Source organism: Nomascus leucogenys, chromosome 11, assembly GCF_006542625.1.
Source record: "Nomascus leucogenys isolate Asia chromosome 11, Asia_NLE_v1, whole genome shotgun sequence".
Taxonomy (NCBI): domain Eukaryota; kingdom Metazoa; phylum Chordata; class Mammalia; order Primates; family Hylobatidae; genus Nomascus; species Nomascus leucogenys.
The window spans coordinates 62,703,509-62,775,597 of NC_044391.1; the positions used below are offsets into that span (position 1 = coordinate 62,703,509).

At 40.4% G+C, this 72,089-nt stretch overlaps 1 long non-coding RNA gene across 1 annotated transcript; it reads left to right on the forward strand.

Annotated features, from left to right (window-relative positions):
* The first annotated feature begins 32,183 nt into the window (after window positions 1-32,183).
* LOC115837338 lies at window positions 32,184-50,945 on the forward strand. The gene is made up of 3 exons (XR_004032394.1): window positions 32,184-32,194; window positions 35,451-35,456; window positions 50,868-50,945. It is a non-coding gene; the product is annotated as an uncharacterized LOC115837338 (long non-coding RNA).
* The last annotated feature ends 21,144 nt before the right edge of the window (window positions 50,946-72,089 follow it).

Here is a 72,089-nt window from a genome sequence, read left to right on the forward strand (position 1 = left end):
AGAACCCATCTCTACAAAAGAGAGAAAGAGAGTGTGTGAATCTACTCTAAATATGGGGGAAAGGACTCCATTATCATGAGTTTAGAAAACATTAAGCAAAATTAAACACTTTATAAAAAGACTTCTCAGAGGCTTTATTATGCTAATATGCACTGTGATAACCAAGAGGAGAATATAGCATGCAATGTGTCCCCAGTCCATTAATCACAGGACACATTTTGGCAGGGGGACCGGGGGCAGAGGCACAAATTCCCTTTGGGAGAGGAAAAAGCACAAACTTTCTTCAGGGCTTACTCTGTGTAGAAAATCACCATCATCATCTTTAAATTTTTTAGGAAACATTTACTCTATTTTATAGAACGAAGTGCTGCCTAATTCAACAAAAATTTTAATAATAATTAAATTTTTAGGGAACACTTATTCTATTTTACGGAATGAGGTGTTGCCCAATTCAACAAATGAAAAAAACCATTTTAAATAATAATAATGAAATTTGTATAAGTACCTGAAGATGCTCATGCTTTGCAAACACCTAGGACATAGGCCCTCTTAGAAGAAAAAGTACAAAGTTCATGTCCTTATCAGAAAACTGAAGCCAGACCTTGTTTGGGATAAATTCTTGGCCAAAGATCTAGGAAGATACTAAATTTAATAATAGATTCTATTTATATTCAATGAGTGAATGATAAAGACTTGTCAAAGTCAAACATCAGAAACATTTTATCAACAAGCCCATCTCTATTTATATTGCTTTATTTTTTATAGCACTTATCCACTTACATATTGTATATTTATTTATCTGGGTTTTTTTCCAATTTATAACTTTTAATTTAAAAGTAAACTTTAATGTCGAAAATGCAAACTTAGGGAGGGCAGAAAGGTCACACACAAGGCTGCCACTTCACACTTGGCGGGTTGCACAGCAACTGGGCAGAGGCGCTCCTCACTTCCCAGACGGTGGGGTGGCCAGGCAGAGGCGCTCCTCACTTCCCAGACGGTGGGGTGGCCAGGCAGAGGCGCTCCTCACTTCCCAGACGGTGGGGTGGCCAGGCAGAGGTGCTCCTCACTTCCCAGAGGGGTGTTTATGTTTATTGCCTGTTTTCTCACTAGAGTGTTGCCGAGTGAGGCCAGAGATTTTGTTTGCCCACCTCTGTATCCTGAGTGCCTGGAACCATGCCACTCTGTCACTGAGTAGTGCCCTCAGTAAGTACCTGATGGTTAAATACTCGAAATAACCCACACTGGTTTCTCAGCCCTCTGATAGTGAAGTTTTTCCTTTAAATATCTCATATGTCCAAGCATCTAAAATCCCTACCCTCATTCCCAGTTAGACAGAGTGAAGAAAAGGAGGTCTGTCCATGGTCAAGCTCTCTAGATTTGCCAGGGTTATGGTGAAGGTTGGGTCTTTTATTCTTGAGGGGATTGGAAGTGCTGACTCCCAATGACAACAACATCCTTTCATTTGGGAGCGGTAAGAAGTGAGATTATTCTGTTCTTTCATAGAGCCTTTAAAGAGGTCATTGGGCCTGGCACGATGGCTCACACTTGTAATCCCAGCACTTTGGAAGGCCAAAGTGGGCAGATCACTTGAGGTCGGGAGTTCGAGACCAGCCTGGCCAACATGGTGAAACCCCATCTCTACTAAAAATACAAAAATTAGATGAGCGTGGGAGCGCACGCCTGTAATCACAGCTACTCGAGAGGCTGGGCAGAAGAATCAATTCAACCTGGGAGGTGGAGGTTGCAGTGAGCCAAGATTGTGCCACTGCACTCCAGCCTGGGTGACAGAGCAAGACTGTCTCAAAAATAAAATTTTTAAAATTTAAAAAATAAAGAGATAATTAACCCTTTAAAGGTCATAGGGGTGGGGCCCTAATCCAACAGGACTGGTGACTATAAGGAGAAGAGACACCAGATCTCTTCTCTCTCCTCTCCCTTCTCCTCTTCTCCCCTCTCCTCCCCTCTCTTGCCTTCCACCTCCTCTCTCTCTCTCTCCCTCTCTCTCTCCTCAAGCATAGAAAAAAGGACACATGAAGACAAAATGAGAAGGGGCTGTCTACAAGCCAGGAAGAGAGGCCAAAAATTGTATTTCCCAACACTTTTGAGTAGTGACATGGCAAATGGCTGAAAGTTTCAGCTGGTTAGGTAAAACTATTCAAAGAAGTATGTGTCTCAGCACCAACTGGAACTATCCCAAGCTCCGATACAGGGAAACTTCTAATAGATTGATGTTTTGAAAGGGCATGTACCAAAGGTAGAATGAAGGGCAAATGAGTAGCATTGGTAAGATTAGGACAGGAAAGTTAAATAGCACCATGAGCTAAAGCTTAGGAGAAAATGCTAAGACAACACGAAGGCTAACCATGCTCAATAAATCAATGAAAATGGAAGAAATGAGCCCACTTCTTGAGAAAAACTGTGTACTAGTAATATATGAATAAGAAACAAGAGTCCTTAATAGCCCCGGTCTTCACCAAAAAGAAAGACATTCAGATTAGGAAAAGAACAAATATGGTTAAGAGGAAATTGAACAGCTAAGTAAATTACAATACTTCCATCTTTAACGTATGAGGCAGCCACTAAAAATTATGTTTCTAAAGACTCTTTAATAACATGGAAAAGGCATGGCATAAGATTAAGTGGGAGGGAAGCAGGATACAAAATTGAATCACAAATAATCTTGATTTATGAAAAAATAAAATCAGAGAGAAAGTACTGGATGGCTATCTACCAACACTGCTTGTCTCTCACTGGTAAAATTATGGGTATTTTTTGCCTCGATGTTACATTTTTATGAACTTTCAGACAATGAACATTTGTTACTTTTATAATCAGAAAATAGAAGTAGAAAACTAAAATCAAAAATAGGAGCCCAAGGTACTTGAAGCTATTGTGAGGCAGCTTTACACCAGTATTAAATGAGGCCTAGAGTCCAGACCCAGGAACTGGCAATGAGGAAATCAGTATCAGTAACACCTAAGGACTCATAAACATTAAGTCAGAGGCCAGAACACTCTCACTTTCAAAATAATGGGAATCTTAAACCCTTGGGTACTATATCTCAGGAAAACTCTTGATTTGATAGCTTTGAGAACCTGGAAAACGTGATAGAAAAGGACAGGCTTAGTTAGCTTTATTCTGCCCATCATTCCCCAAAATGTGAGCTCTGTGTTGCTTGTGATGATGAACAAAACCTAGTAGAAACAAGATGCAGAGGCCCCCATAGCCTCCAGCCCTGTGTTCCCTGGGGCCCAATGCAGTCTACTTGTAATTGGTGGCATCTGGGAGTCAGGGCATAAGTTCTCCGTTTTTCCTGGAGCCCACTTTTCCTCCCAGATGTTGCCCCTCCCTTTCTTCACTGCACTCCGCATCTGCCCTCTCCTGGTCGTTTCTAGTCTTAACGATGGTCTAGTCGGTCCCTGCTCCTTCTGGCAGGTCCTTCCAGGCTCTCTCTGCTATAGCCTTCTTTGTCCATGGGCCACTGACAGCCAGCCTTGACAACATCTGAGGATATTTTCCAGCGTGTGCTTCTCATAACTAGCCCTGCAAGACACTCCGTGATAGCCCATGACTAAGGGGACTGATGGTTTAAGCCATGAGAAACTCCCTTTGGGAGATTCCTAATGCCCATTAGCATAGTAAAGGTTTTTGAAATGCCTGCAATAAAGATGCTTGCTTAAATTTGGACAAATTTAATAAACTTCTAAGACCTTTTTTTGAAAACATCCTGTTAAATCCAATAAATTTGTAATCTGAGAGCACGCTTTGTTACCCTTGGAGGACACTGCTAACTAATGTAGCTTCCTCCCCAATAACACGTTTGGCCTAGAAATAATGTGTAGCTCCCGTGCCTTTGTCTAATATCCTGATGTTGAAATTAGGACACCAAGGCCCCTTGAGAGCATCAAGCTGCAGCTTCTGCATCAAACCACATGAGAAGTGTCTGACCTGCCCAAATGGAAGTGGACTCCACCTCACTGCAACCAACAGACTGGAGTCCTGATCCTCTCACTTTATTCCCTCTGACCCTTTCTTCTGAGCTATGTTCTGCTTCTTACATCTCTCATGCTATCCACCAAAGACTACTCTGCATAAAAGCTCAGACAACCAGCAGATATTACCAAAGAGGCAATCAATCAAACAACCCATTATCCAGCCTTGCTCACAACCTATCTTTTCCAGGGTTTTTCTAGAAAGGATATTTACATCTTGATTGGTTTTTGTGATAATTAACTCATAGCTCACTCACTACTTCTTTAGGAACACCTCCCTGACCAGATCGGAATCCCAGCTGTAGTCTCTTGCCCCCTCTTTGGCACCATAAGCCACTCCATGAAGTACCTGTCACAGTTACTGCATCACATGTATTTGTATGAACGTGTAATTAATGTCTGTCTCCCTCACTAATACTCATGCACAATGAAAACTGTATTCCACATACTACCACATCAAATGTTTTACAAATTTTTCCACTTAATCCTCATAACAACCCAGTTAAGCAAGGAGGTGAGGAGCTGCAGTTATTATCCCCATTTTATAAATGAAAAAACTGGGGAATAGTAGTTAAGGAACTTGACCAAGATTAATAGCTAATGAATGGCAGACTGGAATTTGAATCCACGCATTCTGATTCCAGAACACATATGACCCTCTAGGCCCTATTATCTGGCCACTAGACACTAAATTCCATGGGGAATGGACCATATCCAATTTTGCTCACCACTGTATCTCAAGTGCCTAGCACATACAATCTTTCATTATATTTTGGGGGGTTCTGTGTTTCTTTTTTTTAAGAGATGGGGTCTCACTCTATCACCCAGGCTGGAGTGCAATGGCATGATCATAGCTCACTGCAGCCTCAAACTCCTGGGTTCAAGTAATCCTCCCACCTCAGCCTCCTAAGTAGCTGGGACTATAGGCACAAGCCATTACACCTGTGTATTTTAAATGAATAAATGAATGGATAGATAAATATAATTCAAGTATAAAATTCAAACATTTCAGAAATATACAATATAAAAAATAAAAATCATCCATAATCCTACCACCACCCCGCCCAGGTAAAACAATTTTCAGCAGTTTTCTAACTATTCCTTACAAAGCAAAGCTTCACCAGGCAGTGTCATGAAGTACATTCGGTATGTGACTGATTCCATGAACGCTGGGGACCTCATGAAGATAATAAATATTCCACTCAGGACATTGCATTACATTGGTGCACTCTCCACTCACCTTACCTCTGCTGCCACCACACAAATGCTCATGTGTGGCTTAATATGAACAGATAATGAATAAACAGATGTTTATCACCAAAGCAGTAAATAACATCATACACAATATCTGTGGTGAAAAAAGGAACTATAGGCTCACTAAGAGTACAGTTATGTAGACTCAAATGGAATGAGTAACAAAACTCAGAAATGAATGCAATAAATATTAAAACTGAAAAGGAATCCATAGTAGCAGCCACATGCTATCTCTGTTTCTGGCCTTTCCTACATTTCTAGTTACCATTTCAATGAAAACAGAATGCATTGTCATTTGGTCATTTCTGTAGATAACACAAAACAGAGAAATAGATATTCTAGATGATAAAATCAGTTTTTAAAATTATTCCCACAGATGGAAATAATGAATCAAAACCAACAAGATTAAATTTAGCAGCATATAATATAAAGTCTGGATATAAGTTCTAAAACTCAATCATATAAATTTAGAATGGGGGCCCCATTTCCTTGTTAGCTTATAAGAAAACCTGGACACAGCAAAAGGATGATTAAGCAATCCACACTTAAGCAGCAGATATCAAAACCAGTTTCCAAACTTAGATGTGCGGGAAATATCTATTTTCTATAACTCGGTTCAACTTCTGACTTTGAGATCTAAATCTGCCAAGCAGGCAAAAAATACAATCTCGGTCATTCTTGAAAATTGTTCACCTCCCTAGAAAGTTTCAGGAGTCTTATACAGTGGCAAGGCCCGGGGGATAGGGTGGACCCTTCTGTCCCAGGACGTTTGTCTGCACAACCTGTAAGGACCCAGGGCCCTACTGCTCCATGGCGCTCTTGGGCCATCCAGACCCTTGCCAAGGCCTAAGCTGTCTCTGCTTTCCACCTCCCACTTCTGTTGCCATCAAGTAGGACTGGATCCCCATTACTCAGGAACCCACAGGCCTCTTTCTCCACCTCTCTCCCATCCTCTGGCCTCCTTTTTGGCCTCGGGAAATTATACTTGCAGAAATACTTTATTTTTCTGTTTGGCAAATCCCCTAGACCCTCACACAACTTCAGTAAACATTCCAAGTTCCACTATGGGCTTAGGCTTTTGGAAACAAAGTCCAGAAGACTACACATTGCTTCTGCTCTCCACCTGACATACATCTCTCTGGGGCAGCAAGGGAGTGCAGGCTACCTGCTTGAATTGGAGGAATGAAAAGGGAAGATACAAAAAGAAACAAATCAATATCTGAAAATACGCAGCCATAAAGGTAATGGAACATTATTTTATGATATTACAAGCAATTCAATGGAGGGGCAAAATTAGAAGAAAATGTGTACATGAAATAATGTTAAGTGAGAAACAAAAATACATACCTAAGAATGACTCCAACGTGGAAATATATATTTTTATAAGCATTGAAAGCTAATTTGAAATGACATAAATTGATTTTATGTCCATTGTAATATTTTTATGTAAAACTAAGTGCATAATGACTTTGAGAGAATAAACCATACCAAAGAAATATAAGACCAATTAGAATCTTTTTAGCAATATTTAATTTTTATAAACTCAATGTGAGCTAATAAAATGTTTGTTTAAGGAAAGTTAATGCAACTTAGAGGTGTGTGGCAGAAACTGCTAGCCATTTAATAAAATATATTCTTCCTCCATTGTAATTGAATTGTAGCAAGTCACCTGGCTGCCTAAGCAGACCACATTCCCCAGTCTCTCCTGTAGCAGGTGTAGTCATATAACTAAGTTATTGCCAGTGGAACCAAACTGGAAGTGACGTGTGCCACTTCTGAGCCCACAGTGGGTCTGCCTTCTCCTTGCTGTCTTTTCCTACCTTTCTAGCTAGGACCCATCCATGGCTGCTACCAGCTTCAACTAAGATGATTCCAAGGCCCTAAGGGATGGCAGAACAGCACACCAGAAGGCACCTGAATCCCTAAATGACCAAGTAGAGCAGCACTCCCCACCAGCTTAGAATGTTCACCTCTGACTACCACAGGAGTAGTTTAACTCAGTTTCTCTCTTGTTTCTACAACTTTAGCTTACCCAGATAAATACAGTGTGCATCACCAGAAGCCTTACATTCAGCCCTATTTAGTTGATTATATAACTGTACTTTTTCAGTGATTAACTCTGTTCCATTGATACCCTAAAGAAATAGGTTCCATTTTAAAAAGAGATTATATAAAACAAAAGCATAACCCAAAGGCAAAAGCTAAGATGGACCTCTTCTTCTGGTGGCAGAGGGAGAGAGAGAGAAGAGGGTTGAAGCAAATATCTATTGAAGTCCTATGGCAAGCACTTCACAGGGCATCTCACATATATTATGCCATTCCACTCTCAGAACTGGGGTTTAGTCTGGAGCAAGAGATCCATCTTCAAATACTTGAAAGGCCATTCTAAGGGAAAAGACATTCTCTATCTTTTTTAAATTTTTGCATACTTTTTATCATGTGTAAATATATTCTCACTGTAACACACTCTCAAAATATAGGAAGACATGGAATAAACCATGGTAGTTGCTGTCAAACCTCTTTCTTCTCTCCAACTCCCCTCCAGAGTTACCCATGTTATCATTTCAAAGTGTATTCATCTGTAGATTTATTACTTGCAACCAAGCAGTTCACACACCATGACCTGCAGGAATCCTTCCTTGAGCTTCTGCCCTCAAAATTAGCTAAGGTAACTTCTCTTGTACCATCATAGCACTAGTACCATTCCCTAGCCTTGTACTTAAACATGATACACTATTTACTTAACTGTCTTGCCCAATCGACTGTACGTTCTTTGAGGACAAGAAGCCTTTTATTTATTCGAATAACTGCACAGAGACTTCATAGTAAATTCAATAAATGTCAAACTGAATGAAGTGAAGTTAAAGGGAGGCAGATCTTGTTCAATGAACCCCAAGTCAAAGATTTAAAAAATCGCTGTTCAAGGTAGAACCAAATGCTTTGAATTAACTATCTTTTAAGTCAGAGAGCTTTAGAGAAAAGGTTTTGAGTCAAAGAGTTTCTTACATTCTAAGAGAATTTGGCTAATCCATGACCAATACCTCTTTTTTTTTTTTTTTTTTTGAGACAGAGTCTCACTCTGTAGCCCAGGCTGGAGTGCAGTGGCGCAATCTCGGCTCACGGCAAGCTCCGCCTGCCGGGTCCACGCCATTCTCCTGCCTCAGCCTCTCCGAGTAGCTGGGACTATGGGTGCCCGCCACCACGCCCGGCTAATTTTTTTGTATTTTTAGTAGAGACGGGGTTTCACCGTGGTCTCGATCTCCTGACCTCGTGATCCACCCGCCTCGGCCTCCCAAAGTGCTGGGATTACAAGCATGAGCCATCGCGCCCGGCCTCCATGACCGATACCTCTTAACTCCAAAATTTAATCGTCTATAAATCCTTGTTCCACTTAAAACACTTACTGTGTATTTCCGAGAGCTACAAGAGAGGATCCAACATCTAATATTTTCTCCTTCTTCAGTCAGGGCTCTTCTCTATTATGATCCTCCCTGGGTCTTTCTTCAAGACTCTGAGACAAGGAAACAGACCTCTCGTTAAGAAAAGAATAAAATGTCCAGACCCTATTTCCGTAAGTGGCTTAACCACAGTTCTCGCTCCTCTTCAACGCAAGAGGATGAGTATGGTTACCCAACAGAATTTTTTTAAACAATATTCTTTTGTATGTTAAAAAAAGCATGCATTTATGTTTGCTGAATTCTTAAATGTTAATAATTTTATTTCTGTAACAAGAATGTTTCACAATAAGCTGCACTTCCATAAAAACAACATTTAAACTGAACCATGGTCATTTTTCTTCCCTTATGGGTAAAGAACCAGGTTACATTTAACTTAATGGAGTTATTTTCCTGTTTCCTCTACTCTTTAACTTACTTCTTCTTCTAGATCTATTATTCCCATTAAATTTTCATAATATCCCATTAACTAAATGAAAAGAATTTTGCATGGTATGAGGTTGGAAAGAAAGCATTTCCTTTCATTATTGTCATGAGACATTTTTTTTTGCTAAAAGATTTTTTGTTTTTCCTACGGACCTTTAGTTTGCTCTCTTTCAGGATTTTTATAATTATACTACTGTTATCATTTCCCCCTTAAGGACAAATTGAATTACTTTGAGTTTATCTCCAACCTTTAGCATTATTTTCAAATTATTGGATATCTAATTAGAGAACATTCTTTCATAAATAACATTTCAAAACCATACCACTGAATGGTTGAATACCTGCTGTTACCTCAATTTTTTTTCTCAGGTTCTTCTAAAACAGCTTTCACTGAACAGTGAACACTGTTGCTGTGTTGCAAAGATGAAAGCAAAATTCCATGTGTGAAGCCCAAATTGAAATCACAGAAGGCAGGATTCACACTGCTAATTGTTGCTTAGCAATAAAATGTGCAAAACCTGCTAATGGAACAGTGACACCAGGCACCAGAGGCATCTGTATCCACATTGGCAGTAAATTAGGGAATTAGAAACTCTACAGTAACAGCAAGAAAAGGAATTCCACCCCTTAGGAACCCAGTGAGGGTTTCTGCACTTGTTCCTGCTTACTGCTCAGTTGAAAAGAAAGTCTCTTCATCCACTAGATACTGCTATTGTGACACTTGAAGACTGCAAGGAAATAGATGCTCGGAGGTTCAGATTATTCTAAAAGTGTCCCTGATGGATTTGCACGTGCCTACAAAAAATAGTATTTTTTTCCCCTGTCGAAAAGATTTGCAGTAAAGATAGACCTTCAAATCCCAGCTTGTACGTTTGCTAAGGGAGCAGAGTGGGACAAGAAGCTCTGTCACTGCCACCTCATCACAGGTGTTCTGTGGGTAGTAGTCGGCCTCCAGTACAGAGACCGTGTGTCAGGAACCAAAACAAAGAGCCCACACTGTAGGAATAAACTAACAGTGGGTCTTCACCTGAGAAACGACTCCGGCCTTTTCTGGCTGTGCTCTGCTTCGGTTTTGTTCTACCTTCATTTGCTCCTGAGAGCGTTTCCAAGATAAAGTGTGCCAAGCTGTCTGACAAGGAATCAGTGTTTACCTGTTATCTGCAACTTCTCTGATTACATTTAAATCAAATCCACAGGATGGTGGGCACGCAGAGGATGCTTGGGGATTCAGTAAGTAGAAACTCACTTCATATGAAATCAACTTTAAGGAAAAAAATTATATCAAAAAAAGACAACAAATGCTTTCAGAGAGAGAGAAGACTCCTATATACCATGAGGGGACTGCTGAGCCACAGATGCTGAGAAGCCAAGCCACAGTCTCCCTTTCCTTAGAATCTGTCTCAAGAAACCCTTGTTGATGATACATACGTGTCCTACTCTTTGCTAAGTGCATTGGGCAACATAAATATTTTGTCTATGATCCCTTACTTGTTAATAATGTAGAAAAGATAATATGCATGAGCCAGTTGGGAACTTACAAGAGATGATATAAAAGCTATAAAGCACTTTGGGAGGCCTAGGCAGGAAGATTGCGTGAGCTCAGGAGCTCAAGGCCGGCCTGGGCAACATAGTGAGACCTCAACTCTACCAAAACAGAAAAGAAAAGAAAAAGAAAATAGCCAGGCATAGTGGCACATGCCTGTAGTCCAAACTACTCAGGAGGGTAAGGAGGGAGGATCACTTGAGCCCAGAACTTTGAGGCTGCAGTAAGCTGTGATCGCACCACTGCACTCCTGCCTGGGAGACAAAGCAAGACCCTGTCTCAAAAAAAAGCTATCAAGAGCTGCATGCTGAAACAAATTCATTTATTTCGCAGTTATCTAGCCTGCCTTTAATGACAACCTGTTATTCCCTAAATTGGTGAATGAAAAATATCCAGATGCTTAGCAACCCAACGGGCACTTTGTAAATGCTTTTCATTGAAGTATACCTAACACACTGTAAAGTCCACACATTTTATCAGTATTTCTCAGTACATTTTTTCACTTACATAGTGTATACCCATGTAACCAACCACATCGATCAAGACTTAGAAATTCCCAGCACTCTTGAATGTTCTTGCAAGCAATATTGCCCCCCAAATAACCATCATTTTAACGTCTACCACAGCAGATTAGTTGTGCCTATTGTTGAACTTCATATACATAAGGTCACTGAGTATTTTACTCTTTAATGTCTAGCTTCTTTCACTCAACATTACGTCTGAGAGATTCATCCATGTTGCAATTAGTATTTTTTATTGCAGTGTAGTATTCTATTGTGCAAATATCCACAATGGTTTATTTACCCATTCTCCTTTGATGGACATTTGGGGTTATTTTCCCATTTGAACTACTATGAATAAAGCTGCTATAAACATTCTTGTATATATCTTTTGGCAGACATGAGCGCACATTTCTGTTAGGCATCCACCCAGGAGTGGAACTGCTAAATAGGTAAATGTTTAGCTTTGGCACATACTGCCAAGTTTTCCAAGTAGTTGTGCCAAACTGCACACCTGCCAGAGATGGAGTTTCACATTCCCCACATACTTGCCAAGATTTGGTATTGTTAGTCTTTTAATGTAGCTATACTGGTGAAGTATTGTGGTTTTAATTTGCATTTTTCTAATGACTAGTGATACTGAACATCTTTTTTAATGTTTAAGATGCTTTTGTTTACATTTGTTACAAGACTGAGAAAATCTTAACTATTCCTATCAAAGAGGAATATCCTTTCCATGTGGGTGGCAGGGAAGTGAAATTTCCCCTATCTCGCGTGCTCTGAAAACCAGGGAGGAAATTGACACTAGATTCTGAAGAAGAGAGCAGTCATCCTTGAGGAAAAGAGCCCTTTCCTTGGGCAAGTGGTTAATGTGGCATTGGGCCTTCAGCGTGTGAGTAGAAGCTGGTGAAATGCTTATGAACACCTTTTTATATGCTCATTGGCTATTTAAATATAGTCTGTTGTAATAACCCTCCAGCAGATATGTTTGAAAAGGGCTGCGGTTTCAAATGATCATGATGCAAGTCTGCTGATCTTGTGGGCCTCAGAGAGTCTATGTCCTGATTAGCAAAGGATGCCAGAGCCATGACTTTCGTAAAAAGGGAAGCCTCAAGAATGAGCTGCATGTCACTGGAGCTATTTTAGCAAAGACTAGACAGAAAGTAAATTAGTAGAAGAATGTAAATACCAGCTACAAGGTGAGACCAAATATACTTAAATGTCTCTTCCAACACGGATAAGTGCTACAGGGATTCAACTGTCGCTAGATCAGTGAAAACTGGAAGGCAGAGGGTTGAAGTCAGGGCATGAACCTGTTAACTGTTGAGTATCTGTTGTGTGCCATAGACAGTACTAAGCCTTTACATGCATTATTTCATTTAATTCTCACAGCAATCATATATGGTAGATAGTATCTATATTAGTTATTTATTGCTCCATAATAATATTACCACAAATTTAGCAACTTAAAACAACATACTTTATTATCTCATGGTTTTCTGGGTCAGAAGTCCAGGCATGGCTGAGCTAGGTCCTCTGCTAGGCTATAATCAAGGTGTGGGCCAGAACTGGGCTCTCATCTGAGGCTCAACTGGGGAAGGATCGGCTTCCAAGCACATGACTGTTGGCAGCATTCAGTTCCTTGCAGGCTGCCAGACTGAGGGTCTCAGTCTCTTTTTGACTGTTGGCTACTTTCAGCTCCTGCCACGTGGCCCTCTCCATAAGGCAGCTCATAACCTGGCAGCTTGCTTCTTCAAAGCATAAGGAAGAGGGTTTCCTATCAAAACAGAAGTTACAATCATATGTAACACAATCATGTAAATGTAATCATGTATATTCTGTTACTTTTGCCATATTCTGTTGGTTAGGAGCAAGTTGCAAGTCCTGCCCATGTTCAAAGGGAGGGAAAGACACATCAGAGCAGGGATCATGGGAGCCACCTTAATGTATTAGTCCATTTTCACACTATAAAGAATTCCCTGAAACTGGTTAGTTTATAAACAAAACAGGTTTAATTGACTCACAGTTCCACATGATTTGGAGGCCTCAGGAAACTCACAATGATGATGGAAGGTGAAGGGGAAGCAAGGCACATCTTACATGGTGGCAGGAGGGATGGGGGGAACTGCCAAACACTTTTAAAGCATCAGATCTCATGAGAACTCACTCACTATCATGAGAACAGCATGGAGGAAACTGCCTTCATGATCCAATCACCTCCCACCAGGTCCCTCCTTCAATACATTGGGATTACAGTTGAGATAAGATTTGGATGGGGACACACAGTCAAGCCATATCATTCCACCCCTGGCCCCGCCCAAATCGTATGTCCTTCTCATATTTCAAAACCAATCATGCCTTTTCAACAGTCCCACAAAGTCTTAACTCATTCCAGCATTAACTCAAAGTCCAAGTCCAAAGTCTCATCTGAGACAAGGCAAGTCCCTTCCCACTGGGAGCCTGTAAAAATCAAAAACAAGTTAGTCACTTCCAAGATACAATGGAGATACAGGCATTGGGTAAATGGTCCCATTCCAAATGGGAGAAATTGGTCAAAACAAAGAGGCCACAGGCCCCTGCAAGCCTAAAACCTGGCAGGGCACTCATTACATCTTAAAGCTCCAAAATAATCTCCTTTGACTCCATGTCTCACATCCGGGGCATGTTGACACAAGGAGTGGACTCCCAAGGCCTTGGGCAGCTCCACCCCTGTGGCTCTGCAGGGTACAGCCACCTTGGCTGCTTTCCTGGGCTGGTGTTGAGTACCTGCAGCATTAACAGGTGCACAGTGCAAGCTGTCAATGGATCTGCCATTCTGGGGTCTGGAGGATGGTGGCCCTCTTCTCACAGCTCCACTAGGTGGTGCCCCAGGGGGGACTCTGTGTGGGGGCTGCACAACTCCACATTTCCCCTCTATATTGCCCTAGTAGAGGTTCTCCATGAGGGCTCCACCTCTGCAGCAGACTTCTGCATGGATATCCAGGCATTTCCATACATCCTTTGAAATTTAGTCGGAGGCTCCCAAAGCTCAGTTCTTGTCTTCTGCACACCTGCCAGCCCAACACCACGTGGAAGCTTCCAAGGCTTGGGGCTTGCACCCTCTGAAGCAACAGCCTGAGCTATACCTTAGCCTTTTTCAGCCATAGCTGGGGCTGGAATGGCTGGGATGCAGAGCATCAGTATTGAGGCTGCACAGAGCAGCAGGGCCCTGGGCCTGGCCCACAAAGCCATTTTTCCCCCTAGACCTCTGAGTCTGTGATGGGAGGGGCTTCTGTGAAGGTCTCTGATATGCCCTGGAGATACTTTCCCTGTTATCTTGGCTATTAACATTCAGCTTCTCATTACTTATGCAAATTTATGCAGTTGGCTTGACTTCCTCCCCATAAAATGAGTTTTTCTTTTCTACCACATGGTCAGGCTGCAAATTTTCCAAAACTTTATGCTCAGCTTCCCTTTTAAACATAATTTTGTATTTCCAATGATCTCTTCATGAATGCATATAACTGAACACTTTCAGAATAATCCAGGTCACATCTTGAATGCTTTGCTGCTTGGGAATTTCTTCTGCCAAATACCCTAAATCATCTCTCTCAAGTTCAATGTTCTACAGATCTCTAGGGCAGGGGCAAAATGCCACCAGCCTCTTTGCTAAAGCATAGCAAGAGTGACCTTTGCTCCAGTTTCCAAGAAGTTCCTCATCTCCACCTGAGACCACCTCAGCCTAGACTTCATTTTCCATATTGCTATCAGCATTTTGGTCACAACCATTCAACAAGTCTCTAGGAAGTTTCAAACTTTCCCTCATCTTCCTGTCTTCTTCTGAGCCCTCCAAAGTATTCCAATCTCTGCCCATTACCCAGTTCCAAGTTGCTTCCACATTTTTTAGGTATCTTTCCAGAAGTGCCCACTCCTGCTACTAATTTTCCATATTAGTCCATTTTCACACTGCTATAAAGAACTCCCTGAGACTGAGTAAGTTATAAACAAAACAGGTTTAATTGACTCACAGACCTCAGGAAACTTACAATCACGGTGGAAGGGGAAAGGGAAGCGAGGCATGTCTTACATGGTAGCGGGGGGTGGAAACTGCCAACACTTTTAAAACATCAGATTTCATGAGAACTCATTCATTATCAGAAGAACAGCATAAGGGAAGCTGCTCTCACGATCCAATCACCTCTCACCAAGTCCCTCCCTCAACATGTGCGGATTACAATTTGAGATGAGATTTGAGTGTAGACAGAGCCAAACCATATCAACTACTATTATCCTTACTTCACAGGTGAAAAAAATGAACTAAGAAAGGCAGAATAAGTTGCCAAGTACAAGTGTATCTATATCCAGGGTTTACTTTCTTAACCACTATAGTACCAGGTAAAGGTTCAAAGAGGAGGTGAAATGACAGCTGGAATGGCTTATTCTGAATAAGCTTAGAGAGTGGGTTGGCAAAACCAACATGAGCAAGGAGGCAGGAAAGAATGGGTATTTGCAGGAGAGCAAGGAAATTGGTCCAATTAAAATACAAAGTTTATTTGGGTGATAGGGAACAAAGGCTGGATAGCTAGAGTAGCACTAAACTCCTAGAAAGTCTAATGGAGATGCATCAGTCTTACACAGTATTCAATAGGGAACCAGTGTCAATTTTTAAGCAGACGTTTTTAAAGTATTAAGATGAATCAAGTATCACAGCCTCATGCTAATCAATATATCTGAAACTTCTTAGAAAAATAAATCTTGATGTTAACCAAAGTAGATATCCATCTCTACTTGGCAATGCCTTTTAAAACATGGCTGTAAATGATTTAAACAAACAAATATTGACTACTAGGTAAAATGTTTCTCACGGGAGCATCTTTGGTGAGATATAAATGGAGGAAAGACTTTGCAATAGAAAAAGCAACTCTTTTTTGGAGATCTTCCTTGTCCTACTCAAGTCATAACTCCTAGAACCCATGCTCTTCTTGGTCACTCCTGTCAATGGTGAGCTGTGAGACAGGACACTGTGAAAATCAATTATTCTCTAAGCATTGGATCACGTGACCCTCCAATCCAAAGGACCGCCAGCCTGACTCAGGCCAGTCTGACCCACTAGTGGTCTTATGGAATGGAATGGAGGGAAAAAAATGCTGTATAAAATAATCAGTGGAAATTATAAAATCAAGTGTTTCCTCTATCCAACATTTATGTTACTTGCTTTCACTCCTTCCAGATAAACAAAATCACCGTGATGTTCAGTATAATGACACGAGATAACTGGCTGGCTCTCCACTAACAATTCAGAGTGTGGATTTAGAGTCAGGCTGCCTGTGTTGGAATCCCTCCTCAACTTGCAAACTGTGGGACCACAAACAAGTTACTTTTCTTACTTAAACCCCAGTTTCCTCATATATAAAATGGTGAGTAAATATATCCTTTGTAGCAACATGGATGCAGCTGGGGGCCATTATCCGAAGTGAATTACACAGGAACAGAAAACCAAATACTGCATGTCGTCACCTGTAAGTGGGAGCGAAACATTGGGTACGCATGGACATAAATATAGGAACAATAGGCATTGAAGACTACTAGAGGGGCCAGGGAGGGAAGAAGGGCTGAAAAACTCATAGCTGCTATGCTCACTACCTGGATAACAGGATCATTTGCACCCCAAACCTCAGCATCACGAAATATACCCAGATAACAAACCTGCACATGTACCCCTTGAATCTAAAATAAAAGTTGAAAGTATTTTTAAAAAATAAAATAAAAATAGCAAGTAAAAGTGAGAAAATGCATAATAAGGTTTGTAGAAGGATAAAATGGGACAATGCATAATGAGTTTCATATAGGGAATGAACTCGACACATTAAAACATTCATGATTACATCATTAGTGCACAGTGTAACAATTTGCTACTAAAAGTATGATAAATTTCGTTGAATAAAAAATTCAGTAGAATGAACACAATTATGAATCCTTTTCTAGCCTGTGCTTTTCCTGCAAGTATACACGTAGCTCCAGGGAACATGGCCACAGTATAAATGAACAAGGTGCTTCTTCCTAGAGTATTCACTTTATCCCAAGTGTCAGGAGAGGGAAAATAAATTAACTCATAAGTACCTTTTTAGTTACCCTTATATTAAATTCATAAGACATGTTTTATGTGGTTGGATATGTATTATTTTCCAAATACTACTGAGTAAAAATATCTACAGGTGTACTTTTAAGTCTACAATTTAGAGCTTATATGTATGACTTTAAAAGTTATAACATACACTTCTTATATTAAATATCTGGAGGAATGATTCCATTCAAAACAAAGCTTGAAATATTATGTACATGTTTTTCTCCATATTTTAAGTATATAATATTTTTAAATTATATACATCTTTTTTAATCTGGTGATAAAAATATAGTGCAACTTCTCTGTCAAATAAATTTTTCCACAGATCATAAGCAATTTTTTATTATCATTTTGTCAAAGAAATAACATAAAAAGTAAGGATCCATGTGAATTTTTAAGATAAAACACAAGATATCAAAGCTTCCCCTCCAATACCTGCAGGGAATTCCATCTTGTCAGGCATTCAGACAACTTAACTACAAATTAAAAAACAAAAAAACTGATTGCATATTAGTTGTATTTGAGTATGTTTAATAGTTAATAAAATGCCACCAAAAGGTGATATGAGACAAGCTCCCAATGTCTGAACTCCACTCTTTTTTTTTTTTTTTTTTTTTTGAGGCAGAGTCTTGCTCTGTCACCCAAGGTGGAGTGTTGTGGCATGATCTTGGCTCACTGCAACCTCCGCCTCCCAGGTTCAAGGGATTCTCGTGCCTCAGCCAGCCAAGTAGCTGGGACTACAGGCACGTGCCACTAAGCCTTGCTAATTTTTGTATTTTTAATACAGGCAGGATTTCACCATGTTGGTCAGGCTGGTCTCGAACTCCTGACCTCGAGCAATTGGCCCACCTCAGCCTCCCAAAGTGCTGGAATTACAGGCGTGAGCCACTGCACCTGGCCTCCAAACTCTACTGTTAACCACCCAATGGAAAAATTCAACTTTGAAAAATGTAAGTCAGATAATGTATGCCAAGTGATACATAGGAAACCCTCTAAAATTTTAGCTGCATTTGCCAGATTCAGTCTTCTCTATTCCCCAATTCAATGAGTAGCTCTTCCTGCAAATGTCAATTTGCAGTTCTACTCTGAGATTTCTACCCAAGAGGAACAAAGCATACGTTCACAGAAACACTTGAACAAGAATACTCACAGCAGTTTGATTTATAATAGCCCAAAACTGAAAATAGCCCAGATATCCATCAACAGGAAATGGGTAAACAAATTATGATATATTCGCACAATGGAACACTACTCAGCAATAATAGGAACCAATTACTTATACAAACATCAATATGGATGAGTCTCATAATATTATGCTGCAAAAATACATTTAGATGGAAGGAATAAGTTCTAATATTCATTGGTACAGTAGTGGAATTAAAGTTAACTATAATTTATCATATATTTCCAAATAGCTAGAAGAGAAGAATTGTAATATTCCCAACACAAAGGAAAGATAAATGTTTTAGGTGATAGATATCCCAGTTACCTGATTTGATCATTATGCATTATATACATGTATCAAAATATCACATGTACCCCCCAAAATATGTTCAACTATGATATAGCAACAAAAAATACAAAAAAGAACATTCTACTGAGTGAAAGGAGAATAGTACATACTGTATGATTCCATTTAAATAAAATCCTGGCACAAACAAGAGGTAAGGATTGCCTGGGAAAAGGTAAGAAGGAACATCCTCAAGTGGTGGCAATGTTCTGTACATTAATAAGAATTTGTATCACACAGAGGTTTGCATTTGGAAAAGTTTAACAAATATACACTTAATATTTGTGCATTTCTTTGTATATAAACCTTAGGTCAAAAAATTATAATAAATATATATTGCAGACTAACCACCATGGTACACGTTTTCCTATGTAAAAAACCTGCATGTTCTACACATGTATCCCGGAACTTAAAGTAAAATACAATTAAAAGCAAACAAACAAACAAACAAAAACATATATTGCAGACTGTTTAGGAGGAAGTGTTCTGACGTCTGCAGTTTATTTTGGAATGCATCAAAAGGTAAGGTGGATTAAAGGATGAGATGAGCAAAAGAAACTGAATAGATATATGTTGAAGACAAGTAGAGTAAAACATTACAAGCAGAATCTAGGCAGTAGGGATATGAGTGTTCATTGTAAAATAAGTTTTTTATAAACTGATTTTATACTGGAAAATGTAGCATGATACAAAACTGAACTGTAAAAACTAACTGGTGAAAAAAGCTTCAGAGTAATTGTTGAAGACAATCCACGAAAGGCATAATTCTTTTTAATCACAGACACACACACACACACACACAGACACACATGCACACACAGACACACATATATACAGTCTTTTTAGTTATAATTGGAGCTTCACAGCATATTTACAGTACTGTATACTGTGTAATTATTTTCCTCCAAAGACACAATAAAAACAGTTTTTAAAAGTTACAGTGATCAAGAAATAAAAATATTTAGAAAAATAATTCGAAAATATTTAGAAAAACAATTAGAATATTACCACAAGATCTCAATCCCAGAGAAGAGTGATAGGTTCTTTTGTCACCAAAAATATTCTATAGGAAAAAAAGGAGCTGTAAGGAAAAAGGGGGAATGCAAAAGTTTTTCCAGATTACATTAACATCTGTTGTTTCTCAGCTCAGCTCTGCTGACTTTGAAGTGTACTTTTAACACTTTTTGTCTAAAGTTTACCCTATTGCCTTAGTTCTTGAACTCTGCATCAGATTCACTGGAGGTATTTGTTGAAAATTCAGATTCTTGTGCCCAACTCATACCAACTGAATCAAAATCTGAGAAAGGTAGTGTAACTTATTCTTTTTCTTTTTAAAATTCTCATATGTGATTGAGCCAGAATTGAAAACCATGGCTTGAAACCATATCACTATTAGATATTAAATATGCTCTGAAAGTAATGGGCACATAATGAAGACTCACTGGCAATCTACCCACTAACTTGTGCCAACTTCTGAACAGCTCCAGTATGTGATCCCCAGTTACTCCTCCCCAGCTTCGCTCACATAATTCTGAGTGGTCTCCTGTGTGCTAGGCACAAGCTCCTTAAGTGTAGGCTCATTTTCCAGCTGATTTATGGAGTAAGGCTGATGGTTACATTAGAGGGTAATACAGGATCACTTACGATGTTATTTCTATGGCTCCCAGCCAGGGCTGGTATAATGGGATATGCAGAGCATGCTGTGCATAGGGATCCCCAAAGAGGAAGGGACCCAGACTCTGATCACTGCTTTTATTCATTTAGTAATAAATGAGCTTGTGCAGCTATAGTACAGAGGCCAAGTCTCCTTTTTTTATGTGTGCTCCTTGGAGAATATCCATCCAAAGTTTCCAGACAAGACATGCACATTGCAGACTCATTTATGATTTAATAGGCACATACCCTCTAATCTTCCATAAAGATAAAAATTGACCAAGATGTACACTGAAGGGCAATCTTAATGAGGAAAAGGAAAGAAAGATGTCACCTGGAAGGCATTTAGGAATAGAGATGGGGATAGAGTCAACCCGAGACTCATGCATGTAGCAATGTCTTTGGTCTATCACTGGAGAGCAATGATCCTTTCTTCTCACTCAACTAGACAATCCATAAGCCTAGTTACCGAAGCTGCTGCTGGGAGTGGATCTCCTCACTCTGGGAACCTGGAACTACTGTCCCCATTTGCCAAACTGCGCTCCAAAGAAAACTTGTTCCTACAGACTAGCAGCCACAGTAAAATGAGTGTTGGAAATGCTGCAGACAACATCCTATTTTGGTTATATATCACAGGGCTGCTCATCAAATTTGTAACTGAAACATTCTTTTCTTTTTTTTTTTTTTTGAGACGGAGTCTCGCTCTGTCACCCAGGCTGGAGTGCAGTGGCGCAATCTCGGCTCACTGCAAGCTCCGCCTCCCGGGTTCACGCCATTCTCCTGCCTCAGCCTCTCCGAGTAGCTGGTACTACAGGTGCCCGCCACCATGCCCGGCTAATTTTTTTGTACTTTTAATAGAGACGGGGTTTCATCGTGGTCTCGATCTCCTGACCTCATGATCCGCCCGCCTCGGCCTCCCAAAGTGCTGGGATTACAAGCGTGAGCCACCGCGCCCGGCCTTGAAACATTCTTTTCTAACAAAAAGTATTTAACTTTTGCTAATACATTTCTGAAATGTATTTGCCTAATAATGCCTTTTCACACATAACACATAAATGAAATGCCCTGTAGAATATTTTGGAATTGCTGCCTTGGGGAGGGCTCTGCCTTCTTGTATCTCTTTCTTATCTGCCCAAGACAAGCACCTTACAATACCTTCTGACTGTCCAAAGTCCCAACCAAGATGTTAATCCCACACTCAGGACCCAGCTACCTAATTTTCAGGGTAACCCAATGTAAAGTGAAATTGTAGGGCCCTTTGTTCAAATGTTATTAGGAATTTTTTTCATATTTTATTTTTTTTTTTTTATTATTACACTTTAGGTTTTAGGGTACATGTGCACAATGTGCAGATTTGTTACATATGTATCCATGTGCCATGTTGGTGTGCTGCAACCATTAACTCGTCATTTAGCATTAGGTATATCTCCTAATGCTCTCCCTCCCCCCTCCTCCCACCCCACAACAGTCCCCGGAGTGTGATGTTCCCCTTCCTGTGTCCATGAGTTCTCATTGTTCAGTTCCCACCTATGAGTGAGAACATGCGGTGTTTGGTTTTTTGTCCTTGTGATAGTTTACTGAGAATGATGTTTTCCAGTTTCATCCAAGTCCCTACAAAGGACATAAACTCATCATTTTTTATGGCTGCATAGTATTCCATGGTGTATATGTGCCACATTTTCTTAATCCAGTCTATCGTTGTTGGACATTTGGGTTGGTTCCAACTCTTTGCTATTGTGAATAGTGCCTCAATAAACATATGTGTGCATGTGTCTTTATAGCAGCATGATTTATAGTCCTTTGGGTATATACCCAGTAGTGGGATGGCTGGGTCAAATGGTATTTCTAGTTCTAGATCCCTGAGGAATCGCCACACTGACTTCCACAATGGTTGAACTAGTTTACAGTCCCACCAACAGTGTAAAAGTGTTCCTATTTCTCCACATCCTCTCCAGCACCTGTAGTTTCCTGACTTTTTAATGATGGCCATTCTAACTGGTGTGAGATGGTATCTCATTGTGGTTTTGATTTGCATTTCTCTGATGGCCAGTGATGATGAGCATTTTTTCATGTGTTTTTTGGCTGCATAAATGTCTTCTTTTGAGAAGTGTCTGTTCATGTTCTTCGCCCACTTTTTGATGGGGTTGTTTGTTTTTTTCTTGTAAATTTGTTTGAGTTCATTGTAGATTCTGGATATTAGCCCTTTGTCAGATGAGTAGGTTGCAAAAATTTTCTCCCATTCTGTAGGTTGCCTGTTCACTCTGATGGTAGTTTCTTTTGCTGTGCAGAAGCTCTTTAGTTTAATTAGATCCCATTTGTCAATTTTGGCTTTTGTTGCCATTGCTTTTGGTGTTTTAGACATGAAGTCCTTGCCCACGCCTATGTCCTGAATGGTATTGCCTAGGTTTTCTTGTAGGATTTTAATGGTTTTAGGTCTAGCATTTAAGTCTTTAATCCATCTTGAATTAATTTTTGTATAAGGTGTAAGGAAGGGATCCAGTTTCAGCTTTCTACATATGGCTAGCCAGTTTTCCCAGCACCATTTATTAAATAGGGAATCCTTTCCCCATTTCTTGTTTTTGTCAGGTTTGTCAAAGATCAGATAGTTGTAGATATGCAGCATCATTTCTGAGGACTCTGTTCCGTTCCATTGATCTATGTCTCTGTTGTAGTACCAGTACCATGCTGTTTTGGTTACTGTAGCCTTGTAGTATAGTTTGAAGTCAGGTAGAATGATGCCTCCAGCTTTGTTCTTTTGGCTAAGGATTGACTTGTCAATGCGGGCTCTTTTTTGGTTCCATATGAACTTTAAAGAGGTTTTTTCCAATTCTGTGAAGAAAGTCATTGGTAGCTTGATGGGGATGGCATTGCATCTATAAATTACCTTGGGCACTATGGCCAGTTTCACGATATTGATGATACTGATGATATTGGTCATATCTTGGAGCCAAGATGGCCGAATAGGAACAGCTCCGGTCTACAGCTGCCAGCCTGAGCGACACAGAAGACGGGTGATTTCTTCATTTCTGTTTGAGGTACCGATTTCACCTCACTAGGGAGTGCCAAACAGTGGGTGCAGGACAGTCAGTAAAGTGCACTGTGCATGAGCCGGAAGCAGGGCGAGGCATTGCCTCACTCGGGAAGCACAAGGTGTCAGGGAGTTCCCTTTCCTAGTCAAAGAAAGGGGTAACAGATGGCACCTGGAAAATCGGGTCAGTCGTACCCTAATACTGCGCTTTTCCAATGGGCCTGGAAAACGGCACGCTAGGAGATTGTGTCCCACACCTGGCTCGGAGGGTCCTACGCCCACGGAGGCTCGCTGATTGCTAGCACAGCAGTCTGAGATCAAGCTGCAAGGCGGCAGCAAGGCTGGGGGAGCAGCACCTGCTATTGCCGAGGCTTGCTTAGGTAAACAAAGCAGCCAGGAAGCTCGAACTGGGTGGAGCCCACCACAGCTCAAGGAGGCCTGCCTGCCTCTGTAGGCTCCACCTCTGGGGGCAGGGCACAGACAAACAAAAAGTCAGCAGGAACCTCCACAGACTTAAATGTCCCTGTCTGACTGACAGCTTTGAAGAGAGTAGTGGTTCTCCCAGCACACAGCTGGAGATCTGAGAACGGACAGACTGCCTCCGAAAGTGGGTCCCTCACCCCCAAGCAGCCTAACTGGGAGGCACCCCCCAGTAGGGACAGACTGACACCTCACTCGGCCGGGTACTCCTCTGAGACAAAACTTCCAAAGGAACTATCAGACAACTGAATTTGTGGTTTCATGAAAATCCGCTGTTCTGCAGCCACTGCTGCTGACACCCAGCCAAACAGGGTCTGGAGTGGACCTCTAGTAAACTCCAACAGACCTGCAGCTGAGGGGCCTGTCTGATAGAAGGAAAACTAACAAACAGAAAGGACATTCACACCAAAAACCCATCTGTACATCACCATCATCAAAGACCAAAAGTAGATAAAACCACAAAGATGGGGAAAAAACAGAGCAGAAAAACTGGAAACTCTAAAAAGCAGAGCACCTCTCCTCCTCCAAAGGAACGCAGTTCCTCACCAGCGACGGAACAAAGCTGGATGGAGGATGACTTTGACGAGTTGAGAGAAGAAGGCCCCAGACGATCAAACTACTCTGAGCTACGGGAGGAAATTCAAAACAATAGCAAAGAAGTTAAAAACTTTGAAAAAAAATTAGAAGAATGGATAACTAGAATAACCAATGGAGAGAAGGGCTTAAAGGAGCTGATGGAGCTGAAAGCCAAGTATCAAGAACTACACGAAGATTGCAGAAGCCTCGGTAGCAGATGCGATCAACTGGAAGAAAGGGTATCGCTGATGGAAGATGAAATGAATGAAATGAAGCGAGAAGGGAAGTTTGGAGAAAAAAGAATAAGAAGAAATGAACAAAGCCTCCAAGAAATTTGGGACTCTGTGAAAAGACCAAACCTTCGTCTGATTGGTGTACCTGAAAATGACGGGGAGAATGGAACCAAGTTGGAAAACACTCTGCAAGATATTATCCAGGAGAACTTCCCCAATCTAGCAAGGCAGGCCAACATTCAGATTCAGGAAATACAGAGAATGCCACAAAGATACTCCTCGAGAAGAGCAACTCCAAGACACATAATTGTCAGATTCACCAAAGTTGAAATGAAGGAAAAAATGTTAAGGGCAGCCAGAGAGAAAGGTCGGGTTACCCACAAAGGGAAGCCCATCAGACTAACAGCTGATCTCTCAGCAGAAACTCTACAAGCCAGAAGAGAGTGGGGGCCGATATTCAACATTCTTAAAGAAAAGAATGTTCAACCCAGAATTTCATATCCAGCCAAACTAAGCTTCATAAGTGAAGGAGAAATAAAATACTTTACAGACAAGCAAACGCTGAGTGATTTTGTCACCACCAGGCCTGCCCTAAAAGAGCTCCTGAAGGAAGCACAAAACACGGAAAGGAACAACCGGTACCAGCCACTGCAAAAACATGCCAAATTGTAAAGACCGTCAAAGCTAGGAAGAAACTGCATCAACTAATGAGCAAAATAACCAAGTAACATCATAATGACAGGATCAGATTCACACATAACAATATTAATGTTAAATGTAAATGGGCTAAATGCTCCAATTAAAAGACACAGACTGGCAAACTGGATAAGGAGTCAGGACCCATCAGTGTGCTGTATTCAGGAAACCCATCTCACATGCAGAGACACACATAGACTCAAAATAAAGGGATGGAGGAAGATCTATCAAGCAAATGGAAAACAAAAAAAGGCAGGGGTTGCAATCCTAGTCTCTGATAAAATAGACTTTAAACCAACAAAAATCAAAAGAGACAAAGAAGGCCATTACATAATGGTAAAGGGATCAATTCAACAAGAAGAGCTAACTATCCTAAATATATATGCACCCAACACAGGAGCACCCAGATTCATAAAGCAAGTCCTGAGTGACCTACAAAGGGACTTAAACTCCCACACAATAATAATGGGAGATTTTAACACCCCACTGTCAACATTAGACAGATCAACGAGACAGAAAGTTAACAAGGATATCCAGGAATTGAACTCAGCTCTAAACAAAGTGGACCTAATAGACATCTACAGAACTCTCCACCCCAAATCAACAGAATATACATTTTTTTCAGCACCACACCACACCTATTCCAAAATTGACCACATAGTTGGAAGTAGAGCTCTCCTCAGCAAATGTAAAAGAACAGAAATTATAACAAACTGTCTCTCAGACCACAATGCAATCAAACTAGAACTCAGGATTAAGAAACTCACTCAAAACCGCTCAACTACATGGAAACTGAACAACCTGCTCCTGAATGACTATTGGGTACATAATGAAATGAAGGCAGAAATAAAGATGTTCTTTGAAACCAATGAGAACAAAGACACAACATACCAGAATCTCTGGGACACATTCAAAGCAGTGTGTAGAGGGAAATTTATAGCACTAAATGCCCACAAGAGAAAGCAGGAAAGATCCAAAATTGACACCCTAACATCATAATTAAAAGAACTAGAAAAGCAAGAGCAAACACATTCAAAAGCTAGCAGAAGGCTAGAAATAACTAAAATCAGAGTAGAACTGAAGGAAATAGAGACACAAAAAACCCTTCAAAAGTTATTAGGAATTTCAAGACAGCAACAGCACAGCATAAAACCAAGCACAAGATCCCTCTTAGTGTGGGCCCAGTGTGACTGTGCAGGCTACACACTGATGAAGCCACCCAGCCCTTACCTGCCTTTCTCCTCTCACCTTCCTGCTCGTCTATTAAAAAGGAAAACAACCTAATTAAGTTAAATGTATGAGCTGAATAAATTAATTATACTAATAGAGGAAAGACCTGTAAGGTTTTACTTGACAATGTACTAAAAAACAAACAGGGAAAAAAAGACTGCTTAAATCCTGGACGAATTTTCAGAAGTAAAGAGAATATGTCTAAGAAGATTGTAGATGGTAAAGCATTTTAAAATCATTTTACAGAATAAAAAACAAGTTTAGTCTAAAATGTGTCTAGTTCAAGGAGAAAAGGTTTGGAGGTCAAGAAAATACAGCATGGTATCTACTAGTCTCACGGACACAGGACTTGAGCTAGTTCCCGATACCTGAATAGGATTTGATGAGGACTAGGGGTTAGGGAGGGCACCATAGGCAAGGGACCAACATATATCAAACATTAGAAAGCTTCTTGGTGGAATTCTCTTGCCACATACAAGGAAGATGAGGCTTCTATTTCCCTTATATACTACTCCGAGGTATATCACGTTCAAATTGCTGAAAAGAAAAGAAAAAGAAAAAATCTGGAAGGAACCAGAGAAGAAAAAGACATGTTACATACAGAGGAACAAAGATAAGAATTGTAGCCAGCTTCTCATCAGAAACCGTACAAAACAGAAGACAAGGGGGTGACATCTTTAAAGTGCTGGAAATTTTAAAATGCCAACCAGAATTCTATACCCAGCAAAAGCATCCTTCAAAAATGAAGGAGAAATACATTCTCAGATAAATAAAAACTGAGGGAAGCCATTGCCTGCATACTTAACTCTATGAGAAGTACTGAAGGAATTATGATATCTGTCTTAGTCTGTTCAGGCTGCCATAACAAAATACTACAGACTATGTGGCATAAACAACAGTGATTTATTTTCTCACAGTTCTGGAGGTTAGAAGTTTGTGATGAGGATGCCAGCATGTTCAGGATCTGGAGAGGTCCATCTCCCTGGCTTGCAGACAGCTGCCTTCTTGCTGTGTCCTCACATGGTAAAGAGACGAAAGCAGACTCTCTGGGGTCTCTTTCTATTAGACAGCAACCTTATCAGACCAGGGACCCACCCTCATGATCTAATTACCTCCCAAAGACCCCATCTCCAAATATTATCACATTGGGGGTTAAGGCTTCAACATATGAATTTCATGGGACACAAACATTCAGCCCATAAAAATATCAGACTGAAACCTCAATCCACATTAAAAAAAAGAAAAAAAAGAAAATAGGCCGGGCACGGTGGCTCACACCTGTAATCCCAGTACTTTGGGAGGCCAAAGTGGGTGGATCATGAGGTCAGGAGATCAAGACCATCCTGGCTAACATGGTGAAACTGCGTCTCTACTAAAAATACAAAAAATTAGCCGGGCGTGATGGCGGGCACCTGTAGTCCCGGATATTCAGGAGGCTGAGGCAGGAGAATGGCGTGAACCCAGGAGGCGGAGCTTGCAGTGAGCTGAGATCATACCACTGCACTCCAGCCTGGGCCACAGAGCAAGACTCCATCTTAAAAAAAAAAAAAAAAGAAAAGAAAATGAAGAGCACTGGAAATAGAATCCATGAAGCTCCAACAGAATGGGGAACATTACCTAGTTTTTCACTGCCAGGTCTCCAATAGTTGGAACAGTATCTGGGATGTGGTCAGAAGTATTTAGAATAAATACTTCTAAATGAGTGAATGAATGTCAGAATAAGTGAACGTATGCCTGATGAATTGATGTGGATTTTGAGGAATCTAAATGATGATCAGTAGCTCAGTGGTACGATGATAAGCTCATTTATGCAACCAGTTTTATACTGGGTCTCATAAAAATTAATTCCAAGAGTTTTTAGTTTCAGATCAGCAGGATTCCATTCTTTTCTAGCATTCTTTTACAGTAAGACAATCTCTCTCACTACAATTGCTTTAGCAATCCTGCTAAATAAGAGCAGAGCTTCATGTAAATATGAAAATGAGCATTCAGATTTAGAAATAATTATGCAGAGCTACACTATAAAAATGCTGAAAGAAGTACAGTTAAATTGTAGAGGAATTGAAAATGAAATATAAAAATATATACATACTCTATGATTCCATTTATAAAGCAAACTAATCTATAGTAAAACAAATATGTAAATTAGTTTATTCTGGAAAGATTGACTAGAAAGGGGTGCAAGTGAACTTTTTGGAATGATTTTTTAAATGTCTATATCTTCATAGGAATGCAGGATATCCAGGTGCATGCATTTGTCAAAACTCAGCAAATCAGACTCCAGATTTATGCCTGTGATTGTATACCATTTTTATCCTCAAAATAATTATAAATAAAGATTGAACTCTAGTACATAGGCTTAGTTTTGGCAATAGTATGGGTTAAGAATTCTAGCACTAGCTTCTAAGTCTGAATAAATTAGTAAATATTTTGTATAGTGGCAGCCAGGTTTTTCACTGTTGGAGATGAAAGTTACAAATATGGAAAGGGGAAGGCTGCAATAAAAAGCCTATGGTGTTGAGTTGGAACTGGAAGTATGAGAAATAACCCAGGATTTCTAATATATAGATTTCTAATATATAGATGATAGGCAGAAGAGAAATAACTATAAATATGTTTGTGTGCGTGTGTGTGTGTCTACACGTGTGTGTATGTGTGTTTCCTAGCTGTGTACACTGAGAGCTACTTACACTAGAAGTAAACTGCACTCCAGTATCAACACCTGCCAGAGCTTGGTTTTTATATAGCATTCTCCCCTAAAAAGAACCAAAGCTCTGTGGAAAAAAAAAAGATTGATTTCAGGGTTATGACAGAATAAGTACAAAATGAGCCTGGAACATCTTGTGCAAGAAAGTACAAAAGTGTTTCAAAAAAAATGATAGAAACATGCCCAAAAGACACAAAAGCCAACTTAAGATTTCCACTGACCAAATGCAAGACACTTTAAGCAACAAAATAAATAGTGATAGTAATGAATTATGACTCATTGACTAAAATAAGAATCCATGAGTCCATACTGATAAAAATAAATAATTAGTTAGATAAATGGAGGACAAGGGAAAACATTTTCTGACAGTAGAATGCTAATGCATATAAAATAAAGAATGGGTGTTAGAAAATCACTAACAAATGCTAAAATTGGTAAGCAAATCAATTTGATGAAGAGCAAGATATGTACAAAATCTCAAAGCATCTCCACATAAATTACTTATTAATTATAAAGAAAAAATAGTAACTTTCATTGGAAAAATCTTGCAGACTTCATCTTAAGCAAGTAATAAAATTTAACAATACTGAAATTGGAGCCAATCAACATCATAGGCAACCCAATACAATAATGCACTGAGAAAGACACAACAAACATCACTTCTTTGTTATTATTGTTTGTTTGTTTTGTTTTGTTTTGTTTTGTTTTGTTTTGTTTTGTTTTGTTTTAAACAGAGTCCCTCTCTGTTGCCCAGGCTGGAGTGCAGTGGCACGTTCTCAGCTTAATGTAACCTCCACTACCGGGTTCAAGCAATTCTCTTGCCTCAGCCTCCCGAGTAGCTGGGATTATAGGCACACACCACCATGCCTGGCTAACTTTTTTGTATTTTTAGTAGAGACAGCGTTTCACCATGTTAGCCAGGCTGGTCTCAAAGTCCTGACCTCAGGTGATCTGCCCGCCTCGGCTTCCCAAAGTGCTGGGATTACAGGCGTCAGCCAGCGTGCCTGGCCCACAACATCACTTCTATGGTTTTCTTGCCAAACACTATAACCCAAATCTAAGCATAAAGAAATATCACACAAGTCAATTGAGCAATATTCTACAAAATAACTGGCCTGTACTATGCAAAATTTCAAAGTCAAAAACACAAAGGCTGAAGAATTGTTCCAGACTGAATGACAGTAAAGAGACATGACAATTAAAAATAATGAGTGATCCTGGAGTGATCTTGGGGAATGGACAATATTTGAATATGGACTGTAGATTAAATCATTGTACTGTGTCAATGTTACAACTCTTGATTTTGATCATTATACTGTGGTTATTGTCAGAGATTTCCTTGTTCAAAGGAAAGACACACTACCACATATAATCTTAAAGGAACATGATGTATCTGAGGTCTTATAACTTACTCTGAAGTGGTGCAGGAAAAAAACTCTGTGTATATTTTGGCTGGGCGCGGTGGCTCACGCTTGTAATCCCAGCACTTTGGGAGGCCGAGGCAGGCGGATCACGAGGTCAGGAGATCGAGACCACGATGAAACCCCGTCTCTACTAAAAATACAAAAAAATTAGCCGGGCGTGGTGGCGGGCGCCTGTAGTCCCAGCTACTCGGAGAGGCTGAGGCAGGAGAATGGCGTGAACCCGGGAGGTGGAGCTTGCAGTGAGCTGAGATTGCGCCACTGCACTCCAGCCTGGGCGACAGAGTGAGACTCTGTCTCAAAAAAAAAAAAAAATTCTATGTATATTTTATATACACACATATATGTATGTAAAATACTCTATTTACCCTGATTTGGTCATTACACATTATATGCCTGTATCACAACAGCACATGCTGTGGATGTGGATTAAATCATTGCACTGTGGATTACACACATATATGTATATAACTATATACACAGAATTATAAAGCAAGTGGAGAGAAATATGCATGTATAAACTTGGCAAATCTGGATAAAGGGTATACAGAAGTTCCTTGTACTATTCTGGTAAATTTTCTGTAAGCTCAAATTATATCAAAATAAAAACCCTTTTTTTAAAAAAAAAGAAAGAGAATATTTAAGGATATAGCAAGAACCTTCAATTCTGAGCAATGTCATTAGGATCATGTGACTAATAACATCCAGAATCCCTCACCCAGCTTCATAGAGTGTCAGTATAGAAGGTTGTAAGCTTTTATTTTTCCTGGAAGTCATAAATCTACAATCTTTTTTTGCAAGATAAATATGTAATGAATGTGTAAATTATGCAATAATCCTTCCTTTTAAAACATTTATTTTTAGTTATTATAGGTACATAATAGTTGTATGTATTTGTTGGGTGCATGTGCTGTTTTGATACAGGCATACAATGTGTAATGATCAAATCAGAGTCATTGGGGTGTCTATCACCTCAAACATTTATCATTTCTTTATGTTAGGAACATTCTAATTCCATTATTTTAGTTATTTTAAAATATACAATAAATTATTGTTAACTATAGTCATCCTGTTGTGCTACCAAATACTGGATCTTATTCCTTCTATCTAACTGTACTTATTTAATAAGAAGAAATTATTTCTTTCAGACCCTCAGTTACAAACCTTCATGGAACGAGCAGAAAATCTACCATTGTTGAAGACCTACTATGTGGGAGGGAACACAGTAAAGGCTCACGCTGCGGAAACTGTAAACCCAGGTGTGAAGCCTACTCAGTTCCTTACTATGTAGCATCAACAAGTCACTTAACCTCTCTGATTTCTCATCGATAAAATGGAAATAAGAGGGTCATCTAGCTAAGTTGAGTGAAGAGTAAAAATAATATCTGTAAGGCTGGGTGCAGTGGCTCACACCCATAATCCCAGAACTTTGGGATCCTGAGGCAGGAGAATTGCTTGAGCTCAGGAGTTAAAGACCGGCTTGGGAAGCATGGTGAAACCCTGCCTGCACAAAAAATAAAAAAATTAGCCAGGAGTGGTGGTGCGCACCTGTAGTCCCAGCTACTCAGGAGACTGTGGTAGGAGGATCACCTGAGCCTGGGAAGTTGAGGTTGCAGTGAGCCAAGATCACACCACTTCAGCCTGGGCGACAGAGCAAGACTCTGTCTCAAAAAAATATGTGTGTGTGTGTGTGTGTGTGTGTGTGTGTGTGTGTGTGTGTGTGTGTGTTTAAAAAGAGTGGAACAACCATTCCACAAATACAACCAATTTTTTGTGCAAAGAACTTCTCAGCATTATCACATTTAATCTTCACAACCACACTGAGGAAGGTGGCATTATTCTCATTTTTACATTTTAGAAAGCAGACTACTCACAGTTAAATATGTTGCACAATTTGTAAGTAAACCACCCTAGATCCTAACCCCAGTGTGACTGATTCCAAAGTCCATGCTTGCTTTACTGTGCCATGCTATCACACAAAATGCACAGGAACAGGAAAGGCAGAGACAAGATGGTCTCTGGACCAAACTAAGGTCAAAATGACCCTGCAGCTAATGGCTCAAAGAACACTTGTTGATCTTAACCTGAATTTTGAGGATGTCATTTATGTCTTCTTAATAAATGATAGAATAATTTGAAATGACATTTTCATTATTACCTCGAACCATAATGCTAAATGACTGCTTGTGACACGTCGATTACTATGCTCTGATACTTACGGGTCTTTTTTCATCTATCTTTTTGCATTGCTGGTAGTGACATCACCTCCACCACCAACATCACCACCAGGATTGCTGGTATTAAAGAATGTTGGGCCAGGCACGGTGGCTCATGCCTGTAATCCCAGCACTTTGGGAGGCCAAGGCAGGTGGATCACCTGAGGTTGGAAGTTCGAGACCAGCCTGACCAACATGGAGAAACCCCGTCTCTACTAGAAATACAAAATTAGCCAGGCACAGTGGAGCATGCCTGTAATCCCAGCTACTAGGGAGGCTGAGACAGGAGAATCACCTGAACCCGGGAGGCAGGGGTTGCAGTGAGCCGAAATCGGGCCATTGCACTCCAGCCTGGGCAACAAGAGAGAAACTCCGTCTCAAAAATAATAATAATAATAAAAAAATTAAAAAAAGAATGTCGACGATGGACCTAGAAATCTTTGTTATCAAGTCAGTCATACTTTGCTTTTAAGGTGAATTACATAGGCTAAAGTTTTGGCCTTAAAAACTCATCAACCAGGAATTAGAAGGTACATTTCAATTCCCGTATTTTAGGAGAATGTTAATACGGTCATTTCACAGATGAGAGAACTCAGCTTCAGTGATTCTAAGTGTTTCTGAAAACCTCATGCTCACAGTTTTCTGAGACTCAAATCTGAAAATCATTAGCCAGGCTAGTGTAAGCTATCTTAATGGCTGTGGTTGTAGACGAGGGAGAGAAAAACTTCTAACAAAAATGGGTCACAAACTATCTAGGCTTGTTTTAGTCAGCAATGTAAATTGGCTCCAGACCCACAAACTAAGCCCATGGAGAAAAAGAAATCAGGCTAGGTGGAAAGATAAATGACCATATGTAGACATATTTTAAATTAAAGTATATTTTAAAGGCATGTTGATCTATACATTGCAACCTTTAGTTGCACAAAATAGAAGAGAAATAAGCATTTGAGAAAGGAAGGGAGGGAGGGAGGGAAGAAAAGGTGGTGTTTTCTAAGGCTGTCAGTGCTCACTGATGGCCGTGTATCACTTCTAACCATAAAAAGGGTATGAAGAAATGGTGAAAAATCGCTAATTCCAATATTGCAGCGCTTAATCGTTTTTAACTAATCTGCAGTCCTGAAGTGCAGCATGAATTCAATTTGCCACCAAATTTGAATGTATAACTCTCTGGAAAAAAAGATCACTAAAGATTACAAAGCATAGTGTAATCTTGTCTATTCTCATAAAAGCTGTTCAATCAACACTCTTTTTCAAAAGCAATCAAACAAACCTAGTTGAGTTCAACCAAAGGAATGAGAGAAATAATATCTACCCTGCCCCCAGCAATGTGGCTACTGTGATGAGGTAATGACCTTCACACACACATGCACACACACACACACACACACACACACACTTTTGTTTGAAGACACTGGTTAACTGTAAAGCACTGTCCATGTGAGTTTTAACGCTCAGGGAAGTCACTAGTGGTCTAGCCTAGGGCTGTGCACTATGCAACTTTAAGGTGGTGTGTATTGTTATTGTTATTATCATCAAATGTGATTCAATAAACTCACAACCACATCAGGAAGAGATGCATGTTTCACCCAAAGTGCACAGACAGTACCCACTAGGCCAGCACAGAACAAAGCTCTTCATTCAGAAGTAACTTTCCTGAACAGCAAAGTCCTTCGCATACCTATGAAGTGCTCAGTAATGTTTGAAAAATAGACCTAAGCTGAAGCACTCCCTCACTCTACATGGAGCTTTCCTCAAACATCTCATCCACAAGGCAGCATTATAAGAACAATACAAATAGTAACAGGTACTATTTGTTCAAACCAACTATGTAATAAGTTAAACATGCTAATCGCTTTACATCCATCACTTCATTTAATCCCTACAACAAATTTATGAAGTCTATACTATCATTATTCCTATTTCACCTAGGAGGCAACTGAGGCTCAGATATGTCATTTGACCAAGGGCAAACAACAAATAGTAAGTAATAGAAATGAGCTTCCGACCAGATTTCTCTAATTGCAATAACTGTGCTCTTAACCACAGATGAGGTTTTAATGTACCTATCTCCCCTTCATGTCAGAGAAAGAAATACAATCACAAAGTGGCTAACAAACAGTTAAAAGGATGGCTGAGAGTCCCAGGTTCCCTTGCATTTGAAAAACCCAGGTTATTAAATCTGCCTTTTGTAAGTGGGAATTCCACAGGACATGCAAAGCCATGGGTCACAATTAATGTGCACTCACAAAAAAGCATCCATGTCTGCAGCCCTCATTGATGGTATATTTATCATGGTTATGAGGTTTAGACTTACACAACTCACTCTGGCTAAATAGTTTCTACTTTTTGCCTATTGCTAATGAAGCAAGATTGTCCCCATTCCACTTTGGAGACAGAAATCCCTGCAGAAGAGAGACACTCACTGAGCTTCTGGTTGCATGCCTTTGAAAATGAATGGACTTTGTAGCTGGCCTTTGAATGGTCTGGCAGAGAGGCCCCAGGCAGACACTGCCAGAGTATCTCTCTGACCATATCCATTGGATCCCTGAAGGCTTCCCTTCTTGAAAATTCTCTATTAAAATGCAAAAGTCTTCATTACTGCCAAACAGAATGCTGAACCCTGCTGGTTCCCGCAGAGTTCCAGACTTGGCACCCGGCCATTGGATTCACAGCACCTGCCAGAGCCTCTTCCATCCAATCATATTCCTGGCCAGGCTCCCTGGCCGACCCAGGCCTGTTGCTGCCCAACCAGGGCCTGGCAGGACTTGCTCCCTCATTATACGTGCTCTCTCCACTGGCTCACTTCCCTCAACCTTCAAATACTGTGAAACCATGAGATTTATCAACACCAGGATACTTCTGAGCATGAAAGGGGACACCATATTGACAACACCCTGGGACAAAGACATAAATCTGCAAACCTAGATCTAGTCACCCCATCAAATGCCCATAGGACTTCCCTATCTTAAAATTACAGTCAAGTCTGGTGTCTTTTCTAGAGATTCACCCAATTTTTTCCTCTATCTTCTCTGGCAAAATTCTAGAATGAGTTATCTACAAATATAGCCTCTGTATACTCACCACCCACTCCTCTCTAATCTCCAATCAATTAATTTTCTGCTGCCACCATTCAGCTGAACTGACTTTGTATACTCAACCAAACCTTTCTCGTAGTCGTTTTTCTCCAAAACTCTCTATCTGGTTCTACTCAATCCTTCCACGCCCCAGTCTTTAGCTTCCTCAAGATCTCACAGTCTCATCTGTTCTTTGATTATTCCCTACTGTAAATGACAGATACCTTTAAATATTTGGAAAAACCTGCCTTTTCTATGTTAAATCTCAGTTGTCTTTCATTTAGCACAATTTTTGCAGTCCTCTCATCCTGGCCACTTCCTCTGGCTGAGCTCTGGTTCTTCAATATTCTCCTTGAAATGTTTCATCAAGAAATTCAAGCTCACTTCACCCCACTCCACCTCTCTCTACAAATCCAGACTCACATAGTTGTAGCTTTATTGGCAGCCTTTTTACTCTGGTGGCTTCTACAATGGACACCATCAACAATATCTCCTGGGTCCTCATTTATGAATGCTTACTAAGTTGCTTGCTTGCATCTTCACCTTGTGCAGTGAATTCTTTTTTTCCTTTGTCAATCCAAATATAGGATTTTACATTTATCCCTGTTACATTTCAACGTCTTAATTTCAATCCTATTTCACAGCCTGTCAAGACCCTTTTGAGCTTTAATGCTGTCATCTATCATGTTAACCCTTCTTTCTATTGAGTTGTATACAAATTTGATGAGTATCTCTTATACGATTTTCTCTTTTCTGTGTCAGTTTCAGCTTAGAGACAGCTGATTTTTCAAACATACGTGTTAAAGACCTTTTCACTGCCTCTCAGCTGCTCTATATGTCACCAGTTCCCACCTCCCCACTCTAGGTTATTATTCCTGTCACTTGAAACAGTGGTTATCAGACTTTAGTGGACATCAGCATTACCTGTCACATTTGTTAGAATGCATATTCCCAGGCCCAAGCTCCAGCAATTCTGATTCAGTAGATTGGAGAAGACTCCAAGAATAAGTGCCTTTAACAAGCACTCCAGGGATCAACAAATAATCTGCACAATGATATTTAAACACTTCTTTAGGACTGCAAACTTCTGCTTTTTTGGAATCTGTGTGTGTGTGTGTGTGTGTGTGTGTGTGTGTGTGTGTCAGAGAGAGACAGAGAGAGAGTGAGAGACAGAGAGAGAGAGAGAGAGAGAGAGAGAGAGAAAGGTAGGTGACAGGGGTAGGGATGAGTTATATTTCCTAACTGCCTTCTCAGCTCTCAAATGTCTTTTAAAGGAATCAAACATAATGTCACTCTACCTATATTCAGCTGCTCTTCATTCACATTTTCTAGGCAAATTCACACTGTAAGTAAATGGTACCAAAAAAGCTCTTTAAAGGACCAGACATTCAATTTGAAATTACTTAATACAGTGAACATAATCAAATGTCTTCTTAATGGTCTTAAATGTAAATAGATTATTTTGGGTCTTCATGTATGTCTTTAACCTCAGGTTTATAAAACAACTGTTCCAGTCATACATTTATGAAATGTTTCATCTTAATTGTTCAAAAGAATTTCAAATATTTCTGTGCTATATTTTTAGTTTATCTCATTGTATTTATTTATTTTACCTCAGCATTATTGTATTGGTTTTTAACCTCATGGGTTTCATTTGTCTTTAATCTTTTTACACTCTACTCTTTAAAAATACTTTATTTTAAAATGTATCACAGTGATAGTTACCTTATTTTATTTTTAAATTTTTTAGCTTTAAGACTGTGTTGCCTTCTTTAATTAAGTTCTTTCCTTTTCTTCAACCATCATTATTCTCATTTTCTGTCATCTGTTTTTGGTCTCTTGCTTTCACGGTGCCTGACAAAAAAAAAAAAATGTGGGTCATAGAAATGCCCCAAATGTAAAAAATCCCCAAGACAACTGGGAAAGCATCAAAGCTGCCTAGCCACCTTTGTACCTACTCCTCTGGCTTCTCCTAATTCTTCATCCCAAAGACTCAAGACACTCATGAGAAATCCCACATTAGGGACCTTCAAATAATCTCCCTAGGATATCTTACATATATATTTTTGCTATTAATTTGTTAAAGAAAGTCTGTTAAAACTACTAGTATTAGGATGTGCATGCTTCAAATTGGTTTTGTTTTGGTTTTTCTTAAACTTTTTAACTACCTTGATGCAAAGACAGATCACTCAGTAAAATGATCCATTCAGCATGCATTAATTGATTCATTACGCCCATGTGGAAAGAGAGAGAGAGATGATAGTAGTTGTCATTTATTTATCTACGACATGGCATACTCTGTGATAAGTGCTTTATATATAGGACCCAACTGATCTTCACAAAAATTCTGCAGTGAAGGTATTAGTATCCTTATTTTACAGATGGACAGCCAATACTTCCCTGCTCCTTCTACCACTGCACACAGCCTTTCAGCCAGGTGGATCATTGTGGAAAGATGGAAATGCTGGTTGTGAAGGACACTGTGATGCTGGAGGACTTATTCTTGGAGCTGCTGGAACAGCTGCTGCCACCTGACCTCTCTAAGATCTGCTCTTCAGCTTGAAGAGAAGCCATATCCCAAGGTCATACCCCTTCCCATGGCCAGGTCATGTTCCATAACTCATTCCCCAAGGTGGGGAGGGAGCGCAAGGGCCATCCTCTTTGCCCAAACCCAGGACAACTCTGAGGGGACCTCCCAGCTGCAGAGCTCTCATGGGGCTGGCTGAAGCCTTCTTGTGACTGTGATGCGGCCAACTTGGCATCTACCTGTCCTGCTTCCTCCTTCCGCTCTCCTCCCCTCCACCTAATGGATCCTGAGAGCAAGTTTCCTTATCAGTCTCCTTCTTGGAAAACCTGACCTACAACATTAGTTTTGTGGTGAAACATAGCAATTTTTATTTATGCCTCCTCTTTAACAAAAGAAGATCAAAGGCAGTTATCACGGCTATGCAAAACATAACTGGTTAGCACAGCTGAAGTGGCAGAGAAAGGAAAAAGAAACAAAAAAAAAAAGGAAAGGAAATGAAGTAAAATTGAACCAGATATGTGGCTAACACAAAAATGAATCCATTAGTTCTGCCAGAAATTTGGCTCTTTTTTTGCCAATGCAAAGAAAAAGTAAACTCTTCAATTTTACAATTCACAGTGACCTTAGGTTGTTTGGTTAAATACACAGTTGCTCAGGAGAAACTAAGACCAGAGAGAATTACCTCCTGAGAATTCACACAAAGATATTCATGGCCTCACGTTAGATGCACATGTGAATTTTATTGAGACATATGCCTAACTGGTAGCGTGACCAACTGTCCAAGTTTGTCCTGGACTAGGACACTTCCTGATGTGGGACTTTCAGTTCCCAAACCAGGACTGTCTGGAGCAACTGTTTAGGACAGTTGGTTACCCTGGTGATGGCACAACTCCAACATCAGATCAGTAGAAAGCAAGTCTCCAGGGGACACTATGAATCGGTCTAGGTACACAGATTTCTCTGCTCTGGCTTAATCGAGGCGTCATTTTGGGTTGTCTAGAGGAGTGTTTAAACTGCATGGCCTCCACACAACAATATTCCCCCTCCATGAATACTGTGGAGCTCCCCTGAGCTTTTGAGAGATAATGCGTACAGCAGTGAGTTTAATGCTGTACTCCCCAACAACAACAAAAAATAACCAAAGTACAGTTATTTTATGCTGTTAATTCAATAAAAATCCTCATACTTGGGCAGGCAGTTGAGCTAGGAATAGAGTTAACATTCTTAGATGACAATTGAAAAGCCTGACAAGCACAGAAAGGTGATTTCACCTCCACTTGGCCGTGAGCTATGGGAGCATTTTGGGGCAGGAATAAAATTCTCCTTTGAAATGAATACTGAATCTTCTCTGTTGCATAAATACATGCCCTTAAGTTAAAATATTCCACACCAAAAAACTGGGTCACCACAATTTTTAGCCTGGAAAAACTAGAAACTGAAGAAAAGGCAGTGGTTACCCCCAAAAAATCAATCACAATAAAACATCTATGGAAAAATTAACTCTGCTACTTTTAAATATACCTGCTATGATAAACTGAGCAATTACCAAAAAAGTAACTGAATAATTGCCCACAACTGGCATCTCATTAAAATGAGAGACTTCCGTATATCCATCATCTCTTCTATAACTAAAACAATCATCCACTAGTTTATATGCTGATTTGTTTCTAATGGACTGGGCCTAACAGTTGCCGTCAATAATCTTGACTTAGAAGTTCCAGTATAGCAGCTGTCTCTCAGCAAATAACCTTTGGAAGTCATTTAACAAATAAATATTCCCACTTCCTGAGTGATCTAATCAGCAGTCATATGGATTTTCTTTTCCAGTTAAGTTCTAGTTGTCAATTGCAATTTGTAAAAGAAACTAGAAGGAAGTTAGAAACAAAGATGGTAATTATCCAGCCAATTTGGGTTTTGCATATGGTGGCATGCTCTTCAGATGTCTTCCAGAATATTTACTATTTATTTTTTATTTTTACTATTCCATTGACAAAATTTCCAGATGATTTCTAACATTCTTTTTTTAGGTTCTACTGTATAGACAGCCATAAGTAAACCTGAAATAAAGACATTCTATGTTGTCAGATCTGCAAAACCTACTCTCAGTGGCAGTGACAATTGTCACCTGGATTCAGAAGGGGATCAGTAAAGGTATAGTCTGTTTTATTTCTTTAAACCATTATTTTCTCCATCCTTACTAGAGGAATTGGTTGAAGTCGCTACAGATTGAGATTAAGAAAAGTATGCTGAAAAGAAAATTAGACTTTCCTGTGTATGAGTTGTACTTTTCCAGGGAGACACTGACTCTTACAAGGCATCTCTGGCTTTTACCTTAAAAAGCTGGGTCCCTGACGTATTGCAGGGGGCTTCTGAGCTGTAGCAATGGCCCCAGAAGCTTTCCAGCTCTGAAGAGCCTTGTTTGTGTTTCTTCGTCATCTTGTTCACCAGCTAATTTCCAACCCTCTGTTTCATTTCATGCAGTGTCGATCCAGTGCAGGACGGACAGAATAGCTGGGTGCCCTCGAACCACGCAATGAAGCCACACAGCGAGGCATTATGCTTCCCTTGCCTTTGACTCCTTCTCGGTCCCCTACCTGCTTCATAGCTACCTAAATTCCATTACATGCCATCTGGCTATTTGCCACCGCTGCTTAAGTCATTAAACAGAAGGGAAAGAGCACCCTTGGCTGCACAATGAAGTTATCCATTTCCTCAGTTCAGCACACAGGCAGGCTTTTCTTCCTTCTGAATACCTAGTTTTATCTGTGACTAAGAGGTCTGAAATTTTACTACTCAACCCACTAACTTTTTGCATTGCATCAAAGGGAAGGTCAGTAATCTTCTTGACAGAAGATTTAAAACATAAGGAGCTTAGCATTCGGGTCTAGGAACTTAACCCTGGTGCCCTCCCAGTGCACTGCTAATGGAGCTCGATTTCAGTTTCCAGCTGGCTTTTCAAAAAAGCTGATGAGGCCAGAACACCTCCTCCACTCTCCCCCTCCCACCCCACCCCGCTGTGACTAGGCCTTTTACACACCTCCAAATAAGACGAACAAGCAAGCTGTTCCTGGTGAAATGCAGGACTGCAGCAGGCATCCCAGCTCAGTTTTGTGAACTCTTGAATCAGAGTAATTTCCAAATACATCACTGTCAGTACACACTTCGAGCCTGCCATCAAGGAGCCCAGAAATTAGATTGCCACCTTATTCCTTTCTAAAGGTGAAACAAGCCCTTTAAAAAAAATTAGTATATTTTATTATATTGTTTCACATGAATAAATGAATTATATGTAAGCATTTTTCACACTTTAAAGAACATAACGTTTCTGTTTCTAAAATGTACATGCATACATTTGTTTAAAAATAGCTGCCTTCATTATCATAATGATTTTTTCCTCCTGTGTTCAAGAGCTCAGGGAATTAGTGGTAAATGTAAATGTAATCAAGGGCACCACCATGCTTTTAATTTGGCAAATAAAAACCATTTATATCTCCCATCATTGTGGCAGGAAGAGTCAGTTCTATTACCAAAAGAAGCTTAGAAGTCATGTGATTTCCATCTGACTTTTTTTTCATATTTATGTCTTGGCTGACTAAAAATCTTGCTCTTAATTTCACATGTTGGGCTACAGTTATGAGGAAATGAAATATTATTGGTACTACCTTTCTGGGAAACAGTCTGCCAAAATACATCAAAAACATAAAAATGTGAGTATCCTTTGACCCAGAAATCCCACTTCTTTAAATTTACCCTAATACAGTGGTACTCACAGGAAAAGATGCATGTTCACTGTGTGGCTCTTTACAAAGCACACACACACACAAAAGAAAATATCTTAAACATCTAATAAAAGGCAACTAGTTGAATATATTATGGTATGCAAATAAAATTTAAAACAACTATTTAGGGTGGTGTGTGGAGACACAGGAGGAGAAAAATTAAAAAATAAAAAACAAGGCAACTATTTATAATAATTGCATGACTGAGATATTTGAAATATTGTTAAATATGACTATATAGAATTTATTTAAAAAATTATTCATTCAACAAAGATTCATCAAATACTAAGTGACAGATATTACTCTATAGCAGAGGTCAGAAAATGTTTTCCGGCCAGGTGCAGTGGCTCACGCCTGTAATCCCAGCACTTTGGGAGGCCGAGGCCGAGGCGGGCCTGAGGGCCTCAGGATTACCTGAGGTCAGGAGTTCAAGACCAGCCTGGCCAACATGGTGAAACCTCATCTCTACTAAAAATACAAAAATTAGCCAGGTGTGGTGGCAGCCTCCTGTAATCCCAGCCACTCGGGAAGCTGAGGCAGGAGAATCACTTGAACCCAGGAGGTAGAGGTTGTGGTGAGCCAAGATCACGCCACTGCCCTCTAGCCTGGGTGACAGAATGAGGCCCTATCTCAAAAAAAAAAAAAAAAAACAGAAAATAATATTTTCCATGGAAGTCCACATAGTAAATACTTTAGGCTTTGTAGGCCACAAGGCCCCTATACAGCTGCTCAACTCTGCCATTGTCATATGAAAACAGCCATAGGTGATGTGTAAATAAATGGGTGCACCTATGTTCCAACAAAGCTTTACTTACAAAAACTAGGCTGCTGGATGCATTCAGCTCCTGGTGGTTAGTTTGCTGACCTCTGTTCTGGACAAGTGAAATATAGAAGTGAAACAAAATGTGCAAAAAGCTCTGAGCTGATGGATCTTACATTCTATAGCTATCTATGTATCTCTGTGCATATATGAATACTATGACTAAATGGATGTTCACTGATCATTGATTAAGCAAATCTCTGGAGATTGTGCCAGACACTATGCTGTAATTGGTTAGTGATTCAGTGGTTAAACAAGAGACTTGGTCCCTGCCCTCAGAAAGCTCATGATATGGTAAAGAAAACAGACAAGAAAGCAAATAAAAAGAATAAAGTTTGTTAAAATTGATAAGAAATAGAATTATGAACATGGTTATCTCTGGATACTGAAATATTTAATGAGTGCATCTTTATTCTTTTTTACTGTATCTATTGTTTGATGTTTTTATAATAAGTAAGCATTACCATTTGAAACAATGACATTAGTCTCAAAAAGTTGTCAGCAATGAAAAGGATAAAAGCTTAATTTGTATTTTCTTTTGATTTATTTATTTATTTTTTATTTTTGAGACGGAGTCTCGCTCTGTCGCCCAGGCAGGAGTGCAGTGGCGCAATCTCGGCTCACTGCAAGCTCCACCTCTCGGGTTTACGCCATTCTCCTGCCTCAGCCTCTCCAAGTAGCTGGGACTACAGGCGCCCGCCACCACGCCCAGCTAATTTTTTGTATTTTTAGTAGACACGGGGTTTCACTGTGGTCTCGATCTCCTGACCTCGTGATCCGCCCGCCTCGGCCTCCCAAAGTGCTGGGATTACAAGTGAGAGCCACCGCGCCTGGCCTTGTATTTTCTTTTGAACATGTAATCCAGATGAATATAGAACAGTAGATGATCTCTATATTTTTTATTGTAATTTGTTTTGTCTTTGAAACTATCTAGAATAAAAGGTTTTACTCTTCTCTAAATAAATAACAAAACTCTTTTCTTTGGTATATGGATGAGGGTCTTACGGACTGAAGAACTCTCATTCTTCTCCATTCACTTACTAATTTCAAGTATAAAACAAAGTGCTTAAGGAAGTATAGGAGACCAGTTTTCCCAAAGGTTGGTAACACTTTGAGGTTACTGCCCTCTCTAGAAAATTTTTTTTTTTTTAAAGGGAAGTCTACAGTGTAAAATGGGGTTTTACCCAAAGAGAGGTCTGGCCCTTGCCCTCGGCTTCTGGGAGGTCATCTGTGTCATATCCAGTGGCCACGCCTAACAGTCTTAGTTTGGAGACTGGCCATGCCAACAAGACCAACCATGTGATTTAAGGGGGCAGCGCTGGGTCATATTGTGTCAGTCCACCTGGTGACCAACTTCAACCACATGGGCAGTCAATCATTCACTCATGCCTATGTAATGAAGCCCCAATATCCTGTGGCCACCAAGGCTCATGTGCGCTTCCCTGGTTGGCAATACTCTATGTATATTGTCACACATTGATACTAGGCGGGCAATACATGCTGAGGACAACAAAACCTTCATGACTGGAACCCCCAAACTCTGCCCTATAGGTCTCTTTCTTTGGCTGATTTTAACCTGTATCCTTTCCTGTAATAAACCATAACCACAAGTATTGTCAGTTTCAGTGAGTGTTGTGAGACTTTCTAGTGAATTATGGAACCAGGGGATGGTTTAGGGAACCCCCTAAACTTGCAGTTGACATCAGATGTGAGGGTGGTCCTGTGGAGAACTCAGACCTTCCAGTTTGGCTAACTCCCTGCAGGGAGCATTAGGAGGACACAGAAGAGAACATGTTGGTGTAACTTCTGCTCTCCATTTGCCAGGGGACTTCATGCTTCTTTCATCCAGTGCTTCCTCTGAATTTCAAATATCATTCATCAGGTTTTGCAGAAGGAATAACTATCTAGAACTTGCAGATTTTACAAATATGCACAGCTGTCCTAAAGAAAGGTGTATCTTTAGGGCACACTTACAAATATTTTCGTACTTTACATGTAACTATGCCTCAGAAAAATTTACATGCAATCTTCTTCTAAGATATCAGAAGCAAATAAGGACACAAAACTCAAGTCAGTGCATTTCCTTAATGTAAAGAATGCAAATTTTGCCAAAATATTGGGCTAACAGGTTTTTTTTTGTGAGTCAGAAAAAACCGTGTTTCATTTATTTTGATTTGTTCCTTTAAAAAAAGTTTTCTAGAACCTCGGGATTTAGATACATTCCTTTTTATTCTTCAAGAGGCACAAAGACTACATCTTTGTGAAAGTTTAAATGTGTGTGTATGTCTGTCTTCTGAATGACTGACATCCTGAGTACAGCCAGTAACTTCCACTGAACGTTTCTTGGGGGCAACCTTGGGCTTTTCATAATGGCAGTCTCTAGTCCATTCATCTTTTAGATATGAAAACCTGACACAATCCTTAAAGCTTAAACTATCATTTCCTTAGAAATTACCCTAGTGGCTCTGCCAGTCAGATGTGGGTGTATCACAAATCCTAGGTCACCCAGCCCATAATTTCTTTAATATCAAAAAATAAACCAGGAAAATTAACATTGTGAACTTCCATCAATAATTTAGGCTGGAATGCAAAAGTATTTCAACTGCATAAGTCATCTGTTATTCACTTTAAAAGCCTGAATGCAGGATAGACTCCACCTCTAAAAACTCAGTCTAGTTCTGAGCTTGTCCTTGATGCCAAGTTCCAGGGCCTCGCACTTGAAAAGATCAGGTGCAATTCAATTACGAAGTCGTGTCTGACTTTTTGAAGTGTAAATCCACTGCACTTGAAAATGGCAAGTGTAAAATCCATTCTTAAAAAGCACTTGACATTTTCACATACAGCTTTACAGCCATGGAAATATGAGGAGGCTCACAAGAGATGGCCAGAGTGGCTTAAAAAAAAAAAAAAAGAAAAAGAAAGAAAAAAGGTTTTAATGCTTGGTCAAGAGCAGAAATCTGATTTTTAGCTCTTTGTTTTGACTAGGAAATTAGAACTTCTTTAAAAGCTCTGCTTTGTAAAACTCATCTCTGTGAGCTGTTTTTTTTTTTCTGGTAATGTTTAACTTCTGGTTTACATGCCTAATAGTGCATGCCTTTTCTCTTCATGAGGACTTTGTAGGTTATCTCACCGTCTTTATTCTGTACTTGCAGGCTGAAGTCATCATATACATAAAGGGTTAGCAAACTTTGTCTGAAAAAGACCAGACAGTAAATATTTTTGGCTTTGTGGGCCATATGGTCTCCGTCAACTCTGCTGTTGTATCATGAAAGCAGCCATAGACAATATGTAAACAAATGAGCTTGGCTGTCTTCCAATAAAACTTTATCTGTGAACACTGAAATTTCAATTTTATATAATGTTCATGTGCCATAAAATATTACTATTCTTTTGATTGTTCTTCAACCATTTTTTAAAAAATAAAAGCCATTCTTGGCTGGCGGGCTTTATAAAAACAGTCAGTGGGCTGGATTTGACCCCCAGGCCACAGTTTGCCAACTCTGATACAGACGGCAAAAATAATTTGACAAAATAAAGCATAAATGACAATGTACATGTTCTGAAGTTTTACACAATTCTGTGAAAAGGATCTATTGGGGATCCTCAATATCTCTGAGCACCAATAAGCCAACAAGTCCACTTGATCGTATCAGCAGTTCAACAGGAAGCCAGAGAATCAGTGCTCCAGTCTTCCCTAATGCTCACTGCACTGCAGCACCTCCACCCAGGAGATGTAGCCTCATCCAAGATCCATACACCAGCAGCATCAGCATCACTTGGGAGAGAGTTAAAAATGCAAGAAAGTCAGCCTCTGTCCCCAAACTTTCGGAATCACAATCCGCATTTTCGTGAAAGAAGCCAGAACATGAAAGGTCACGTACCGTATGGCTTTATTTATCTGAAGCATCAAGACCAGGCAAATCCATGGCAACAGAAAACAGACGGGTGGTGGTCAGGAGCTGAGGGCAAGGGAGGAATGAGGAGTGACTGCTTGATGGGCGCAGAGATTCCTTGAAGGAAAAAATGTCTTGGAACTAAATAGACGTGATGGTTGCACAACACTGTAAATATATTAAATGCCACTGAGTTGTGCACTTTAAAATGGTCAACGATTAATTTTATGTTATGTGAATTTTACCTCTATAAAAAAATACCAAAAAAATCTATACCTTAAGATCCCCGGCCGGGCGCAGTGGCTCACGCTTGTAATCCCAGCACTTTGGGAGGCCGAGGTGGGCGGATCACGAGGTCAGGAGATGGAGACCATGGTGAAACCCCGTCTCTACTAAAAATACAAAAAAATTAGCCGGGCGTGGTGGCGGGCGCCTGTAGTCCCAGCTACTCGGAGAGGCTGAGGCAGGAGAATGGCGTGAACCCGGGAGGCGGAGCTTGCAGTGAGCCGAGATTGCGCCACTGCACTCCAGCCTGGGCGACAGAGCGAGACTCCGTCTCAAAAAAAAAAAAAAAAGATCCCCGGGTGATTCACACGCACATTGAAGTTTGAGAAGCAATCTCTCTCCTAGATGAAGTATCAGGGATTTTCAGTCCGGCTTACAGAAACACTGATTTTCACTATAAAGTAGCAAAACTCCACTCATTGATACTAAAGCATCTAGTATTACAATATTAATGATAATCTAAAATATTGTGGATACATTGTCTTAAATCTTTGGCATAGAAAATGTTAAAATTGCCTCACTTTTTACACTCTTTTTTCCCAAATTTTTCTACATGTTCGATAGGGAAATTGCTAATGACAATAAGCCATCAGTTGTGCTTCATTCATTAAATTTGAGTTTGTGCAATTTGTTTGTTGTTCCGAAAACTGTTCCCTAGCACCACCTATTTCTTCCTATTACTTATTCAACTATAACATTCTTTGAATTTTTTTAACTTTCACAGATTAACTCTCCAGAAGACATGTTACCCTGCTTGATATTCAGTATATATTTTCTGGTGACAGCTTTATGGTACAATTAAATTTCATACATTTTTTCAGCCTACCCTGAATATGCATTAGAAAGCCAACCATCATAACTCTAAGCCAATTGGCTTGATTTGCTTATTTAAGCCCACATCTCACAGGCCTGCTACATTTCCATACATTCCATCCCCATCTGCACTCCACCCACCTGCCCAAACTTATTGATCATGCTGACAGTGAAGGAAACCACAGGGCCTTGACTGTCCAAATATAATTTCCATTAGAAAGCCCTTTAAAAAGTACTCAGGACTTTAAGATACCAAATGGTACAGTGATGTCAGTTTAAACCAAGTCACAGAAGAAACTGAAAATTGATTATTGACAACAGACTGGACCTGCGCATTTCAAAAGTGTAATCAGCATTTAGAATAAGAAATTGTTATCACAACTTGGCATATGAGAAAAAAAACCCTGATGTTTAGATGGACTGAGTAACTTAATAAGGCTCATTTGGATGCAAAAATAAATGAGCATCAAGTTAACATTAACTTTTAATGTTTGCCATTTTATGTTAATTCATATTTTTAAATTATGGCTGATACTTTGCAATCAGTCTATGGCTAATTATATCTCCCACATGTAAATCTGATGGAGTGTTGGGACCAAAGAACAACAAAAAATATCCAACAAAGACCTTATAGATTCAGAACTGTCGCGTGCCTCTGTTAACTGGGAAAATTCAGCCTCCACAGAAAACCTCAAGCTCTGAACTTCAGTCATCATTGTTTTCCAAAGATCAAAGCTTAGCTTGCTTAACCATGAAAACCATATTGATGTATCCTGTTTGCAGATGTTTTTCCTGATATTTTTCCTTGTAACTGATAGCTCTATCCTAAGACACAGATTTAGGTGCTGAGTAGATGCAGACTGGACTTGTGGGAAATCTCCAAGCTAAAAATCATCTAAATAAGAAGGAATCAGGAGTCAAATACATACTTTCACCTAAGAGTCTACATGCTCTTCAACTCCAGACACAAGGATTCTTCCAGTAACGAAAAGGATATCCAGATCCAGTTCTTTTCATGAGGATGTATTCTAATGTACAGTCTTATCAGAAGCTTAGATTTTAGTAACACAAAAAATAACAACTACCATTTAAAGAGAGTCTACCCTGAGCCAGGCACTTTGTAAATGCTGTTTTTCTTATTCTTCACAATAACCCCTCATGAGAAAACTGAAAGTCATCTGATCAAAGTTACAAAGCTAGTAAATGATCAAAGGAGAGTTTTCTAATTTAGGAGTTAAGTAGGTCTGGGTTGTTCAAATCCAGATGCATATAACAAATATTTATGTGTCCACTAATCACTACTGTAAGAATCCAACTTCTATGTTCCACGAATGAAGACACTAAGGTCCAGAGAAGTTAAGCAACTTGTCTGAGTTTACACAGCCAATTAGTGTCAAATCCAGGACCAGAGCCCAGATCTTCTCTCTGCTCAGCCATCATTTGTCCTCCACCTCAGGGCACAGATCTTTAAAGTACATGTGAGTCATTTGGGGATCTAGTAGCAGTGTAGGTTCTGATTCAATAGGCCTGGGAGAGGCCTGAAATTGTGAATTTCTGCCAAACAAATAAAGTGACTATAGGGCCCAGGACCAATGCTACACACCACACTCCCATCATCACTGGTAGAAATCAGAGACCTGAAGATGTGTTTCAGGATTTCAATTTGGCAAAATGATTATATAAAATAATGTTTATGCACCACTGGAGTGACAAACTCCTCCCAATTTGCCTGGGATTTTTCCTAGTTTTAGCATTGAAAGTCCCACCTCCCGGGAAATCTCTCAATCCCTCAATCCCTGGCTAACTGGGATAGTCAATCACTGTATCCTCAACTGCTTTACATGCCGTGTGTTAGTTAACACAGCATTAAATGTGGAAGAAAATATGCAACATGAGTTAGGAAGAGAGGAGGCAAAGAGTGAGAGGGCTTAAGAGACCAAAGGCAGGGTCAGCTGCATGAGTGTGCATTGGTACAACTGCGCAGAGACCTGAACTCAGAAGGGCTCGAGGCTCGCTTTAATGCTCTGCTACTGCTGTCTTGAAATTTGTAATGTTTTCATTGAGATATAATTTACATACCATAAAAATCATCCTTTAAAGTGTGCAATTCATCTTTTTTTTTAGTATATTCACAAGGTTGTACAACTATCATCACTATCTTATTTCAGAACCTTTTCATCACTCCAAACAGAAATCTTGCACCCATTAGCAGCAGTCACTCCCCACTCCCCCATTCCCCCGGAATCTGGAAACCACTAATCCACTTTAGGCCTCTATAGATTTGCCAATTTGGGGGCATTTCACATAAAGGTAATCTCACAATATGTTGCCTTTTGTATCTGGTTTCTCTCACTTAGCATAACGTTTTCAGGCATCATATGCCTTGTAGCATGTATCAGCGCTTTATCATTACCTTTTGTTGCTGAATAATATTCCACTGTATGGATACAATGTATACAATATCCCATTGCATAGCTATACTGCATTGTGTTTGTGCATTCATCAGTTAATGGACATGAGGTTGTTTGCACTTTTTGGCTATTATAAATAATGCTGTTATGAACATCCATGTATAGGTTTTTGTGTAAACCTGTTTTCAATTCTCTCAGGTCTATACCTAGGAGTAGAATTGCTAGATCATATGGTAACTCAGTTTAAATTTTAAGGAACTGCCGGATTCTTTTCCAAAGTGGCCACATCATTTTGCATTCCAACCAGCAGTGTATGAGGGCATGAAATTCTTAATAATCTTTGAACAAGGGGCCCCTCATTTTTCATTTCACCCTGGACCCAGCAAGTTAGGTAGCTGAGCAAAATAACTACAAAACGAAGTACAAGCACCTCTGCCCCCAGGAGCCACAGTCCCTCCTTGTTTTCTACAGAGACACAAAAAAGCTAGGCTGTGGGACAAAGGGGAAGAAACCCATCTATTTCTGACATATCTATCAGATACTCTGGAGGAAATAAGTCAAGGTTATTCTCAGAGGAGACCTACTAAGATTTCAATTCACCCATATTTCACTAAGCCTCCCCTGCTGCCCCACGACACCCAAGCCTTTCCCTCTCTCACTCCTTCAGCTTGGATTCCTTCAAGTGCAAAGAAAACAAGTCTTTCATTATTCATTCAACTACCATCTGTGATTTGCCTGCCAGGAACTGAGCTAGATGCTTGGGCTACTGCAGTGAGCAGCTCAGAGCCCAAGGATTCATAAAGCTTGTATTTATAAAAGGCTTGAATTCAAAGGACTGGTTTGGTTTACCACATCAATTAAAATTCATTCACATTAAATTAACATTCTGTGTATTCATCAACAAATACAATGGATACAAAACCAATTTCTGATGGAAAAAAAAAAGGTATGGAGTTCCTTAAGTCAGAAAGAGGGCAGCCTATTAAAGGGTAACAAAGTAAAAGGTAGAGAAACAGAACTTTGAAACATTTTATAAATTTGCCAAGGGGTAGCCCTGTTTGCTTCCATCTGGGCAGGGCTAAAAGCCACTCTGCTCAGTTTTTTTTGTCTTGCCAATGCCTAGAGGCAGTTCTGCCTGGCTTGATTTATGAAGGAGATTGGAGCATATTTATTTCAACACTGCCTCTTTCCCTGAGGATTTGTTAATTGAGGTATCACCTTTCAACAATCATTGAGTAAAACTAATCTATTACATTGTATGTTTCTGATTTCCACCAGAGCAATTACTTCACAATGTGTATTAAAGGGAAGACCTCACTCTTGAGTATGTCAAATAGAAAGCAGTTCATTCAGGACCAAACTAGAAGAAGTTGATTTCCCTAATTTACACACTGGAATTAGACTTTATTTCATTTCTTTATCCTATTTCTAGAAATGAAATTATAAATTTCTTCTGACAGGTTGGCACAGATTAGTTTTAAGTGCTCATAGTTCAGTTATCTTTGGGTTGTCTTTGGCCAGCATTCAGCAGAAGTCCATCAAATAACTTTGTAACACCCAGAATTGTACACTTAACCCTTTTTAATATTTTAAGACAGTCACTTCATATCTAGAAAGATTATAAAATAACCTAGTAATAAGTTTCTTGGACTCACAGAAATTTGGGTAAGTGGAAATGGTGGCCCTTAGGTATTTTTATGGTTCTAAAAGTCCAACAAAAATCAAATGATACATCTGCACAAGCACCAACAACAACAACAAAAAGTTTATCTGCTTTTGGCGGCAATTGTACCAACTCACATTCATCAGACATCTGACTGACAATCACATGTTGTTATTTAATAAAATAAATATTATTTTTCACTTAATAAAGACATTTTGTAGACAAAGTATTTTAAAGCCTGAGTACATGAGAGAAGTGTCAATTAAGAGACAGGTCCTTGGTATTGAAAAGTCTGGAGAAACCTGGAATAGATGATAAAACATCACAAAATTCTGTTCCTTTTGCACCCATTGCTTTTGAATGCAAAGCTATTTAGCAGGTTGTATTTCTACTTTCTTATCCCTGCTCACAGGTCTCCCTCCACCCCATCACTCCCACCTATGATCTAAAACAAAACACACCAGAGAAGTGGGATTTTCAGGGCAGGTTCTCTTTGCACATTAAACAATCAAAGTGACTGGTTGCCTGTCATCCCAGCCACCCGAGAACCTGAGATAGGAAGATTGCTTGAGCCCAGGAGTTCAAGGCTGCAGCGAGCTACGATCACGCCACTGTATTCCCCACTGGGCAACAGAGTGAGATCCTGTCTCAAAACAAAAATTACCAGCATCGTTGGTATATTTTTGTGGCAACACCAGCCTAGAGTTAATCTTTGGATATTAGTGACGACCATTTTCTCCCTGCTCACTGGAGGGGCTTTTACCCAGCATGAAAGCCCACTAAAATCCACATGGGCATCCCTGCTCCAGAGAAGGTTTGAACAAGGACATCTCTGGTTAACATACCCCTTATCTATTCATTTGTTTGAAGAAAAACCAGCTTATTCAATATCATGAAAATGGCCATACTGCCCAAAGTACTTCATAGATTCAATGCTATCCCCATCAAACTACCATTGACATTCTTCACAGAATTAGAAAAAAACTACTTTAAATTTCATATGGAACCAAAAAGAGAGCCCACATAGCCAAGACAATCCTAAGCAAAAAGAAAAAAGCTGGAGGCATCACGCTATCTGACTTCAAACTATACTATAAGGCTACAGTAACGAAAACAGCATGGTACTGGTACCAAAACAGATATATAGACCAACGGAACAGAACAGAGGCCTCAGAAATAACGCCACACATCTACAACCATCTGATTTTTGACAAGCCTGACAAAAACAAGCAATGGGGAAAGGATTCCCTATTTAATAAATGGTGTTGGGAAAACTGGCTAGCCATATGCAGAAAACTGAAACTGGACCCCTTCCTTACACTTTATACAAAAATTAACTCAAGATGGATTAAAGATTTAAATGTAAGACCTAAAACCATAAAAACCCTAGAAGAAAATCTAGGCAATACCATTCAGGACAAAGGCATGGGCAAACAGTTCATGACTAAAACACCAAAAGCAATGGCAACAAAAGTCAAAATTGACAAATGAGAGATCTAATTAAACTAAAGAGCTTCTGCACAGCAAAAGAAACGATCATCAGAGTGAACAGGCAACCTACAGAGTGGGAGAAAATTTTTGCAATCTGTCCATCTGACAAAGGGCTAATATCCAGAATGTACAAATAACTTAAACAAATTTACAAGAATAAAACAACCCCATCAAAAAGTGGGCAAAGGATATGAACAGACACTTCTCAAAAGAAGACATTTATGTAGCCAAACAAACATATGAAAAAAAGCTCATCATCACTGGTCATTAGAGAAATGCAAATCAAAACCACAATGAGATACCATCTCACACCAGTTAGAATGGTGATCATTAAAAAGTCAGGAAACAACAGATGCTGGAGAGGATGTGAAGAAATAGGAACACTTTTACATTGTTGGAAGGCGTGTAAATTAGTTCAACCATTGTGGAAGACAGTGTGGTGATTCCTCAAGGATCTAGAACCAGAAATACCATTTGACTCAGCAATCCCATTACTGGGTATGTACCCTAAGGATTATAAATCATTCTACTATAAAGACACATGCACATGCATGTTTATTCCGGCACTGTTCACAATAGCAAAGACTTGGAACCAACCCAAATGCCCATCAATGATAGACTGGATAAAGAAAATGTGGCACATATACACCATGGAATACTATGCAGGCATAAAAAATGATGAGTTCATGTCCTTTGCAGGGACATGTATGAAGCTGGAAACCATCATGGGTTGATGAGTGCAGCAAACCACCATAGCACATGTATACCTGTGTAACAAACCTGCACGTTGTACACATGTACCCCAGAACTTAAAGTATAATATATATAAATAAATATTTTTTAAAAACTTCCTGAACTGAATCTTTACCAAAAGACTTCCATCATTTGCTAGAAGTGAATTCTAGATCAAACCTGGTGTTATCCAAAATTAAATGTGAATGTGTATAGCAAAGTCAGAGACAGGAAAGAGGCAGGGATGGCCCTTTCCCCCCACGTAGAAGGCAAGTGAGCAATAGTTTCTTGTACTCTCTTTTAGTCAAGAGTGGATATAATAGTAATGACAATAACAATAATGCACAAAACAAGTATTTAATTAATTCTTTCTTTCCAAAAAAAAATAATGAAATGCTTCATAGGATTCTCCATAAGCTAGGGTTGGCATCTCACAGGGGGACTTAAGCTGGCATAAACAAACTCACATGGTTAACCTTGTCTGGGCTGTGTTGGGAGTAAAACAGCTCTCCTCCATCCCAAGCAGGGGGACTCTGGCATACGTAGCTTCAGACACTGCAGAGCCAAACAGAATAGAACAAAATGGATGCTGTTTTTTGTGCATTCTGTTTATTTCAGCTAGTAAATATAGTTACTATGAGCCAAAAATACATGTTATTCACATCCTACATTTTTAAAATTTTTTTCTTTATTCCATAGGCAATGAAAAGCCATGAAAGTTTTCTGAACAAGCAAATGACATTGTCGAACTTGTACATAGGAAGACAACTCTGGTGGCTGTGAGAAAGATAAACAAGATGATGGAGAGACTGAGGGGTAGCCAGATAAGGCGCTCCTTGCTAAAGATGGTGCCAGGCCAAACCAGGGTAAAGACAGAATGCTCAAGGGGGTGATAGATAAAAGAAACCTTGCAAAGAATAAAAATCTCTAGCAGTTAGCTACAAAGCTGTTCAGGAACTTGTGTTTCTACTTTCTTAGCCCTGTTCACAGGTCTCCCTCCACCTCATCGCTCCCACCTATGAACTCAAACCAAACACACCAGAGGGGTGGGAGAGGGAGAGGCAGAAATGATGCTGAAAAACCAGCTAGAGGAGAAAGACATGTATGGATAAGCCATAAAGTAAAGAAGACATTCTGGGGTGATTTTACAGATGCCTGTGAACCCCTGCCCATGTGCCCCAGTGAATGGTGACTGACCATATGACCTGCTCAAATGGCTGGCTGTTACCTGCCTCCAGCCAAAAGGGGAGAAGAAAGCCCATGGGTACAGCACAGTAGAAAAAGCACAATGTTGGAGTTAATTGCCTGGGGTTTGAATACCTGTATCCACCTTTCTCTCCCCATCTCTGTGTGATCTGGGGCAAGCTATAATCCTCTCCGAGCCAGTGCTTCCTTGTCTGAAAATAAGGATAATACTCTCATTAGGATTGCTATGAAAATAGTCATATGCAGAACTGGCATGCCTCACGGGCCTCATAATTAGTAATGGTTATTATCAGCCACACATATGTTTCTGTACTGGGGCTCAGAGACAATGCATGACTTTTCCAGGTTTGCACAATATTATCATCATAAAACCAGAACTCCAAACAAGCAATGGGGAAAGGATTCCCTATTTAATAAATGGTGCTGGGAAAACTGGCTACACATATGTAGAAAGCTGAAACTGGATCCCTTCCTTACACCTTATACAAAAATTAATTCAAGATGGATTAAAGACTTACATGTTAGACCTAAAACCATAAAAACCCTAGAAGAAAACCTAGGCAATACCATTCAGGACATAGGCATGGGCGAGGACTTCATGTCTAAAACACCAAAAGCAATGGCAACAAAAGCCAAAATTGACAAATGAAATCTAATTAAACTAAAGAGCTTCTGCACAGCAGAAGAAACTACCACCAGAGTGAACAGGCAACCTACAGAATGGGAGAAAGTTTTTGCAACCTACTCATCTGACAAAGGGCTAATATCCAGAATCTACAATGAACTCAAACAAATTTACAAGAAAAAAACAAACAACCCCATCAAAAAGTGGGCGAAGGACATGAACAGACACTTCTCAAAATAAGACATTTATGCAGCCAAAAAACACATGAAAAAATGCTCCTCATCACTGGCCATCAGAGAAATGCAAATCAAAACCACAATGAGATACCATCTCACACCAGTTAGAATGGCCATCATTAAAAAATCAGGAAACAACAGATGCTGGAGAGGATGTGGAGAAATAGGAACACTTTTACACTGTTGGTGGGACTGTAAACTAGTTCAACCATTGTGGAAGTCAGTGTGGCGATTCCTCAGGGATCTAGAACTAGAAATACCATTTGACCCAGCCATCCCACTACTGGGTATATACCCAAAGGACTATAAATCATGCTGCTATAAAGACACATGCACACGTATGTTTATTGAGGCACTATTCACAATAGCAAAGACTTGGAACCAACCTAAATGTCCAACAACGATAGACTGGATTAAGAAAATGTGGCACATATACACCATGGAATACTATGCAGCCATAAAAAATGATGAGTTCGTGTCCTTTGTAGGGACATGGATGAAACTGGAAACCATCATTCTCAGCAAACTATCACAAGGACAAAAAACCAAACACCACATGTTCTCACTCATAGGTGGGAATTGAACAATGAGAACACATGGACACATGAAGGGGAACAACGCACACCGGGGACTGTTGTGGGGTGGGGGAGGGGGGAGGAGTAGCATTAGGAGATATACCTAATGCTAAATGACGAGTTAATGGGTGCAGCACACCAACATGGCACATGGATACATATGTAACAAATCTGCACATTGTGCACATGTACCCTAAAACTTAAAGTATGATAATAATAAAATTTTAAAAAGAGATAAAAAAAAGAGAGCCAGAAGCAGTTATCTAGTTTCTTTAGCATTTTGAGATGCTTCCCAAGAAGCCCATGTTGGTCTTACCCCATGGGGAATATTGTGGGTAACTGTATGGCTAGACCACCTGGGGTAATGTATCAATACAACAACCAGAAAACAATGAACAAAATGTCAGTATTAAACCTTACATATCAGTAATTACTGTGAGTGTAGATGGATTAAATCCACCAATAAAAGACATAGAGTGAAAAAAAAAAAACAAAAAAAACAGAACTCCAAGTCATGGCGTCTACAGTATTTTTCCCCTAAGGCTGTACTTCCAAAAAAAACCAGGGACAAGAGACACTTCCTCCTACATAGCCTCATGTTCTCTGTGTCCTCTGCATACTTTCTTTTGAGATCCTGAACAATGTCCAAGGCAAACCACTAAAGACTTTCATTCCCACTATCAAAAATTTTTTGCTTCTACAGTGTCATTTCCTTTAGCCCATGTTAAACTTTTTGAATGACATAATTTACAGCATTGTTTTATGTACCTATTGTGACACGACAAACTGCCTCAGAACTTACTAACTTGAAACAACAATTTGTTATTTTTCTCAATTCGGTACCTTGGCGGGGCTCAGGTGGATGGTTCTTCTGTTTCACATGGCATCAGCTGGGATCACCCTTGCAGCTGCCTTTAGCTGGGAGCTCAGCTGGAAAGTCCAAGATGGCTTCACTCATATATGTGGTGAGTCTGTGGGTGTGACTGGAATAGCTGGGCACTGTCTTGGCTTCTCTCTCTACATATCTTTCAGCTGTCTTGCTCAATCTTCTTTACAAAGCAGCTGGCTCCCAATAAGTGAAGCAGAAGTTGCCAGGCCCAGGCTCAGAAATCCAGAAGGTCACCTTCACTGCATTCTCTTGGTCCAAGCAAGTCACACGGTCAGGCCAGGTGCAAAGACAGGAAAATAGAGCATACCTTTGGATGTGGACATCCTTCCACAAGGATAGGGAGAAATTGTTGGGAGGAAGTATTGGTGACCGTCTTTGAAAGTATCCACCAGAAATATTATTTGTAAAATCTGGGCTTCAGAGTCCACAGAAAACTACTCAATTGTGACATTTTAGAAAATATTTCATCCATTTACAAACAAAAGTTATTTTGTGTAAACATTCTAACAACTTTTACCCTTGATTTCCTCGGAAACATTTATTTGAGGATTGTAGTAGATTGGATAATGACCTTCAAAAAGACATCCAAACCCCTAGAATCTGTGAACGTGACCTTATTTGGAAAAAGAGTGAAGACATAATTAAGAATCTTGAGAGAAGATCTAACTAGATTACCCAGGTGGATCCTAAACCCAAAGACTAGTGTCCTAATAAGAGACAAGGAGAAAACACATAGAGGAGAGGTAACATGAAGATGAAGGCAGAGGCTGGAGTGATGCGGCCTTACATCAAGGAAGTCAACGAATGCCTGGGGCCACTGGAAGCTGAAAAGGCAAAAATGTATTCTCCCTTACAGCCTCCAGAGGAAGTATGGTCCTGCCAAGACCTTGATCCAAGACTTCTGTCCTCCAGAACTTTAAGAGAATACATTGCTGTTGTTTCAGGCCACCCGGTTTTCTGTAATTTGTTATGGCAGCCGTGAGAAACTAATACAAGTACTTTCCCTCTTTATGATTAAGCCTAAAGGTTTGCCTCCCATTTGGGGATTGTGATTTATAAGGCAATGGCTGTGACTCTTGGCTCCTATTTCTCCACACACTCAGCAGAGGTATCAAGTAAGGGCTTTACCAGAAAACTCACCTCTGCGCAGGTCCTGAGCCAATCCTGACAGGAACATGTAAGATGTTAGAAGTCTCTGCCTCGCCAGATCCTTCTGAAAACATCTTGCTGCTCACAGTTACCTGAGCCACAGCCCCTCCCTACATCACCTTCGCTCATTCCTGGGTGGACTCAAGCTTTGGGATCAGACAGAGTTGAAGTTGCAACAGGATAACATGTAAATTCTCAGAGCTCTTGTTTCTTTCTCAGTAAAATGGAATGATATCACCTTTCTCACAGACCTACTTGAAAAATTAAAGTTAAGTAAAGCACCTGGCACATACTAGGACCTCAAGGAAAGGTGCCCATTATCACTACTACTTTTAAGCTGTACGCAGTTGCTTATCTGTTTCATATACCTGATGTTCAGTGGGGCTGGAGTCATACTCTAAACCCCAATCTGATTAGCAAAGCGTCTGACCCCTTTCCTAACCTTTGCCAGCTAATTTGCCCCTCCCAAATCAGCTGCCCTCCGTGATCCTCCCACCTCAGCCTCCCAGGTAGCTGGAACTACAGGGATGCACTACCAAATCTGGCTAATTTTTGTATTTTTAGTAGAGAGAGGGTTTCACCATGTGGCCCAGGCTGGTCTAGAACTCCTGGGCTCAAGTGATCCTCCTGCCTCAGCCTCTCCAAATGCTGGGATTACAGCCATAAACCACCATGCCCAGCCGGGCTTTTGATTCCAACCTTCCTCTTCACACAGGTTTTACTCTCCAACGAACTTTTCACACTCCTAACTCCAGCTCCTCCTCACTGGACCCAGCTGACATCTACCCTACCACAGCGGTTCTCAAAAAAGTGTAGTCCCGAAACCAGCAAGCATCATCAGCATCACCTGGGAACCTATTAAAAATGCAGATCTCAGATCCTAACCCTAATCCAGACCTACTGACTCAGGAACTCTGAGGTGGTCAGGCCCAGCATCTGTATGTATGTAACAAGCCCTCTAGGAGACTCTGACACACGCATTCTGAGAACTGCAGCCCTACTATATTTCACTAAGAGTTCACATTACCTGATTGCCTTTGCAGTAAATGAATCACCTGCCTGGGGTTCTGTAAGAGATGCTGCTACCCACCTCTGCAGACCACTCAGATAAAGAGGACTACATCGTTTGCTGGGCAGCAAGACCTTGCCAAAACCCAAGGCAACCTTCTTTTTATTATTATTATTATTATTATACTTTAAGTTTTAGGGTACATGTGCACAACGTGCAGGTTTGTTACATATGTATACATGTGCCATGTTGGTGTGCTGCACCCAGTAACTCGTCATTTACATTAGATATATCTCCTAATGCTGTCCCTCCCCCCTCCCCCACCCCACGACAGGCCCTGGTGTGTGATGTTCCCCTTCCTGTGTCCAAGTGTTGACACACTGGATAGGCCCAGTTTCTGTCTCTCCAAACCCAGACTCTCACCCGCCTAGCCACTCCACTGGAAGTAACGGAATCAATGCAGTAAAGTTAACAGCAAGGTCAAAATCAGAGTTTGAACTGTAAAAGTACAATATTTGACATTTATTTTGCCAACTGCTTTCTATAGCATCTCAAGTGTTTAACAAATAATACCTTCTAATATTTAATTTTTCAGGGCTCATGGTGTGTTTGATGCTTCATAGGATATGGATTCAGAGATCAACTTTATCCTGCTCTTAAATTCTGCATTTATCTTGCCAGGATCCCGTGAGCTAGGCTGTAAAAGCAAACCATGTTGACAAAATTCGGAGCCTACTGTAAGCACCCAGCCACTGGGGTATTCCTTGCACTGACCCACCCTGGATCCAATCCTCAGCCTCTTTGGCCCCTCCTTGTAATAGTTCAAATAGATTCTGTTATTAAAGCTTCCTCCTTAATTACTGGCATATGTGCAATTCAAGTTACTTTCTTGCAATTATGTTATTCAGCAATAATTGGATTTCTAGTTTTAATTGGACCCTAAATTAGCAATAGCTTTCATGAACACCATTGCAGTGATTTCTAGCTACAGTTTTTGCGGCTTTTTGAGTACATTATATTTCAAACAGAATGAATCACCAGGAAAATAAGTCACAGCTGCAGTGAACTCTTGCACGGGTTCCTATTAATGATTACAAGTTGGGTGCTATTCTGTTGTAACTAAACATTTGCTACAACTATTACCCACTGAGCATTGCTGTGTCACGAGGCTGCCTCCTGACCAGGATGAGAGCACACAGTTGTGTTGGGATGAAGATCCAGCCACATGACTAGATATTTACTCAGCTAAATGGGGAAGAGAATCTTTTTCTTACCACCTGCTACTGCAGATAAACACTTGAAAATAAAACAAAAGAAAACCAAACTCTTCTTAAAAGCTGCTGAAATCAAAATTTTGCTGAAACTACCAAAAGCATAATCCCATTGCTATCTTCCTTTCCTAAAGGGACTATTTACTCAAATCAGTACAACAAATATTTGCTGAGCATTGGCAATGTGCTGGTTATTGAAAAGGATGCTAAGCTAGTAAGAGACAATATAGTGATGTGGTTAAGAGCATGAGATTTGGAGTCAGGCCTCCTGGGTTAGAACTACAGCTCTGCTGCTTCTTGGCTGTGTGACCTCCAGCAAATTACTTACTCTCTCCGTGGTTCTTTTTCCTTATTTGACAAATATACCGCAAGGTTCTTGTGTGGATTAAATTACTTCCTACATGTAAAGGACTTTTTAAAGCACCTGGCACATGGTAAGCACTTACTAAATGCTCATTTTATTATTCTAGTTCAAGGTATCAAAGATGTCATCTGTCTTGTCCATCACTGTATTCCCTAGCATCCAGAATAGTGACTGATTGATAGATGATAAGTGCTCCAGAGATGTCTTTTGTCTAATAGGGAAACCCAACACTACAAGAAGTGCCCAGAGAAGGGAGGGATTTAAAGAAGAGAGGAATTGGATCTAGTTTGGGAGTGTATCAGTCAGGATCTTGGCAGGAAACAGAGCACATTCAAAAGGGATGATTAAAGAGCATTTCATGAAATAGCTACTTAAAAAGTTATGGGGGCAGATTAACAGAAACAAACACAAATGGTGAAGGATCACACAGTCATCAAGAACAGAGAACTATTACCACCTGTCTTAGTCCATTTTCATGCTGCTATAAAGAACTGCCAGAGACTGGGTAATATATAAAGGAAAGAGGTTTAACTGACTCACAGTTCTGCATGGCTGGGAGGCCTCAGGAAACTTACGATCATGGTGGAAGGGGAAGCAAACATGTTCTTCTTCACGTGATGGCAGGAAGGAGAAGTGCCTAGCAAAGACGGAAAAGCCCTTTATAAAACCATCAGATCTCATAAGAACTCACTCACTATCATGAGAACAGCAGCATGGGGGTAATAGTCCCCATGATTCAACTACCTCCCACCAGGTTCCTCCCACAACATGTGGGGATTATGGGAACTATGGTTCAAAGTGAGATTCGGGTGGGGACACAGCCAAACCATATCACAGCCCCAGACTCACAGGGGCCTGAAAGAGCTGTGGAGAGAGCTCCTGACAGGAGCAATGGCCTTCAGCAACGAGTACAGTCTCTGCTGACCTCCAGCCACACAGGAGGAGAGCCAGGAGAATCAAGACCCTGACCTCTTTTACTTTTTTTTTTTTTTTTTTTTTTATACTTTAGGGTTTTAGGGTACATGTGCACAATGTGCAGGTTTGTTACATATGTATCCATGTGCCATGTTGATTTCCTGCACCCATTAACTCGTCATTTAGCATTAGGTGTATCTCCTAATGCTGTCCCTCCCCCCCTCCCCCCACCCCACAACAGTCCCCGGAGTGTGATGATCCCCTTCCTGTGTCCATGAGTTCTCATTGTTCAATTCCCACCTATGAGTGAGAACATGCGGTGTTTGGTTTTTTGTCCTTGCGATAGTTTACTGAGAATGATGTTTTCCAGTTTCATCCATGTCCCTACAAAGGACACGAACTCATCATTTTTTATGGCTGCATAGTATTCCATGGTGTATATGTGCCACATTTTCTTAATCCAGTCTATCGTTGTTGGACATTTGGGTTGGTTCCAACTCTTTGCTATTGTGAATAGTGCCGCAATAAACATACGTGTGCATGTGTCTTTATAGCAGCATGATTTATAGTCCTTTGGGTATATACCCAGTAATGGGATGGCTGGGTCAAATGGTATTTCTAGTTCTAGATCCCTGAGGAATCGCCACACTGACTTCCACAATGGTTGAACTAGTTTACAGTCCCACCAACAGTGTCAAAGTGTTCCTATTTCTCCACATCCTCTCCAGCACCTGTTGTTTCCTGATTTTTTAATGATGGCCATTCTAACTGGTGTGAGATGGTATCTCACTGTGGTTTTGATTTGCATTTCTCTGATGGCCAGTGATGATGAGCATTTCTTCATGTGTTTTTTGGCTGCATAAATGTCTTCTTTTGAGAAGTGTCTGTTCATGTCCTCTGCCCACGTTTTGATGGGGTTGTTTGTTTTTTTCTTGTAAATTTGTTTGAGTTCATTGTAGATTCTGGATATTAGCCCTTTGTCAGATGAGTAGGTTGCAAAAATTTTCTCCCATTCTGTAGGTTGCCTGTTCACTCTGATGATAGTTTCTTTTGCTGTGCAGAAGCTCTTTAGTTTAATGAGATCCCATTTGTCGATTTTGGCTTTTGTTGCCATTGCTTTTGGTGTTTTAGACATGAAGTCCTTGCCCACACCTATGTCCTGAATGGTATTGCCTAGGTTTTCTTGTAGGATTTTAATGGTTTTAGGTCTAACATAAAAGTCTTTAATCCATCTTGAATTAATTTTTGTATAAGGTGTAAGGAAGGGATCCAGTTTCAGCTTTCTACATATGGCTAGCCAGTTTTCCCAGCACCATTTATTAAATAGGGAATCCTTTCCCCATTTCTTGTTTTTGTCAGGTTTGTCAAAGATCAGATAGTTGTAGCTATGCGGCATCATTTCTGAGGGCTCTGTTCTGTTCCATTGATCTATGTCTCTGTTGTGGTACCAGTACCATGCTGTTTTGGTTACTGTAGCCTTGTAGTATAGTTTAAAGTCAGGTAGCGTGATGCCTCCAGCTTTGTTCTTTTGGCTTAGGATTGACTTGGCGATGCGGGCTCTTTTTTGGTTCCATATGAACTTTAAAGTAGTTTTTTCCAATTCTGTGAAGAAAGTCATTGGTAGCTTGATGGGGATGGCATTGAATCTATAAATTACCTTGGGCAGTATGGCCATTTTCACGATATTGATTCTTCCAACCCATGAGCATGGAATGTTCTTCCATTTGTTTGTATCCTCTTTTCTTTCATTGAGCAGTGGTTTGTAGTTCTCCTTGAAGAGGTCCTTCACATCCCTTGTAAGTTGGATTCCTAGGTATTTGATTCTCTTTGAAGCAATTGTGAATGGGAGTTCACTCATGATTTGGCTCTCTGTTTGTCTGTGATTGGTGTACAAGAATGCTTGTGATTTTTGTACATTAATTTTGTATCCTGAGACTTTGCTGAAGTTGCTAATCAGCTTAAGGAGATTTTGGGCTGAGACAATGGGGTTTTCTAGATCTACAATCATGTCATCTGCAAACAGGGACAATTTGACTTCCTCTTTTCCTAATTGAATACCCTTTATTTCCTTCTCCTGCCTGATTGCTCTGGCCAGAACTTCCAGCACTATGTTGAATAGGAGCGGTGAGAGAGGGCATCCCTGTCTTGTGCCAGTTTTCAGAAGGAATGCTTCCAGTTTTTGCCTATTCAGTATGATATTGGCTGTGGGTTTGTCATAGATAGCTCTTATTATTTTGAGGTATGTCCCATCAATACCTAATTTATTGAGAGTTTTTAGCATGAAGGGTTGTTGAATTTTGTCAAAGGCCTTTTCTGCATCTATTGAGATAATCATGTGGTTTTTGTCTTTGGTTCTGTTTATATGCTGGATTACATTTATTCATTTGCGTATGTTGAACCAGCCTTGCATCCCAGGGATGAAGCCCACTTGATCATGGTGGATAAGCTTTTTGATGTGCTGCTGGATTCGGTTTGCCAGTATTTTATTGAGGATTTTTGCATCAATGTTCATCAAGGATATTGGTCTGAAATTCTCTTTTTTGGTTAAGTCTCTGCCAGGCTTTGGTATCAGGACGATGCTGGCTTCATAAAATGTGTTAGGGAGGATTCCCTCTTTTTCTATCGATTGGAATAGTTTCAGAAGGAATGGTATCAGTTCCTCCTTGTACCTCTGGTAGAATTCAGCTGTGAATCCATCAGGTCCTGGACTCTTTTTTGTTGGTAAGCTATTGATTATTGCCACAATTTCAGAACCTGTTATTGGTCTATTCAGAGATTCAACTTCTTCCTGGTTTAGTCTTGGGAGGGTGTATTTGTCAAGGAATTTATCCATTTCTTCTAGATTTTCTAGTTTATTTGCATAGAGGTGTTTGTAGTATTCTCTGATGGTAGATTGTATTTCTGTGGGATCGGTGGTGATATCCCCTTTTTCGTTTTTTATTGCATCTATTTGATTCTTCTCTCTTTTCTTCTTTATTAGTCTTGCTAGCGGTCCATCAATTTTGTTGATCCTTTCAAAAAACCAGCTCCTGGATTCATTAATTTTTTGAAGGGTTTTTTGTGTCTCTATTTCCTTCAGTTCTGCTCTGATTTTAGTTATTTCTAGCCTTCTGCTAGCTTTTGAATGTGTTTGCTCTTGCTTTTCTAGTTCTTTTAATTGTGATGTTAGGGTGTCAATTTTGGATCTTTCCTGCTTTCTCTTGTGGGCATTTAGTGCTATAAATTTCCCTCTACACACTGCTTTGAATGTGTCCCAGAGATTCTGGTATGTTGTGTCTTTGTTCTCGTTGGTTTCAAAGAACATCTTTATTTCTGCCTTCATTTCATTATGTACCCAGTAGTCATTCAGGAGCAGGTTGTTCAGTTTCCATGTAGTTGAGCGGTTTTGAGTGAGTTTCTTAATCCTGAGTTCTAGTTTGATTGCACTGTGGTCTGAGAGACAGTTTGTTATAATTTCTGTTCTTTTGCATTTGCTGAGGAGAGCTTTACTTCCAACTATGTGGTCAATTTTGGAATAGGTGTGGTGTGGTGCTGAAAAAAATGTATATTCTGTTGACTTGGGGTGGAGAGTTCTGTAGATGTCTATTAGGTCCACTTTATGCAGAGCTGAGTTCAATTCCTGAATATCCTTGTTAACTTTCTGTCTCGTTGATCTGTCTAATGCTGACAGTGGGGTGTTAAAATCTCCCATTATTATTGTGTGGGAGTTTAAGTCCCTTTGTAGGTCACTGAGGACTTGCTTTATGAATCTGGGTGCTCCTGTGTTGGGTGCATATATATTTAGGATAGTTAGCTCTTCTTGTTGAATTGATCCCTTTACCATTATGTAATGGCCTTCTTTGTCTCTTTTGATCTTTGTTGGTTTAAAGTCTATTTTATCAGAGACTAGGATTGCAACCCCTGCCTTTTTTTGATTTCCAGTTGCTTGATAGATCTTCCTCCATCCCTTTACTTTGAGTCTATGTGTGTCTCTGCACGTGAGATGGGTTTCCTGAATACAGCACACTGATGGGTCCTGACTCCTTATCCAGTTTGCCAGTCTGTGTCTTTTGGTTGGAGCATTTAGCCCATTTACATTTAACGTTAATATTGTTATGTGTGAATCTGATCCTGTCATTATGATGTTAGTTGGTTATTTTGCTCGTTAGTTGCTATAGTTTCTTCCTAGCCTCGATGGTCTTTACAGCTTGGCATGTTTTTGCAGTGGCTGGTGCCGGTCGTTCCTTTCCATGTTTAGTGCTTCCTTCAGGAGCTCTTTTAGGGCAGGCCTGGTGGTGACAAAATCACTCAGTGTTTGCTTATCTGTAAAGTATTTTATTTCTCCTTCACTTATGAAGCTTAGTTTGGCGGGATAGGAAATTCTGGGTTGAAAATTCTTTTCTTTAAGAATGGTGAATATCGGCCCCCACTCTCTTCTGGCTTGTAGAGTTTCTGCTGAGAGATCAGCTGTTAGTCTGATGGGCTTCCCTTTGTGGGTAACCCGACCTTTCTCTCTGGCTGCCCTTAACATTTTTTCCTTCATTTCAACTTTGGTGAATCTGACAATTATGTGTCTTGGAGTTGCTCTTCATTTTCAGGTACACCAATCAGACGTAGGTTTGGTCTTTTCACATAGTCCCAAATTTCTTGGAGGCTTTGTTCATTTCTTTTTATTCTTTTTTCTCTAAACTTCCCTTCTCTCTTCATTTCATTCATTTCATCTTCCATCAGCGATACCCTTTCTTCCAGTTGATCGCATCTGCTACTGAGGCTTCTGCAATCTTCGCGTAGTTCTCGAAACTTGGCTTTCAGCTCCATCAACTCCTTTAAGCCCTTCTCTCCATTGGTTATTCTAGTTATCCATTCTTCTAATTTTTTTTTCAAAGTTTTTAACTTCTTTGCTATTGTTTTGAATTTCCTCTCGTAGCTCAGAGTAGTTTGATCGTCTGAAGCCTTCTTCTCTCAACTCATCAAAGTCATCCTCCATCCAGCTTTGTTCCGTTGCTGGTGAGGAACTGCGTTCCTTTGGAGGAGGAGAGGTGCTCTGCTTTTTAGAGTTTCCAGTTTTTGTGCTCTGTTTTTTCCCCATCTTTGTGGTTTTATCTACTTTTTGTTTTTGATGATGGTGATGTACAGATGGGTTTTTGGTGTGGATGTCCTTTCTATTTGTTAGTTTTCCTTCTACCAGACAGGCCCCTCAGCTGCAGGTCTGTTGGAGTTTACTAGAGGTCCACTCCAGACCCTGTTTGCCTGGGTGTCAGCAGCGGTGGCTGCAGAACAGTGGATTTTCGTGAGACCACAAATTCAGCTGTCTGATAGTTCCTCTGAAAGTTTTGTCTCAGAGGAGTACCCGGTTGAATGAGGTGTCAGTCTGTCCCTACTGGGGGGGTGCCTCCCAGTTAGGCTGCTCAGGGGTGAGGGACCCACTTTAGGAGGCAGTCTGTCCGTTCTCAGATCTCCAGCTGCTTGCTGGGAGAACCACTACTCTCTTCAAAGCTGTCAGTCAGACAGGGACATTTAAGTCTGTGGAGGTTCTTGCTGAGTTTTTGTTTGTCTGTGCCCTGCCCCCAGAGGTGGAGCCTACAGAGGCAGGCAGGCCTCCTTGAGCTGTGGTGGGCTCCACCCAGTTCGAGCTTCCTGGCTGCTTTGTTTACCTAAGCAAGCCTGGGCAATGGCGGGCGCCCCTCCCCCAGCCTCGCTGCTGCCTCGCAGCTTGATCTCAGACTGCTGTGCTAGCAATCAGCAAGACTCCGTGGGCATAGGACCCTCCGAGCCAGGTGCGGGACACAATATCCTAGTGTGCCATTTTCCAGGCCCGTTGGAAAAGCGCAGCATTAGGATGGGACTGACCCGATATTCCAGGTGCCGTCTGTTTCCCCTTTCTTTGACTAGGAAAGGGAACTCCCTGACCCCTTGCGCTTCCCGAGTGAGGCAATGCCTCGCGCTGCTTCGGCTCGCGCACAGTGCGCTTCACCGACTGTCCTGCACCCACTGTTAGGTACTCCCTAGTGAGATGAAACCGGTACCTCAAGCAGAAATGCAGAAATCACCAGTCTTCTGTGTCGCTGGGGCTGGGAGCTGGAGACCGGAGCTGTTCCTATTCGGCCATCTTGGCTCCACCCTGGTAACGGCCCTTCTACCGACCCTGACCTCTTTTTCATGTTCTCTGATCTTGTCCTGTTGGCCAAACCCAATGGGAAGCAATATATGTGATTCTTTATTTTTGCATTAAATAATAAAATCTAGACACAGGTATAGTAATGACCATAATTTTGAAGTGGAAATAAGTGAAAATACTATTTTTATATATCTGCAAAACCAATAATGTAATATGGAAAAAAATCCATGATTTTTATGGCCAACAAAGTTTCTTGGGGTTTGTTGCCTATATTTATAGTTGAAGAAAATGCTAAATTTCAGCTAGAAGTTAATGATAATTAAGATGTAGGGTTTTTGTCTCCTCCAAGTTCATGCACTCCCTGAATTAAGTACCCCTGGCCTAGTCCTGTTATGCCTGTTTTCATCTTCCCAATAGGCAGAGGCTACTGAAGGCAAACTTTACAGGTCTTCCCTAGAGGAGTGTTGATTCAGAAGGCCATTACTTTTCTCTTGAAGGGAGACTATGGTTGAGCTAATTAGATTTGCGGAGCCTTTTCTGTGTCCCTGTAAAGCCTAATACATAGAATGAGTGAGGTGGTCATGGATAACTTATGAAGACCATCTCATTAGCCTATAATCATTGCTCATAACATTTATGTATTCAGCAAATATGTACTGAGCATCTACTATGTGTCAGATACTGTTCCAGATACTAGTGATCCATCAGTGGACAAAAGAGATTTTTTTAAAAATTCCTTGCTCTCATGAAGCTTAGATTGTAGTTGGGGTGAGGGGGTGAAAGTTCAGACAACAAACAAAAATAAATAATATAAATGGTATCATATGTAAAGAGGTGACAAGTACTCTGAAAAAATACATAGAACATTTTAGGAAGTATAGGCAACCATGGGGAGGGTTGTAATTTTAAATGAGGTAATCAGAGTAAAATTTGTTCTTAATAAGAATGTGAAGTTTGGCCATGCATGGTGGCTCGTGCCTGTAATCCCAGCACTTTGGGAGGCCAAGGTGGGTAGATTGCCTGAGTCCAGGAGTTCAAGACCAGCCTGAACAATAGGGCAAAATTCCATCTCTACAAAAAATTAGCTGGGTGTGGTGGCACACACACCTGTACTCCCAGCCACTCAGAGGCTGAGGTGGATCACCTGAAGCCCAGGAGGTGGAGGTTGCAGTGAGTCATGATCGTGCCACTGCACTCCAGCCTGGGCAACAGAGCAAGACCCTCTCTAAAAAAAAAAGAAAAAATGCCAGGTGCGGTGGCTCACGCCTGTAATCTCAGCACTTTGGGAGGCCAAGGTGAGGTGGGCAGGTCACCTGAGGTCAGGAGTTTGAGACCAGCCTGACCAACACGGAGAAATCCTGTCTCTACTAAAAATACAAAATTAGCCAGGCATGGTGGCGCATGCCTGTAATCCCAGCTACTCAGGAGGCTGAGGCAGGACAATCACTTGAACCCAGGAGGCAGAGTTTGCAGTGAGCCAAGATTACACCATTGCACTCCAGCCTGGGTGACAAGGGTGAAACTCTGACAAGAAAGGAAAGAAAGAGAGAGGGAGGGAGGGAGGGAGGGAGGAAAGAAATGGAGGAAGGGAGAAAGGGAGGAAGGGAGGAAGGAAGGAAGAGAGGAAGGAAGGAAGGAAGGAAGGAAGGAAGGAAGGAAGGAAGGAAGGAAGGGAGGAAGGAAAGTTTAAGAAAAGACTTTAAGGAGGTGAGACCAATCACACTACCTTAACAAATGAGTTATCTCACCCAAAAGCAGCCACACATTCTTCTATGTCAGTAGGAGCAGCACAAGAATGGATTTAAGAATCCTTGTCCCTGTCTTCTCTTTGAAAGTTGACATTTTCTGGACATGGTTTCCTCATCTCTGAAAGAGGAGAGCTGGACTAGGTCAACAGTTATAGAACTATGACCAGCACACCCTAGGGTGGTGGGGCGCATCTGGGGTGTTGGAGAGAGAGATGATATGAGAGGCTAAGTAGACAAAGATTTGAGTCACTTTCCCAACTTCAACCTTTGATCTGTTTTATACAATGGGGCCACAAGTCAGATTTTGTTTTTAAAAAAAGTGTTTCCCTACAAACCAAAGGAAAAAAGTTTGAAAGCCATTAAGTAGTGATTGTAGATTTTTTTTCCTTTTAAATAATTGTCATGATCCAAAAGAAAAATCATGACAATGTTTTCTACTGCTGCCTGCATTTTCACTTCTCACAGCTTGCCATGACTTCATTACTTCTTTTGGTTTTATTTCATTGCTTTCCACACAGAGGTATTTACAGTGATGATCATGAGTTTCAAAACAAATCTAATGAAACGTGCATTTTCTTAGGATTCTGAGTTCCCAGAACAAACAAGCATTGATTTCGGAAACCAAATTACACACCATCTGGGCGAGAAGGAGGCTGCCCAGGAGGGTAAAGGGTCCTGCATCTCCTTGCCCTGCCAGCACTGTGCTGCCCCAGCATCCCTACCTGCTCCACTAATGCATTCCCGATTAATTTTAATAAGGAAATATCTGATTATCCCCCATTTAACAGAGTCCTCCAACCTACACACACATACACACACACACACACACACACACACACACACACACACACACATGCTCACCCACAGGAATTTTCTGATAGGCGACAGATCCTTGGTACAGGGTCCCCTTCAGTCAGATGTCAGACATAGCACAGCCACACAACTGATTATATTGCTCTCCCCATAAATATTCTACCACCAAGGAAGAGATTTACGATATTGTATCTTCAGTTCAATTTTCAGAACAATTTACAGCTCACATACATCCAAAAACTTATTACCAACTGCATTATTTGAAAACAAAGCAATAACCTGCTATCCTCCAAGAGGACCAAAGGAGGCTTCAGCGGTGTCTTCTATCTATCTCCACACTATCTCTGCCAATCCTATTACTATAATAAATATAACAAACGTCTTAAGTGAAATTACAAAGCACACAGGCTACATGGTGGGTAGTAGTCTATTAAGTGACAAGCCTTCAGAGGACCACGTATTTGTCTTCAAACTGGGAACCTTGACAAGACTTTTCAAGAAACAGAGGGGCCTAAGGCAGAGATTGTGCTGAGAAGCAATGAGCCCCTGGGAGCACATTCCTGTTGGTAACAACCAGGTTTCGAAAATGTGACGCCACACAGCACAGAGGCTGAGTTCACTCATTCTTAACGTGCTGCATCCACCTGACTTCGTGGCTTAGGTTCCATCCCTAAGCAGACC